The 57,264-nt window shown below is 38.5% G+C and overlaps 5 protein-coding genes across 10 annotated transcripts; 4 read left to right on the top strand and 1 right to left on the bottom strand.

Moving 5' to 3' along the window:
* Positions 1–7,364: 7,364 nt before the first annotated feature.
* Positions 7,365–15,183, top strand: wbp1la (WW domain binding protein 1-like a). Its single transcript, XM_067528169.1, has 4 exons — positions 7,365–7,565; positions 10,872–10,974; positions 12,019–12,180; positions 13,762–15,183. Exons 1-4 carry the CDS (start codon positions 7,503–7,505, stop codon positions 14,265–14,267), a joined length of 834 nt encoding a protein of 277 aa, XP_067384270.1. The 5' UTR covers positions 7,365–7,502; the 3' UTR covers positions 14,268–15,183.
* Positions 15,184–17,051: 1,868 nt separating this feature from the next.
* On the top strand, positions 17,052–36,034 carry nt5c2a (5'-nucleotidase, cytosolic IIa). 4 transcript variants are annotated; one of them, XM_067528054.1, is made up of 19 exons: positions 17,052–17,133; positions 18,445–18,560; positions 22,766–22,804; positions 24,361–24,434; positions 26,818–26,935; positions 27,084–27,179; positions 27,940–28,031; positions 28,229–28,286; positions 28,488–28,581; positions 28,672–28,725; positions 28,862–28,945; positions 29,145–29,186; positions 29,363–29,470; positions 29,642–29,708; positions 30,126–30,296; positions 30,971–31,022; positions 31,577–31,637; positions 32,699–32,875; positions 32,954–36,034. In XM_067528054.1, exons 2-19 carry the CDS (start codon positions 18,460–18,462, stop codon positions 33,191–33,193), a joined length of 1,728 nt encoding a protein of 575 aa, XP_067384155.1. In that variant the 5' UTR covers positions 17,052–17,133; positions 18,445–18,459; the 3' UTR covers positions 33,194–36,034. The 4 variants fall into 4 exon arrangements, with proteins under 4 accessions (XP_067384155.1, XP_067384165.1, XP_067384174.1 ...); XM_067528064.1 differs by lacking the exon at positions 22,766–22,804; XM_067528073.1 differs by lacking the exons at positions 17,052–17,133; positions 22,766–22,804 and adding an exon at positions 20,869–20,947.
* A 1,587-nt stretch (positions 36,035–37,621) lies between these two features.
* On the bottom strand, positions 37,622–40,295 carry borcs7 (BLOC-1 related complex subunit 7). Its single transcript, XM_067528155.1, has 5 exons — positions 40,025–40,295; positions 39,144–39,206; positions 38,449–38,492; positions 38,323–38,343; positions 37,622–38,207 (listed from the first exon to the last, which is right to left on the bottom strand). Exons 1-5 carry the CDS (start codon positions 40,154–40,156, stop codon positions 38,156–38,158), a joined length of 312 nt encoding a protein of 103 aa, XP_067384256.1. The 5' UTR covers positions 40,157–40,295; the 3' UTR covers positions 37,622–38,155.
* On the top strand, positions 40,056–48,464 carry cyp17a1 (cytochrome P450, family 17, subfamily A, polypeptide 1). Of its 3 annotated transcripts, none has more exons than XM_067528100.1 (9): positions 40,086–40,177; positions 41,617–42,067; positions 42,158–42,296; positions 43,914–44,149; positions 44,522–44,608; positions 45,158–45,376; positions 45,985–46,154; positions 46,372–46,475; positions 46,628–48,464. In XM_067528100.1, exons 2-9 carry the CDS (start codon positions 41,765–41,767, stop codon positions 46,915–46,917), a joined length of 1,548 nt encoding a protein of 515 aa, XP_067384201.1. In that variant the 5' UTR covers positions 40,086–40,177; positions 41,617–41,764; the 3' UTR covers positions 46,918–48,464. The 3 variants fall into 3 exon arrangements, with proteins under 3 accessions (XP_067384211.1, XP_067384201.1, XP_067384193.1); XM_067528092.1 differs by lacking the exon at positions 40,086–40,177 and adding an exon at positions 40,371–41,183; XM_067528110.1 differs by lacking the exon at positions 41,617–42,067 and having other exon boundaries at positions 40,056–40,177; positions 46,628–48,461.
* Positions 48,465–48,700: 236 nt separating this feature from the next.
* LOC137140056 (zinc finger protein SNAI2-like) lies at positions 48,701–57,031 on the top strand. Its single transcript, XM_067528124.1, has 4 exons — positions 48,701–49,634; positions 51,036–51,116; positions 51,608–52,237; positions 54,838–57,031. Exons 1-4 carry the CDS (start codon positions 49,556–49,558, stop codon positions 55,014–55,016), a joined length of 969 nt encoding a protein of 322 aa, XP_067384225.1. The 5' UTR covers positions 48,701–49,555; the 3' UTR covers positions 55,017–57,031.
* Positions 57,032–57,264: the final 233 nt, after the last annotated feature.

The raw sequence follows: 57,264 nt of genomic DNA, 5'->3' as shown, positions 1-57,264 counted from the left end.
GTTAGTGCATGTTTTTGTGTGTGTGGCATTAAGATGTAATCAGACCGGATAAAGAAAAAAGGTATATTAACGACATTTGGAAGTGGTCAGGTTTGCACTGTGATCAAATCTCAGCAGGTGTAAATTCAGCCTCCCCAGCAAGTTCAAAGGCCTCTTTTTTTTTTTAAAAAGGATAACTTTGGTCATTTTCTACATTTTTGTTATTTTCCACAATCCTCATACACTAAAACTAACAGTGAATTATTCATGAGTGTGTCCTTCTATTCTGTAACCTAGATTGGCTTCTTCGTCTGTGCCATAAACCTCTGTTGTTGTCCAAAATCACATAAGCCAACAGACTCTTCCACTGGGTGACATGACATTTCTAATACTAGTGCTTCTATTATTACAACAAAAGACTGTGTCTTTAGAAAGATTGCGTGTGCGTCTGTGTTGCTCTCCTAGCCTCAAATGTCCTGGAGTGTCTGCTGTAAGTGCGGGCTGTGTCTGTCCCTGCTGGTCATTAATGGCATATATTAGATCATATCCCATCCATTAACTAACATACCAGGGCCACATAAGAGCAATGACCAGGGTGCGTGCACACATTGCACACCCATGCAGGAGATATGACCCCAAGGGACTCCTGACAGTTGAATTAATCATAGAGGTCTGGGATGGGGAGGAAGTCTCCAGAGCAACACACATCACACTACAATGAAGGATTTTTGTTCAACACTATTGGTACTTAATTCTAAAGTCTGGACTAATAATTTGATAATTTGAGCATGAGAGGATTCTCAGTGAGAAACAAGAGTCCTAATTTCATACCAGCCTGAAGAAAAGGAGATAACTATGTATAGTACAGGGCGAATCTAAAAATATTTCATTCAGGTGGTCATACTAGGGCACATGCTCACAATAGGGTGGCGCATTTGGAAAATGGTTCAAAAGGTGTTAAACCTACATTTAAAAACCTTTTTGGTAATAATAAACTGTATATTAATAGGATAGTGCATTTATAAAGTGTTCAGCATCAGAAATGCCAAATCATAACAGAGGCTACCAATTTTTTAACTCCAAATAGTTATAAAGAAATAATCATAAACAGTTGGGAATTGGTAAAAATCAATCCTTTGCAGGGATAATCTGCCTGGTTGCAATTGCCACAAAATTCTATTGTAAAAATATATATGGAACCAATAATACAATCTTATTTCTTTATAATGATCCAGATTTTTTTCAGCTTCAGATTTGGTCCGTTCTCTTTGTGGGAAAGGTTCTACAGTAAGCATAGGGTGGCCAGTGTCACCCCAGGTGACTCTTCTCTCACCACAGTGCGACTATACAGTAGCTACTTGTATACTATACTACTATTATATTAACTACAGATCGCTCTCACTATGGGTCCGTTGCTATCAACATTCAACATGCTAAATTGGCTGAAAAGCCACAGACGGGGTTTCAGTTAGTGCCAACTGTGCGGGACACACCACAAAAACTAGGCCAACCGTTGCCCATTGATGGCCTGACACTGGCCAATAGCCAACTCCCTCTTACCTTACTAGTTATCGGAAAATAATCAACGTGGGCTGTGTAGAAAAAAGAGACATGGTCTTTGACTTTTGAGTTGATGAACAATCTAGAGTCAAATTTGTCTCACTACCTACTTTAGATTTACATTAATATTTGCAACTACACAAAGCAATTTAAAACAGACTTTGACATGGTATCAATACTCAAAACCTAAAACAGACATAAAAGACATTGCATCCCTTTAGGTTGTAGACCTTTGTGGGCTAAAAGTCAAGGCTCAACAGATCAGAGGGGTCCACGAAGGAGTGAAAGGGCCACTGCCAGTTCAAACATGCCTGTATTGACAGCCGAGGAGTAGATGTAGGACACATTTTCAGACAGTAGACAGTACAGCTAGTTGTAAATAAGATTTCAGAAGAATGATTGTTAGTTTTGTGGACATGGATGAAAGAAAAGCAAAGTTACTACCCATGCTGCCATGCAAGTAGATTTTGATGGGATCTACAGTGTTATATGCTATGAACATCATTACTGTTTGTCTTTGCTGCTTTAGTTGATGCTCTTCTGCACTAGCATATGTCCAGAGAACCATCAGGAACCCTCAGTCTCTGAATAACCGGAATGACCCCCTAGGATTTCTTAGACTGTTTAGGGTATTGTCGCAGCCTGATGTTCGTGGTCATGTTTCTTTTTTTTTTATCCCTTTTTTGCCAATGACATTGCTGGGGCAGGTGAAATTAGCGAAAAGAAGTTTATTTTTTGTATAAATCAAACTTAAAAGCTATTTGTTTTAGTGAGAATAAACCTCGCCAAGCACGCCAATATCACATTGTGATTTATTCTACACTTATGTTACCACTAACCAGCTTTAAGCTCCGTCATCTTGACTTTTGTGGCACTTGCAACACCCTGTCTCAGTGATGTGTCTTGTTTTCCAGGTGTGTTTTGTGGCTTTAGCAGACATCCCACCTCTCCTGCATATTAATAATGTCTCCCTGAAGCATGTAAATTCTAAACCATATCCCAGACGTTTGATATATTCTCTGTTCTTGACCTATTATCTGACTTTGTGCTGTCTCACTTTATGAAAGTTACAACATACAATGTAGTTATGTTACTGAATTATCAAGACAATTCTTGACCCCTTTTGAAAATCAAGACCAAATCAGTAGTCTTAGTTGTCCTATAAACTGTTACATAAACAGTACTTGATTCCAAGTGTATCACTTTAAAATCCCATGCTTCAGTGGGGGGTGGATGCCAGTGACCGGCTGATGGTAGATGTTTGGGTATCAGTATCAGTCAGTGGTAGTGAGTAATGTGTTTTCCTGTCTCTACATGTCTTCCATCCTTCTGTAGTGTCACTTGGGGTTTGGGAGCTTAGAGAACTGTAGGAGAAAAACAGCTCCTGTCTTGCACTGATACCCGTGTCTTTTAGGGGACATCGTCCATTCAGAAGGTGCTAGATCATGAAGCACAAAGCTGCTGTCGAGCATCAGCACTGTGAAAAATGCCACACTGTTCATTAGAATACTTCAAACAAGACTGAAAAGATGTATGCTGCTGCCACTGCACTACCTCTCTTTACTCTAGTTTTGGTCTGTGTTGATTATTTTATGCTCACTGGACCATTATCAAGCAAACCATCTGATCTTGGACCTCTTTCACTTTTACTGACTGCCAGGCATAGGCTAAAATTATAAAGAAAAAAAATGTGCATAAATTGTCAGTTTCAGTTTGTTTTTACACTGTAATTTTAACAGGTAAAAATAAATAACAGTGACTACTAATAATTGAATTTATGACATGGTCTACATGACCTCTACATGACATGAAGAAACACTAAAGTTAATAAATTCCATTTATGTATGACATTTGCAGCATGATTATGGTTAGGTAAATGGATATACAGTAAACAAAATCCTCAATAAAAGTCTTGATGAAAAGTTCCAAGTCACTGAATAGTCACTCGCAATACTTAGAAACTGATTAAATCTGTCTAGAGCATGTCATTCTCAGAATAATTGTGAGGAACTAGTAAGGGAGGCCACCAAGATATGTCCGAGTCAGAGCAGGCTTGACTTTAGTATTAGGATTGGAAACAAAGGGCAATTGGATGGCGGAAAGCTGAATTTCCCTAAAATGACAATTTATTGTTTTTATTTTATACATAAGCATCAGTAAACTTGCGGTTCACCCTGCTTTCTGTCTTTTGGCTAAACTAAGGAAACCATGTCATGGCATGAAGTAGAATCTTCTCATTTCACTCTCAATGGGTAACAAATAGAAGAATCTCCAAATTCGTCTGTCCAGCATTACGATGTTCTGGACATTGAAAGGGACACTTTCAGGGACAGCTCACCTGGTCACCTGTTGGGTAATTCTCATTTCTGAAGGCAAGTTTCAGCTCAGAGTGCTGCTCCAGCTAGATTAAGCAGAGTACCAACTGCTGGCACCTGTCACACAAGGAAATCCACCATCCTGTGACTCATTGCCTTTCATACAATAGCTAACCTGTAATTTACCCTCAGCACTTAACGCGACCATCACAGTAACATGAGGAGAGGCAAAGAATCCACTGCTGTTTTCTTTGGCCACGTTCACTGGAGCTGAATGGAGCAGACAGCTTCTCTTTTCACTAGATGTGAGGCTTGTTTCCTGCAGCTCTGAGGCCAGGGGCTGGTCCCAGGCTGCAGCCGTGGCAGAGACAGACGACTTGATGTCAGAAGGACCTCACTGTTTGAGTTTTGCATGGTTCCTGAACAGGTGATTGTGTGCAGTGTTGGTGCAGTCTGTCTTTTCTCCGTCTTGAACAGGTTCAGTTTGCTTACAGGGGGATCTACTATTGTGAGAGTCCTGCTGAGGACATTTTTGTACCAATGGGGCCACCTGGTGTTCATAAGGTGAAGCCCACATGTTGATCATACAAGTTTGAAGCATTTACAGACTCTGAATCCTGTTTTTATTTGTGTGTGTATCTCATTTTGATACAAACCATTTTGAATACAATTTTTTTTCCTTTAATAAGACATTATTTTTTCATGTTTATTACTGAATCCAGTAATCTAGTATAACATTTTGCTGTGGGTTTGAGAAAACCCTTACAAGAAAGCATACACTGTTTTAATCATTGTATTAAAATATTAAATATGCTTGTAAAATACGATTAGATATTTTAAGTAACTGGAGACTATGTGTTTTTTAATAGACATTACAGATGGACCCATGGGTTAACAGTACTTATAAACCTAATAAGTAATTGCAAGTACTATTACAAGTAAAAGTACCACCAGTACTGAGTAAATGCTGTAAAATGATCTTTTGGTTGATAACATTAATGTATAAATTAAATCCAGATTTGTTCCACATGTGCATCATCTGTTGTGTGTAAGGTCTTCTGCAGAAATCTAAAATCTTAGTTTAGTTCATGTACACATTCAAGAAAAAAACTACTTCAAAAACTGATTTCTGTTTTTAAAAAAACATTTCTTTCATATCTACTATTGAAAATGGAACTCTTACTGTTATTCTTAGCAATGAAAAACACAAATGTTGGAGGCTACACACCAGCAAATGAAACTTTTGAAAAGCAGAAAAAAATTGGCTTGAGCTAGTTTGACATTTCTAGGAAATTTGCGAAAACAGACCCCATCACATGCTCTATTGCCTACTGTTTGTGCTTTGTTTCTTAAATCAGCATTCAACTGTTTTATCATTTAAAAAAATAAAATATCATAGTAAAAATTTGAATGTGTTTATATCCCACTCCTAGTGTGGTTGTGTTGAGAATGTGGGGCCCAGCACCTGCACTCATATTTTCTCATATTTTCTCTAAAGAAATTAGAAAGACAATTAACTCTATCTGTGCCACCCTCCTCCCCATCCCCCGGACACAAAATTCCCACCCTCCCAGCTTTTACCCCTCACCTGTCAGTCATTCCTGAGTCCCTGGTGCTCAGGGGACCACAGGCCTGTCAGACCTCCAGCAGGCACTCAAAGAAATATCTTCAGTCCCGACACAACCCACCAGTTCCGCCCCTACCTCACCCTCATCCCTCTTGGGCCCGCCAAACAAAAATAAAGTCACACTGAAGAGAGAGTGACCAGAGCTCCTGCTTTGCAGATCAGTCAGTGGATATCTGATTGTCACTCACAGGGTTGGGCCCTTAATCCTATTGTTTCTCCGACAGGATTACTCTCTGTGATCCCCCTCTCCCTGTGGCTGCATGTGAGAGAAAGGCCAGATTAGGGGGATTAGCGTGTATCCTCCTGACTTGTCAAACTGGGATATAAGGGACCAGTGACTTTTTTGGGGGACTCTGAATGAGGAGAGGCAGAGAGGTGCCTGAAGAAGAGGTCATGAAAGGCAGTGAACAAGCTAAAATTCCTGAGAGGACAATGTGATTTGTTTGCTTTTGTTCCCTCAAACTGGGCTGAAAGGTTCAAAGGGCCAGCCCCAAGAAGAGAACGCCAAGTCAGGAGAGATGGAGGGAAGGAGGAAGAGGGGTGGAGGGGCTTTTTACAGACTGATTTCATATCACTACAAAGAAGGTCATGACAGCCATGTACCACTTGTTCCAGACCCGGCAAAGGCTTTCTGTTCTTTCATGGCAAACTACTGGCAATGAAAGGTCCCTTACAGTCCAACATATCCCACAACCCTTTTGCCTGTTACTTTATGTGAGGTATGTGGCTAGCCAGCTAGCTGGCTGCTATGCTAACAAAACAAAGGAGCACGTTTTCCTAAAATTTGTAAAGTTACGGGATCTAAATAAAGAATAATCCTTAGGCCAGACGGTCTCATTTTAGTTAGGCCTTCACGGCCTAAGCGGTTGCCGGGCCAGCTAAAATTACATATTCTAATAAACCTCTTGTAAGTTATCCTAGAGGATTTATTTGTTCACATTTTCTCCGACTGTTCTTCCATAAGCCAATAAATTGGAGGTGAATAGAATACATTTTTGCTCACATTGGTAAAAACCTACATTAAAAAAATCCCTATTTCTGGAATCTGTATCCTGACTCAGGATAATCCACACAAAATGCTATAGAAAGTAGAAAATAGTACAGACATTCAAATGGAAATTTGTCTTATTCAATATAAATATGACAAAACTTCTTTGTTTAACCATCCGCCATACTGTCTATGCTGCACAGGGCAGGGCTGGATTAGCCCCCGAGGAAGCTTGGGGCAAAGATGATCTGGAGCCACTAAACATGTAATTATTTGGCAGATGCTTTTATCCAACTTGGATTTAAAACTTGCCCAAGGACACTTCCACTAGGGGACGAGAAGTTGGTACCAAATTCAGAATCCTACAATTATTAGTGGACAACCTGCTTGCTTCTTGAACCACAGCTGCCATTCCTCTCATGCTCTGTGCATTGTGCTTGCATCAGTCAGTTGGGATTACTTAGTGGTTGCTTGAGTAGAATTCTGCACCCTGTAAATGATAAGATTATGGGTTTTTAAACTAGACTGTAACTTAAGACCCCCCACAAGATGGGGCCTTCATATTATGTAATATGTGAATTTATTTAGTTATTACTCCCATTTTGTCTACTGCTGTTAACATCATATTTATCATAAAGTGACCCTTATAGTTTTGGCTATACATATAAAACTGGACAGTTGTTAGTAATTATATTAGTAATTACATAGTTTCCGATTCCGTCTCGCCAAAGTATTTCTTTGAAATCACTTGTCCCTTGTGCTGAGGGAAAATTGACTCCGCCTGCCTCGTGACAGAGGACGCATGCGCAAGAGAAAGCACTAGTTTAGAGTGACAATAGCAAGAGCCAATCGCTGTCCTAAAACAGTTAACGTTCATGAATCCACCAATGGCAGAAAGCCAAAGTGATCTACGCTAACAACTGTTGAAATTTAGCTAGACTTGTTTTGCTTTGGTTAGCCAAGGAACCGATGTTTTTTTAATAATGTCAAAGTTAATTACTAGTTTAATGAAAAATCTCTAACATTTTTTGCAATGGTCTCAATAAATCTCGACGCTGAACGGGAAAATTCAGCGATGGCAACCAAAGTGGCAGAGGTAACAGCTGACCGAGGTTTTTTTGACAGTTAGCTTCCGCTAGTTAGTTTCACAACTAGAATTAGCGACCACATAAACTTAGCTAGCACGTTAGCTAAAGTTTTTTCTAATGTTTCGATTGCTCGGTACAAGTTTGTTGGTTGGGTAGTTATAAAAACTGTCTTCTTGTAGGCCAGGTTTCGTATTCACGTTGATGTAACAATACACTAAACAGTTACTGATACTTTACAACTTCTGAGTGAGATAATCAATCACAACCACATTTCTTGTACATTAAAGTAACAAAATAATGGTCTATGGGATCATCCCCGGTTATACCTCACTGTTTACCTCAGTACTAATGAAGTATAACGTTAGGTTTTTGAATACCTCATCTTTGTGTACTGTGCAAGAGCCACAGTACTCTGCCTAGTGAGTACACTGTGTTCGAGCTACAATACACTGGAGAATAGTGAGCTGAGGAAGTAACCATCTCAAAAGTTCGTACTGTGTAGCCTGCAGGGGCCTTTACCACTTAACTTGGGTTTGCTGATATCACGAATCTTCCTTTTAACTTGATTAGATCATCATTATAATCTGTTCTGCACAGCTAAAATGCTCTGGGTCAGTTTAACTAAAGAGGATCAGCAAACCGAACACTGATAAGACCACTGGTAAAACTGATTCATCATTCCCACAGGATCCTCATAGGGAACTGATTTTACATTGGAGTGTCAAAAAAGCTTATGAAGATTAATGGATATTTCTGTGCATCAGTAATTGAAAGAATTTTAAATTAGTTTTAACTTAATAATTGGATTTATATCCTCGCATTCTTAAAGGGTGAGAAGTTTATATAGTATACAGTACAGTATAATTGTACGTAGTTTATATTTGCTGAACGTGTTCCGAAAGTTGATTTGGCATCGGTTTTTAATCCAGTTTCCACTCCAGTTTCCTCCCACACTCCAAAAACATGAATGTTAGGTTAATTGGTGACTCTAAATTGCTACTAGGTATCAATTTGATTGTGAATGATTGTTGCTTAATTCTCTCTGTGTTGGAGATAGACTGGTGACCTATCCTATGCTTTTTACCGGAAGTTTGAAATAGTTTGAAATTGCGCTATAATCCATCCATCCATTATCTGTCACCGCTTATTCAATTTGGGTTGAGGGGGGCTATCCCAGCTGTGATCAGGTAAGAGGTGGGGTATAACCTGGATAGGTTGCCAGTCTATCTCAGGGCCACAGAGAGACATACACAGACAAACAATTATTTGCACTCGCATTCACACGTAGGGGAAATTATAGATTCACCATTTAACCTAACATGCATGTCTTTGTACCGTGTGAGGAAACCAGAGTACCCGGAGGAAATCCACACAAGCATGGGGAGAACAATCACAGAAAAGAACGCAGTTGGCCAAGGCGCAAACCCACAACCTTTTAGTTGTGTGACTGCGGCACTAACCACGCCACCACTTTGCTGCTATGCTATAATTCAAATATTTTATAAAGGCATAGTAGGTCAGTGGTAGAGCATTGGATTTGGGTGCAAATCCCATCACACCTGATGTGGCTCCGCTCATCCACCAAGGGCCAATTTGGTGCCGGTCCCATCCCCGTATAAAAATGGGAAGGTGGCCGGAAAAACATCCGGCAAAAATATGCATGCCAAATCGACATGCGGAACACGTTCCTCTGTAGTGGCCTCTAAAGAGACAAGCCGAAAGCAGCTGATTTATAATATTTTATGACATTTGTCAGGGAATCTTTATTTGTAGTATTATGCAAAATATTCTCCTGTGGCAAAGAGCAGCAGATTTTTATTTCTTTAAATGTTCCTTTTGTTACTTGTGTCAGTTTTCAGTTTATTTCAGAGGAAATTGTGGGTTTGTTCTTTTTCCATGGAAGGTAGATACAGTCTCTACTTGGCCTTTTCAGGCATGAGTTGGACCCAACTAATGCTACCAGGGGTTCTAAATGGAAGGGGTAAATTTAATTAATGCAAACAGACATTTTTATCATGGAGAGTAATTATGGATGGACATAAGATATTTGATATGATATGGCACAGTCCTAGTAAACATCTTATTATCATTCCTTCTTCTTTTGCCACCTGATCATGAATTTCATTGCAGATGAATTTTCAGTGGCCAAATGTTGTATCCTGATATCAGTAACCAAACTTATTTGCTCACACACAGTGATGAGTGATAACATTATAGCAGTAACAAATACAGTATACTGGTTTGTATGGTTGCCCTGAAAACCCGGTAATAATCAACACATATTAGAGTAAAGTTACTCCAGAAAGTACAGACATATGCTGGCATGTTTTTCGTCATGCCTTTGCTTAGAGCTGGCTGGTGGCACATCAACTGCTTGTATTTATTAGCCGAGGAACAGTCCCAGATTAAAAAAGAAAAGTGGTTTGATTGGCTTCAGACAAATTAAGCTTTATTAGCTAAATGAATTGAACTTAAACAATGGGGAATCTGCATAGAACGGGCAGACTCTGAGATAAACACAGTGTTAGAAATATAAAATAAAAGTAATATATAAAACAACACAAAAAACATATGGTTTAAAATCTGGTAATCCCTGTGTATGCCACAGCTGACCCTGTTAACTCTAGGTTTTCCTCTGGCAGGTTTATGTAAAAAACGTTGGGTATGTTAATGAGAAGCAATGTCATTAGAACCCTAATCGAAGTACAGCTGTCAGAAGTGAAAGGTTTAAATACAGCTTGGTTAAACACAAATTTAAATTCAGTTTTACACAATTTTGAACATCTAACTTCAATATGCATTTTCTCTTTTAGTCCAGTTAGTTTGGTTTGATGATATGAAATTCCAGAAAGATAGTAAGAAATGTTTTGGAATGTCAGCTAATTTATTAGAGTTAATAGCACAGTTATTGTTGAGGTAGGAGGGCAGGAGTACAGTGTATCCAATTGTTTACAAATGTAACACATCAGAGCTTGTTTTTGTTATCATCCTACCACAATGTTGTTTCTAACAGAACTTTGCTTGAGATGGTTCACATAAGCACTCTGTAAATTAAGCACTTTGTATAAGTGTAAGATAATATTTACAATAAGAAATTATAAGGGTGTTATGCCTAAAAAAGGTGTGTAATATTTAGTAGCAGCTGGGATATTATTGTCATGAGTCAGAAAAAAACAGCTCACTGGTTTACGATGTGCTGGCATTGCCAGAAAGTGTCACCAAATTGTAAAAATAAATGCCCGGCTCTTGTTATTGCTGTGTCACAATGCTAGATGTTGTTTCCATACCAGATTTGTGTGTTTGTGTATTTACAGGAAAGGTTGGTCTGCCAGGGAGTAAACAACCAGAGCTACATATGTGAGACGGGTCACTGCTGTGGAGAGACACAGTGCTGCAGCTACTACTACGAACTGTGGTGTAGGTGACCTGCTTCTTCTTTGTTTATTCTGTGTTTAAATAGTCCCTCTACATGTCTGTAAAGCAGGAATGTGCAAAATAAAATATAAATGAGCCTATATTTCCATACTGATACAATGTGCATCTGCTGTCTTTTTATTCTTTCAACAAATGTAAAATTTTAAGTAAGGAACTCTGATGTGGACAAAGGGAAGGATGAAAATATGGAGCAGATGTTTGTTAGAGGTCAGGAGTCCTACCAGTTAGACGAGTGGAGCTGGGCTCTAAGTCTAATCTGCCATTCACATTCTTCACTTGTTTACTGCTTGGCTGCCTGTTTGACTTTGCTGTTGCAGGTGCACCAGTGTGGCTTTCAGCAAGAACTCCTCTTTGATCTTTCTTTAATTTTAAAGAGGCAGGTTTTGGTCTTAGCTTTTTTTAATACAATGAGTGCATTTACATGGACTTAAGTAAACAGTCGGCTTTCTCATGAACAGTGACTTTTTTTCGTTCACTACAAAGATGTAAAATCTTTGAGCCAAGCCTCCAAAATAAGTCGAAGATGGAGGAAAAATCATGTTACTCTTCTGTTAGCATATATACGCGAATTTCCAGTAACCAACTTAAGTGCATGTAAACACTGTTCCACAATTACCAGAGAAAGATGATTTCTCTGAAAATTTTCATGTAAACATAGTAAAGGAATATCACGGCCAAGCTTTTCCCCCAAGGGGAACGTGTTAAGGGGCATTACTAATAACTGAGACGGTGTCAGATCTCACTGCTTTTTCAGTACTGACCTAAATATATTTGTAGCACCTATTGTAGACACCACTCACTGAAAGCTGGCACAAAATAGTTTTTATTTTATCCACTTCAGATAACAGTTTCATTTTTTTTTTAAGAAAATAAATGTTCAAAATTTGGTTTGTTCATACACCAAGCTGTAGGGCAGTTATAGATGAACCCATTAATATAGATGTGGTCTTTTTAGATTTTTTGTGTCTTGTCTATCAGTATGTGTATTAAATGTGTTTTGGTACATGGACTGTGGGATCCCTGCAGGGTTCTGGTTGGTGTGGACACTGATTATCATCCTGACTCTGTCTTGTGCGTGTCACCACTGGCGATCCAAGCAGCGCTTCCAGCAGCAGCGGCGGCAAAACGAGATCAACCTCATTGCCTACAGAGAGGCTCACAACAACTCTCAGCTTCCTCTCTATCTCAGTAAGTAGCAGAGTGACTGGAGCTGTGGGTGTCAAGCTGCTGCTTCTAAACAGTTTTGATTACAGAGAGACATCACTGGCCACACATTACACATGTTTGTACCTAATTGTCAACCTAAATCACCTACATAGAATTTATGCAAGCACACGACAAAAAATAGATTTTCCATGTCAATCTTATGTATGTATACATGTATGGGTGCTGATCTGGATCTATGCTGAACGTAAATTATTTTTTTTCAACCTGCTGTTGTTGCAGCTGCTCTCTTAGAGTTCAACACTGCTGCTTAGGAGGGTCAAAATTGGAATTTGTGAATTATGTTCTGCACTTATATAGCGCTTTTCTACCTATTGGTACTCAAAGCGCTTTACACTGCTTCTTATTCACCCATTCACACTCACACACACACACTGATGGGGGGAGCTGCTATGCAGCTGGCCAACGCTCACATTGAGCAACTAAGTTGGGGTTCAGTGTCTTGCTCAAGGACACTTCGCTGGACACTGGAGGAGCCAGGGATTGAACCGACATCTGTGAGATTGGTGGACAACCGTTCTACCTTCCTGCGCCACAGTCGCATGTGACAAACCATTTAGACACACAAGACTATGACTCTGAGTTTAGATATTGAGGTCGGCAAAATGTGATAAGCTCCTACATGATTTATCAGGAGCAAAGGCAGAGTACTAAACATTCAACTAGCAGCTTCTTATTTTCAGAGCTTACTGCTGTATTTTCTTATTATACTGACAAAGATTTAGGTTCTTTCAGCTGTTACTGATGAACATGAACCATAATGTTAGTTAAACTATCTCTCTGTTACTGTAGAGAGGCACCCAGGGATTGTGAAGGAAGATGCTCCAATCTGGAACACCGTCATACATCCTCATGTGAACTGATTGGTTTAATGGAGCTACAGTATCAAAGTAGTGAATGTCTATACTCTAGAGCATCTGGAAATTTCAGAAGTAGCATTCTCATTGCTATTTTTGTGTTTACATCAGATCAACAACATACTGTAAACCAATATTCTTGTTTCTGAAGTATATATCCTTTATTTAGGGTTAAAATAAAAGCCCTTTTGTTTTTGTAATTTTGGTGGTTAATTAATTTTTACTGTAGATAAGAAGGTAGGTTGGAAGGTTGGACTCAGATTGACAGGTGCAAAATTGTAAACCACTACAGAATATTACATTTCACTGGGAGATACCATCTTATTGGCTGCTCTAATTGTTCCTCTCCTCTACACTAATTGCAAAAACATCCCTTCTTAAATTTTCTTTACTCTGGCAGCATTCCTTCAGCCAATATGGCAGCGCAGCTGTTGTGAATAAACTATTTCAGTGTATTTTATTATTATAGAGTGTGTGTGCTCGTGCGCTCGCGCGTGTGTGTGTGTGTGTGTGCACATGATACACAGGCATGTAAAGATATTGGTGCAGAGAAAAGAGTTAGAATAAAGAATTGAGCAAATTTAATTATCTCAGGTTTACCACTAAGAAATGTACAAAACCTGAAGATGTGTGAATGTTTTTTAAAACTCCTATCATACCTAATTGATACCTGTGTATTTTTTTCTAGGATTCTTACCCACCTATCTGCTGCCAGACTATGAAGAGGTGGTCAATCGCCCAGCCACACCTCCTCCTCCCTACACCCCTCTCCAGTCAGCACCTCCACTTACAGAGCCACCTGAGGAATTTCCTTGTCCCCACTCAGCTGTCTCCATTCCTATAGGTATTGACACAGCTCCCCTTGCTACTCCAGAGGTCGGGCAGGCCCACCTCCACAGCGCTTACAACCCCCACAAGGACTCATCAACGCCATGCAGGTACAGGCGCTTCACAGGGGATTCAGGAATTGAAGTTTGTGATGACCAGCTGCTGTGGGATCAGCACAGCTTTTTAGAAAGAGAAGAAGAGAGAGAGGAAGAGTCAGTAGCACAAATGGAGGACCCATGTGATCACTATGAACTCAGGACTTTTGAAGAAGGCCACATGCAGTCATTGATGATTAATGGTACGGTCATTAATGAAAATGCAGATGGACACACAGCTTTGGAACCAGAACAACAGTCTGTTAGATAATCCGCAAGAATGATTTTAATATCTGCAGAAAATTCTGCGTCAGCCATTGATGCAATATTGTACCTTTGGTGCTCAGGGGATTGGTCTTTAACAGACCTGGAGACAAATGAAAGGTATGAAATATTTAAACAGTTTTCATAAAAATTGAAACTACTGTTGAAGCAGATCCTATGTCAAGTTTGTCTTCTCTATATGCTGAAGCTGCAGTTTGGACATTTGTTTCTCATGTAGATTAGCTTTAACAGATGCAGCACTGATATTCATGCTCATTAGCTTAGTTTTATATAGGCTTTGCTGAACGGTTGCTGTGCCCTGTGTTAACTGAAGGAGCTCTGTCACTGACTGCAGGATTACACTAGTATATTGTATCTGCTAGGGTTCACTAATCTGATCGTATATGCCCTGAGATAATATCAGTGGCAAAGCCATATACTGAACTCTCTAAACTCTGGTACAGTAACTAGAGCTTGAAGAGTGCTGATATTTTTGGTTAATATTAATACTTGAAAATTCTTTTATTGCAGTAACTATTTATCAAAAGATATATGATCTTATTTACATAAATACCAACATGACCAGTTTTAATAAGATTTGTGCAAGATTTACAAACCAAAATATGTGGAAGTGGATGTAAAGGAGTTCTTGTTTTTAGGTGATATATGATGATGAATTAAAATCGGCCTGCTTTTTTATTGGTAGCCAAAATTTCTCATCTGTTCATCTGTTCCAACAGCTCAGCTTGTTGCAACTTGTTTAGAAAATCATTAATTGCTTCATCCAAACAAGCATAGATTGAACAGCCAGGCCACAGTACTTACAAAGAACCTCACAGGAACTCTGTATACAAATATTTTGCACTAATACTGTACATGAAGTTTTCTCACTCATTGAATCATTAAACCCACCTTTCTGAAAACCTGTGCATTTGTGATTATGCTGTCTTCAGCTGTTTTGTGTGGTTTGTACATCACTTATAATAAATTACATTTTCTATTAACAAATTAACAAATCATCTTACATTTACAGTCAATTCACACCTGGTATAGAGAATGTGAAGTCACTGCATGTTACCTTTTAGGGGACATGGACACTAACTTGTGATCTATTTGAACTTTATACCTGTGTCTGCTAGAGTGATCAGAATAGGATACTTATAAATATTTTGTTTAGATGAAAAGTTTGAATCATTCTAATTTTGATGGAAGTGGGAAGAGAAGAAGTGTTGATGCTGACAGTGTGATTTAAAGTTAATCAGTTACAGGCATACATTTACTTAATACTGCTACACTGGGGGTGGAGTTAAAGGGCTCGAATTTCAGGTTACTTTGTGAGTCACAAACTCCCAGCATCATTGACTTGCCTTTAGTTAAACCAAAAGCTTTTCTACCACTTACCATATACAGTAGTCTGTGCAGGGAGAGAGGCAAACTGACATGTGCCTTGGTAGTTACTCCCAGTTTCAGGGATTATTGCAAAATATGCTTCTAGAAAACTGCTGAATTACTAATTGAAAAAAATGTTGAAAGTACATCAAAGACAGTCTTGTGTTGGCAGATTTGTAAAAAACCTGCTGGGTTATTTTTAATACGATTACTATAATTTGGAAACATCAATAGCTGGTTAAGTATTGTCTGCAAACAGACCTTTTGAACTCATCAAGTGTTAACTAATATTAGTCAATCAACAGTGTCTCAAATGTTTAAAGATTGTTAATGGTAAAGCACCAGCAGCGTACCAAGGATTGATCTTTTTCGGTTCACCTTATCCATTTTGAAATTACCATTACCAGTCTGAGTCTGCAATCACACTTTTTAAAGCCATCGTGATGCGATGTATAGCACCATGTACAGTAACCTCTGTGTAAAAGATAGAAAGAAGGACTCTCAAAGCTCTGGAGCCCTTTTGACCAAGACTTGATCGTTGATTAACCCTTCAGTGTCTTCAGTCATAGCATCTTCATATTTGCCAAGTTTGGGTATTTAAAATCTGCAAACATCACCATCAGTATGTTTATTGTGAAGGCACACACCGAGAATGTGTTGGAAAGTTTTCGTTGTAATCCATATGAAGGAACTGACTACGCAGCTGAGATCTTCAGCACCATGTATCATCTCTTGAATCCAATTATCTTTGTCTGTTGCCTTTTGCATAAAATAGTCATTATATCAGGTGATTTTTGTTTTGTTTAAATTTATTTGTATTCACTTTCAATTTGCTTATTTTCGATTATTTAATAGTAAAACTAAACTAATCCCATAGAGTGGAGGGTGGTGTGGAACTTAAGACTTAAGACTAAGAAAAAAAAACAGACATTGAGAAAGACTGCCGATAAAGTAAAACTGCAAAAATAAAGGTAAGGAGTAGAAGTTGCTGGAGTATAGAGAAAGAAATACAAAAAGAACATTGAGGATGTGGCAAAAACAATAGGAAAAGGAGTCAAGAGGAAGATAATATTGTTATTGCTCTCTGCAACATTATATTCAAGGAGTCCTTTCTGTCTGAAAGGGTGATGTTAATGTAAGCAGACAGAAAACATCTCACTGAGTTGTATGAGTGTGGCAATTTTGAGGCCTTTAAGCAAGTTTTCCTACAATATAGAATATACAAAACTGAAATGAAACTGTTTAATACGATATTTGTCAGACGTAGAAATTTTATGTTTTTTTGTTAAAGCCTTTGGTCAAATCTAAAAAAGTATTTTATTTTTATGAACAGTTTCTGCATTGAAAGTGTTCATTTCTCACCTGCGGAGGGCAGTATTACGTCAAGTAGAGTGTACGCTGCCAAAAACCACCAAAGAAGAAAGGCTTTCGCTACAGCGATTTGCGCATGCTCCGTACATTAACATCAAGCGAAAACGGTTACGGTGAGTGTTTAGTCTTTGTCGACACAGTGTCGTTATTCTATTTTATATGACTATTGAACGACCAGTTTTATTTCATTTTTTTTGGAACTGGCGACATCCTCTACTGCTACATGTTTATGTCCTCCAACATTGATTTGTATCCATAGAGTAGAGTTAACAGCTATGTGAAATTGGAGTTGTTAGCAGAATTAACCGTTGGGGGTCGACAGGTGTGTCTTTACAGCAAGATGATGAAAACAACGGAGTCGCTCACTGACTGAGATGCTAATTTGAGCTCGAACATCTGAAATTACACTAGAACACTTGTACGCTCGTACAGGAAAACGAGCTAACGTTATCTTAAAGTAACGTTAGCCCCCACAATTCTGCTGTATTAACGTTAAGTCAAGCCAACGCTGTGTGTTTTGGCGTTGTAGTGTTATTGCAACTTACGACAGCCGGTTAATATTAAAGCCTTTTGTTAAACCTCCAGGCTTCATCTTAAACTCATTCTTAATATGCTAATCATTTAACGTTAAAGTTACATATGTTAAAAGCTTGAGCGCCTCCGTTAAGTGACATAAGGTAAATGCAACTTCGTAACAAAGCCATCATAACAAGCCTCTTATTATATGTTAATGAAGTGTTAGTTTTAAATATAATTTTGCTAAATTAGGAGAAACAAGAATTAATTGTGTTGAATACAGAGGTTTTGGTACCTGTGTACACAGCTGAATTCTAACAAATAGTTGGATCAGATCTAAGTTCCTATGTTTTCGTCCTCTGGTGATGTAAGAGTGCTGGAACAATTAGGCACCTTAGTTCTAATATGTGGGTTTTTGTTAATGCTACTTTTGTTTGTTATGTTGTTTAAGATGTTACTTAGTTAATCATATTTACATAATTACCTGAAACTGTAACTTAAATGTGTTGTATTTGCTTTTGGGGCAACATTATCTTGAGAGAAGTTTTACTGGTTAACTTGAAAGCGACATGAAATATGGATTTTTGTCGTGTAAATGCTTCGTCATTACAAAACGTGTGGTTGACAATTTTTTGCCCCACATGCGTTAAACTGACATTTCCCACTCCTTTTATAGCCAGTTAACTGTGTATATGTTAGATCTCAGGTGGATTTATGGTGATTGGTTTCTACAATATTTATGTCGACCAGTGTGTCTGGCTGATGTGTTTAAAAAAGTCTTTGGACAACAGTGGCCTGGACATTGTTGTCTGTGGCATGGAAGAACAAGCGCACCAGCGCTACTAGTGGAAAGAATTCGTCTAGAGATCTGCTCTGGGTCTACTGAGCTACTCTATTCCCCCAAACAGTTTGAACAGTTCAAGATGACGACCTCATGGAGCGACCATCTGCAGAACTATGAGGACCTGCCTGCCAACATGGATGGTGTTGCCATGAAAAAATATCGACGTGAAGCCCATCACAGGTGTGTGGTCATCACAGTCCATAACACAGAGCACTCCTTCTGTTTCTTACACAAGGTTAATTGGTTACAGTTGACCGTTTACTAGTTTGTGGACATTTAAGTACTGTCCAGTCAGTATGAGATATCTGGAGTCATGAAAATACTATACACTAATAAGATTAAAAACAAGGCCACATACATTTAGGTCAGGACTGTATCTTGAACATTTCTAAGACAAACTCACAGTAGAAATGTTCACTTACTGAGTACTTTGCTCATAGGTAGCAGACTAATCTTTTTTGTTTGCTGCTGACATGAAATCAGATATGGCTCCTCCCTTTATAATGGCTGTCATCCATTAAAGTGTTGGCAAATCAGCAGTGTGCGTGGTTTGTGAAATGTCCAGGTTTAGTTAAAGAGCCATGGGTATTTTTGAATTAGCCAAATCTGATGTTTCAGGCTTGCAAAGGGTCACTCTTTAAAACTGTTGTGAACAAAGTGAGGGAGAGTTTATCACTAAATAACTGCTTAATGACTAATTTACACTTATTCCTTCACTGCAGAAAAAGAAGACCCTGTGATGATAATTAATGTGTTGTTCTAACTACAGGAGCTTTGATTGTCATTCCACTCTGCACTTAAATGAGAATAGAGTGAAATTAGTTACTGAGGTCCCAGTAAAAATGGCCAGTAAGGCACTACCGATAGTCATTAGCAAAAAAAAACAAGAATAAGAATTAAATTAAAATTATCTTTTAAGAGTTTTCATGAACATAAATACATATACCAGTCAGACCATCTGTTAAAATGTGTCCTTTGTCTACAGTTAGTTATTTAAACATTATATTCTATGTTTTTCTGCAGCATTTTGATAACGTTTTAATTATGTGATCATATAGTTTACAGTTTACATAGCAAATAACTTTTTCCACATTTAAAAAAAAGTCTAAGTAGACGTTGTTGTTTATTTTCATATTGTATCATGGTACTAGCTATGTTGCATCTGATGAAATACTGCACCGCTTTCACTTTTGCTATATAGGGAAATCCAGGCTTCATAGATAACCCAAATTGAGCAACATGAACCGAGTAAAATACATTGGATTCGGTTCATGGTAAAGGCCCCAGCTTAGTCCTAGTTGGGATTTGGAGCACATCCTTTTGCACTTCAGATCACTGCAGCAGAGACGGTGAACAACTTGAGGCCCACAAAACCTAATATTTCTGCTTTTGTTATGCTTCTGTAACAGGAAACGAAAGTGTAAGTCAGTTGCTGACTGAAATCTAGAAGGCAGAGCAGCCCGAATTGTCTGTACAATTTTCTCTCTATTGACAATTCTGTTTAGTATAGTAACAGAATTAAGTTTAAAGTTATTAAAAATGTTTCTTATATTGCTATTTGCATTTAAGGTTAAGCATTAAACTAGTGTATGTATCTTAATAGCACCAAATGTCCAAAAACACTGACATAACATGTTTTTTTATTATCTTGGATTATTATTAAAATCAAATTCATCTTTCCAGGCCCTATCCTCTCTGTTCTCCATCAGCTAATTCAGAATATGAAATAGTATGACCATCTACTCTGATTGGCTGGAGCTGTGGCCCAACATTCACTGTCAGTCACATTACGCTGTGTCTTCCCCTAAGTAGTGGCTGCAGCTGCACTGTGTGCAAAATGTGTCATTCTATATGCAGTCAATGTAGGACTGAGCCGGAGTGGGCTTATGCTAATGCCTTAAAGTGTATTTGATCTGATTTTTTGAGTGTAGCAACAATGCAGACTAACTCAAACAGGTCTAGGTAGGAATTTCAAATTTTAAAATAACTTAAAAAGACAATGTAGACAGCATTTTTATAGTTTTACAGGACAGAAGTTCCTTCTGTACCAGCAGAGTAGGTGTCTCTGCTTTAAAGTGATATCTTACTCTAGCTAACTTGGGGTTATCTGGCTTTACTGGGCCTAATTTCAGGTGTCCTGGATAACCAGTACCATGAAGCATGTTATCTACTGGCTCTGTAAAGCCTAAGTTTTCCTGCAGCTACAAGCACATTTATGCAAAACAGTTGAAGTTGCCAGAACAATCAAATAAAGTACTGCTGTCTTACTTGTATGAATATTCATTTGTTATTTAAGTGAAGATTTACCAATGTAACATTACTGGGTCTTATTTGGAGTTGCAGTGATGGAATAAGTGCCAAAGAATTGTGTGTAGTAAAGTAATCTTTTTCAAGTTTCAGTAGTTGCCACAGCAAATCCATCTAACCCTGTCCTCTGCATCCACCTCTTTCACTACATCCCTAAATCTCCTCTTTTGTCTTACTCTAGACCTCGTGCCTGGCAGCTCCAACCTCAGCATCCTTCTACTGATATATTCACAATCTCTCCTCTGGACCATTGACCCTAAGTACTTAAAATCCTTCACCGTCTTTACCTCTGGTCTCTGTAACCTCACTGTTCCACTTCACGCACATGTATTCTGTCCGTCTAACCTTCATTCCTCTGCTGATCCTTGATGCAGACCTATCTTCACCTTGAACTCCTCTGTCCCACCTCGCCACGGTCTAACAGCTTTCATACATGCCCTGCACCACTCTAACATACCATACTGCCACTCCAGACTTCGTCATACAATACCACCGCTCCTCCCTCGCCGCCCTGTCATACATCTTATCTAAATCTACAAAGACACAATGCTACTCCCTATGACCTTCTCTGTACTTCTTCACTAACATCCTTAAAGCAAAGGCTGCATCTCCTGTACTCTTTCTAGGCATGAAACCCTATTGGTGCTCACAAATGCTCACCTCCAGCTTCCATTACTCTTTCCCACAACTTCATTGTTTTCTTCATCAGCTTTATTCCTCTATAATTGCCACAGCTCTGCATATCTCGCTTGTTCTTAAAAATCGGCACCAGTACACTTCTCCTCCATTACTCAGGCATCCTCTTACTCTTCAAGATCTTGTTAAACAAATTAGTCAGAAACTCAACTTCCGCCTCTGCCAACACTATACCTCCACAGGTATGTCATCAGGATCAACTGCTGTATTCACTACAGCCATTAACATCCTTATTGCAAAGTCTGCCACCATCTGTCCTTCTGCGTTCCTCTTCTGACGACCAAATCACCTTGGTTCCCTTCACCAGCATGTCCATTGTCCATCTGCACCAATCCCCTCTGGCGATGCTCTGCATGACTTTATTTAACTCACTCCAGAATTTATCCTTCTCTTCTAACTCGCATCCTACCTGTGGGTCATAACCACTAACAACATTGAACATCACGCCTTGAATTTCCAGCTTCAGACTCATCAATCTGTCTGATACTCTTTTCGTCTCCAAAACATTCCTCACAAACTCCTGTTTTAGGATTATTCCTACACCTTCTTATCTGACCCATGGTAAGACAACTTGAACCCTTCCCCTGAGCTTCGAGCTTTGCTATCTGTCCATATGGTCTCCTGGACACACAGTATATCCACCTTCCTTCCCCTCATGCATCATGTGGACCAACTCTCTAGCCTTTCCTGTCATAGTCCCAACAAAGTCTCTGCTGTCAGTCTAATACTTCTGGCTTTCCTCTTCTCTCTACCCACAAACAAACACACCTTCCTCCTCTCCTTCTTTGACTTTAAATCTTTATTTAAGTTACAGCACTAAATCATCATCATTTAGCTAAAGATAAACTGTTCCTCAGTTTGTTAGACACGATTTTAAAACCTGCGTGATTCACAAATGTGTTGATTGGTCAATAACATCTATACCTCTTTGTCACTTTATGATGGGATGTGATTGGTCAGTGGTCAGACAAGTTTTGATTTGATCCTGGGAAGTAAACATGTTCTGGAGCAGGTGAGCCATCCAGCATGTTACATGACACTGTAGCCAGATCAAAAGTGAGCCAGCTTTGTGGTGCTATAAACCCGAGCCAAGACCAACGTTAGCTGGATAACCCACTGATCTTGCTTTGTGGCCCAGGTCTCTGGTCCCATGAAGCTATAGAAAAAGCAGCCTTGAAATGTCAGATGTGTTGATTTGTGTTTGTGTTAGACTTTAAGTAATGTAGCAAGTAATGGAGGACGGTGTTACTTTTTTGGGGGTTATAACTGCCTACTGAGTTTCAGTACAGCTTATTACACCAGAGCTGTGTAAAACACCTTGAGTGCTAAGTGCAGTAGCCATGAGTTTAGTGGTAATACTACATGTATTCTCTATTACAAAGCTTTCCAAGGGATCTGGCTCAAAACCATCCTGCAATGAGGTATGCAACTCTTTTGATGTTGAAACCAACTGCAGCTACTGACTAAATGACTCTTTGGTTTTGATGTCCATGATGTGACTTGATTCTCCATCCAACTCTCATGGAACTCCATCCATATTGACACTAAGAGTGAGTTGGGGTTTTTCCATGTGGAGGAAACAGCCGGTGGTAACTTTGATTTTGTTTTTGTTTTTTGTTTTGTTTTTTTCGTATGAGCTCCTCCTTGCATTTCCCTCGTACCTGCATCTTTTCTTTAATCTCCATCTGTTACTGTCACTCTGTCATCTCTCAAGCAATCTGAAAGGAAACTCGAGGCCAGTGTACAGTCTGAGCAGAATCACAGATGTTAACACTATATAATCTGTATTTATGCATAGACACAGTCAGCCATGTCACAGAGGAGGTGCAGTTAGGAAAACATTTGTGATTTTTATTATTTGCTCTCAGACTGAAAGTTTTGCTGTTGAGCAGCGATTCTCTGAACATTTAGGAAATATGAAAATTAAAACATGGAATGTGTACATCGCTGGAGTCCTTTTGTTGCTTCAGGCTTTGTGCAGGGTCTCTATAGGCTTAAACTGTATAAGTGATTTTTCAAGCTATCATGTGCACAACCAAAACAAAAACTTTTTTATTTGATTAATTAATCAACAGAAAATAACTGTTTTTGACAAATTGATCCATTTATTTAGCTCTAATGTGACGATTTCTATTTTTTTCAGTTAGTGTAATTATAATCTGAATTAATTTTGTTCTCTTAATGATTAAACTAAAGATTTATTGATATAAAACTAAGATTTCAGATAACTGACACAAATGTGTCTAACCTATTGAAAATTATATAACATTGATATAAATAATAAACACCTCTCTGAATGGCATACAGTAAAAAGTTGAATCAACATAAACTTAAAATAGATTAATAATATACCTTTAATTTTTCTGTTTTTATTTAGTCTTTTAGATTATGTGTCTCTAGTATTTCTTCAGATTTCACCTACTATGTATTACAGGTGATCTATATGCATTACAATAAATGCATTTTGTATTGTTCATGTTATATAAACAATAAATTAAATAAATAATTGATAAATGGAGGATTTATTGTGGGACTGTTGGATTTGGCTACATTAGTTTAGCTTTGTTTTAGTTTTAGCTATTAAGTAGTTAATTGAGTTTATTAGATAAAGATGTGATTTTGTGGTACAGTACATTCTGATTCCTTTATATTTGTTTGAGTTAATTTTCTGTTTTCTGGCCGGAGAGGTTTGTGCTTCAGAAGAACTTATAATAAAATGAGCATGTCTGTTGGTGGTGTTCAGTTTTTGTAAGTGACTTAAACACAAGCTGCCGTACAGCAATATGAAGTGTTGCTCAGTGACACTGATAAAATACTGCTTTTGTCATGTAGCTCTAGCTCATACTAATACTTAAAAATGTTACACAGGAAATTTCTACCAGAATGATTTATAAACTTTCAGTATGAATATGAGGTGTGTTGTAGGAAGTCTAAGCATTGGAGCACAACTTGACCATACACTGATCTCCCCCTCCAGAGTGTTTGTCAATCGAAGCTTGGCCATGGAGAAGATCAAGTGTTTTGGTTTTGACATGGATTATACTCTGGCAGGTAAGTGCAGTTTTAGGCCTTTAGCATTAGCCTAGACAAAACACTGAGGTCAAACTGCTGTGGCTGCAAGCTGTTTAGCCCAGACATTCTTCCAAACATAACAAATGCACAACAATAGCTAATAAAAATAAAATTAACTAAAAACTAACGACTTCTGAACAACCAAGGCTTTTCCCTTATTTCAAAATGGCATCATAGTTAAGAGTTATCTTGCGCAAGAGACCTCAGCTTAGTCCACTGCAACCAGTGTAACCCAAGCTGCTGCCATCCACCTGTGTGTCCAGATTCCTGTCCTAAAAGCAGTCAAGAATGTAAACCCACACACCACGAGGGAAGGAGACGGGTGTTGACAAGAGTTTACTTCGTCTTCAAACGTGTAATATATACAGTCCCTTTCACAAGTATGAAACAGTAAGGCCAATTTATTAGATTTGTCTTCACACTGAAGTTATTTGGATTAAAGATCATAAGATGAATATGAGACAGAACGTTAGAATTTCAGTTTTTATTTGATGGTCTTTACACTTTAATCTTGTAAACAACATAGAAGATAGGACCTTTTGCTTCCGATTACCCAAATTTTAAATCTAACCGGTTTTAAAGTACATTTTAATAAATAAAACCTAATAATTTACAATCAAGCCTGTAACTCACTGTCATCACCAAATAATTTGATAATATAATTTACCAAACTTTTAGGGCAGTCTTCTTCAGGTTACTTTTGTTGTGGGAATTTTCTCTTTAATCTCTTCTTTAGCAGGTGAAAAACATGTTCAACTATGTTAAGATTTAAGATTCAACAACTTTATTGATCACAGGGAAATTGTTTCCTTGTTAAAGCTGCTCTCCGCATGAAAGGAAAAGAACATCCACCAAACCGAGACAGTAAAATACAAACTACTGATCAATAAATAAGAACAAACCAATTTATTATTCATTTAAAAATAAATGAAATAAAAACAATTGTCCATTTGGGGATGAGTTAAACTGTATAAAGCTGCCCATAAAGGGCACTGGGAGAAAACATCTCCTGTGGCGTGGAGCACTTTACTGTAAACAATCTAAAAAGTGCTCCTCTGTGCAACCAGCATGCAGTGGAGTCCAGAATTGAGAAGAGTTTGGACAACATTCGCCTCTCAGCCAAAACATAGAGGGTCCAGCTCCTCCCCCATAAGAGAACCAACCCTCCTCCTTTGAACCAGGGGCTTGTACACAGTTAGGAGATTGATCAGGTTGTGGAGAGATGGGGGGCTTGAATCTTCTCACCCTCACTCGCCTTTTTTCTTTTCCACCCCTCCGCTTTTTACCAACTCTGTCATCTCTCGCTCATCCTCATTTTGTCTTGTATGTTTAAAGTCAGAACGAAATTTTAATTCACAGTCCAGGTCTGCTGCAGCTCGATCAGCTGTTCCCGACTGTAAACAAATGAGCCGGCTCCAGCTACAGCTGATTATTGAAGCAGAAAGCTGTTCCGCGATGATAAAGACAAAGATAAAATCTCAGTCAAACCGCATGATCAGAACGGATAAGCTTTACTCATCAAACTTTACTATACTAAAATACTACACTAAAAATATGAAAAAGGAAGAATAAATAAAAAGAAAAGGAGAGCAACTGCAACAGGCTGCGGCTCGTCCTATATTTGTATATTCTTTAAGGTCTTTTCCTTCTTCATCATTATGTTCCTTATCCTCTTTACCATCTTCTTCTGTTCCTCATCTTCTTTACCATCTTCTTCTATCTTCCACTTTTATTGAAAAAACAAACATAAACCTTATAAATTCATTCTGCCTATATAAAGTATTGAGCCTGTTCCAAAAGCAGCTATGTGGGCCCGATTCATGGAACTACCTCCACCAAAATCCATCTTCTGATCTTTAACCCAAATGTCTCTAGTTTTTTAGGGGACTGTATGTTAACCACATATGAAATACAACAGGTCATTAACAGCAAAAAAAATAGACCAGGATTACAGTACAGTAAAACTCACTGCAGCTACTCATAGAATAAGATCACCATCAGTGCAAAACTAATCCACAACTAAGTCATTCTGAGCATACACCAGTGTGAAAAACATTAAGTAATGTTTGCCTCTGTTCAAGTTTGTGGTCAAAACACTAACACTCTTCATTCTGTATTTAAATGTATCACTTTGTCTGGTTTTAAAGCATGTGCTACAACAACTAGTTTCTAAACAGACCTGGAAGTTAGAAATGATACAGTACATATTGCTTAAGGACAGTATGTAGTAAATAAAAAGCATGCTTCATAATCCAGTTAATATCATGTCAAATCAACTCTGTGTAGCATTCTTATTGTGTTTTTAGTGCCCTGCTTTCATCAGAATGATTGACTGAACCTGTCCCCTTGTCTGTCTGTACAGTCTATAAATCTCCAGAGTATGAATCTCTGGGCTTTGATCTGACAGTGGAGCGCCTGGTGTCCATTGGATATCCACAAGAGCTGCTCAACTTTGTCTATGACCCCACCTTTCCCACCAGGCTTGTTCACAGAGATCTTCCTTTTTGAAATATTTTTTATACTAACCTGATATTGGAATGCCAGTACAAGTAATTTTAGCTATCAGGTTTTCTTTCAATATCTGTCTCTGATTTCCTGTCCTCACTCATTGGTTTTGGTTCATCTCAGAGGTCTGGTGTTTGACACAATGTATGGCAACCTGCTCAAAGTAGATGCTTATGGAAACATCCTGGTGTGTGTGCACGGATTCAACTTCTTAAGAGGGTAAGGTCCATTACTCCTACTGAGCTGTCTATGTAGTCCATCACTTTAAGGAACTAGACACTTATTGAAATAATTAGACCCTTCCTCTATCCCACTTAAACACGTTCTTTAAATTAATCATAAATACGTCTAAGCATCTACAGCCATATTAGCAGCACTAAGTCTAGCTGAAGCTGATGGGAGTGTTGCAAGTTGCAGGACTTGTCATCAATATTATAAGAAATACAATACAAATACAATGATTAGGGCAGATGTAGCTCAGTTGCAAGTTGCAGGACTTGTCATCAATATTATAAGAAATACAATACAAATACAATGATTAGGGCAGATGTAGCTCAGCTGCTAAGGCAGTCGTCCACGGGCCACAGGGTCAGTGGTTCCATCCCCCGTCCCAGCTAAATGTCGAAGTGTCTCTGGGCAAGACACTGAACTCCTATAAGCCCATTCCCATCCCCAGCTGTGCAGTCCCGGTCCAAGCCCGGTAAAATTTGGGGAGGTTTGCGTCAGGAAATTGTTCCAGGAAATTATGCAGACAAAGATTCGCTGTGGCGACCCTGAACTCATGGGATAAGCCGAAAGAACAACAAAAAAAACAAAAACAATAATTATGTGTTGCAGAGGTAATAGAAGTCCATCCTATAGACACTTATTATAAAACACTTATTCCGCCAATTAATATTGAGATATTTAACATAGAAAGTACAATTTCAACTCACCACTTGTCCTCCTCCTGTGTGTATCTTTACTTACCCTTGTACAGACCTGACATCAGAGAGATGTACCCCAACAAATTTATCCAGCGTGGAGACACAGATCGCTTTTACATACTCAACACACTTTTCAACCTGCCTGGTAAGTAAACACAGCAACATAACTAATTGTCTCAATCAAAACAAATGTGAATCATCACATCTGCCCATGGCTCTCAACATGCGTTATATTTTCTTGGAAAAGATGTCACAAAATTAGGCACTTTGGGCCACAAAATCCGGGAGAGGCTGCTTGTTTTATTGTCACTACAGTCACTACAGTCTCATTGTGTTTTTCAGAAACATACCTGTTTGCTTGCCTTGTTGATTTCTTCAGTAACTGCTCCCGATACTCAAGGTATAGCATCCTCATTGTTGAATAGAGAACACTGTCTGTCTGTCTATAGAAAGTGAAGTTGGCTAGAATTTGATGAAACCTTCTGAATTACAGTAGCCTGTAAAGTGATTAATAATGTGCGTCTCCTAAATCTATAAAAATATAATATATTTCAGACTATAATATATATAACATCTAATAAGATTTTGATGGTTTCTGTAGTTGTGAGACTGGCTTCAAAGATGGTGACCTATTCATGTCCTACAAGAGCATGTTCCAGGATGTCCGAGATGCTGTAGACTGGGTTCATTTTAAGGTAAAATGATTTTCATTTCATGCTAAACCTTTGTCGAGGCAACTGCAGTCAGTGGTCAGTTCATAACTAGTCCACTGTTGTTTTCTACAGGGGTCTTTAAAGGAAAAAACAGTTGAAAACCTGGAGAAGTATGTGGTAAAGGATGTAAGTACACAATATACTAACCTGTACTTTTCCTTTATAATTGGGGTGGGGAAGAGTATATTACAAGACATTTAGCTTAGTATTATTTCATCAGTTTGTCTGTGTTACTTATGATTGTTGTGCTGTTTCGCCCAAGCCAAAGCTGCCTCTCCTGCTCAGTCGCATGAATGAAGTAGCCAAAGTATTTCTGGCCACCAACAGTGATTACAAATACACAGAGGTGAGATGTCATACATGGTAATTTACTATCTTCTTTCTATTAAAAAAAAAAAAAAATCACCATTTACTATTATTATATTATATAATTATTAAAACTTATTAATTCAGCATGTATGGTAGTTGACTGATGTATTACGCTTATGATGGAGGATAGGCTGTTTCTTCTCTGTGATTAAAATACCTCTCCTGACTTCTTACAGAAAATTATGACCTACCTGTTTGACTTTCCTCACGGACCAAAGGTAACACTATTGATTTAGTAACTAAGAATCTGGACAGATCAGGTGTGGTTAGTTGTGTGTTCAAGAGTGAAAAATGGGAAACAACAAATGTTATCAGACATCATACTGCATAGTACAACCAATAGAAACCAATGAATTATTAAATGTGTGTATGGTTGTGTTTGGGCTTTTTGCAGCCAGGAACACCTCACCGGCCCTGGCAGTCCTACTTTGACTTGATCCTGGTGGATGCCCGGAAGCCTGTGTTCTTTGGAGAGGGAACTGTGCTGCGGCAGGTCGACACTGTGAGTATGTACAATGAAAGGCTTCGTGGTCAAAATACCATACCACCTGTATACTATACCATTAGTACCACCAGTGCCATCATTATACAGTAAATGTGTGCAGTTATTTCAAGTATACGTAGTACTTAAGAAAGTGTTACAACATTCTTGCTGTGTGTTGGTTACTTTCAGACTACAGGTCGGTTGAAGATTGGCACATACACTGGACCTCTTCAGCATGGCATTGTTTACTCTGGAGGTAAATAAGAACCTTCTTAAGAGAGCTTGTTTGATTTTATTTATTATTTCATTTATTATTAAGAAATGGATTATTAATACAAACAGCCACCTACTTTTTTTTAATTGTAATGATTGTGATGCAACTGTGATCTACATTACAAGTTATTCAACTGATTTAATATGTATTTTAAGGTCCTAATGCCAGAAAATAACTAAAGATGTCTTTACATTAGGATTGTCAAACTAGACTAACTCTAATTTGCAGTTCTGGTCATGTGAGAAATACAAAAAGTCAGACACTTTGTTCTCATTACATTGCCAAATCTGTAGGGGTGTATCGCATTGTGCACTTTTATTTTGATGATGTGCTGTGGATGTTTGTTTTTTAATATTTTTGAAGTGGATAAAAGTAGCCATAATGTACATATTTTTACAGGTTCCTCAGACATTGTGTGTGATCTTTTGGGGGCTAAAGGAAAAGACATCATCTACATTGGAGACCACATTTTTGGTGACATTCTCAAATCTAAGAAGCGTCAAGGCTGGAGGACTTTCCTAGTGATACCTGAGCTGGCCCAGGAGTTGCATGTGTGGACTGACAAAAGCTGTGAGACTGGACACATGCATGCACATATATGTATTTAGACCCCTTTTTAATGCTATAAATTAAATTATGTATTCAAAAACATAAATCTAAAATCTCCCATTAACCAAAGTATTTCTTTGAGGGGCACTGCAAAAGATACTTTTTATTGAGATGAGTTTAGACCCTTTGGTAAACTGAATAGATTGGCCGTACTTTAGTAAAACACACACCTGTGCATGTAGGCTTCCACAATTCGCACAGAGTGTCACAAAGAAATCATGAGTCAAAGTCATAAAGAAAAACTCCCTGTAGACCTCCACAATAACATTTTCTAGTGAGGCACAGGTCTGACAAAAGGTATAAGACCATTTCTAAAGCTGTACAGTGGCCTCAGTGGTCTCTATAAAGAAGTCTGGAACCACCATGCTTCTTCCTAGAAGGGATCAGAATATTTGTTGAACCACTAGGATTCTTTCTAAAAGGAATCAGAATATTTGCCAAAACTCCACAGTTTTAATTAAACTGTTAATTAGAAAAAAAACAAATTGTTATCTTCCACATTTTTATTTTTGCTTTTAGCACTGTAAAGAACAGCCGCAGTATAGCAGTATAGAATACTATAAGATGTCAAACTCACTAGCAAAAGATACAAACCATTTTTATTTTATTTTACTTGTTTTATTATTTTTTTAAAGCAATATTTGAGGAACTTCAGTCTCTGGACTGCTTCCTGGCCGAACTTTACAAGTGAGTTCCCTTTTGTTATGGCAGCTTTGTGTTGTGTCTTACAATTTGTTGTTTCATAATGCATTTGGAAATCGATGTGTGTTAGTGGTAGAAGCTACAAAAAGTCGTTCCTAACATAAAGTGTTAGAAAACACTAAATGATGTCAAGTTAGCCTGTGCATGCTATGTAGAGATTCAGGTTGCCATGTATGTGTATCATTTACAGCCTGACATACAAAGGTTTAAGTCATAAACTGCATAAACAACTTTAGTACATCAGAAGAGTTTATTGAACCATATTGATGTGTACTTGTCACTTTCATCAAATGGGGTTTCATTATCTAATTCTACATAATTTCTTTATTTATTTGCCCCCATTATTTACTCTTATATTCCAATTATTCCACATGTTGGTCTGAGACTAACCTACACTTTCTGCACTGCTTTCATTTGAATGAAGTGGCTGCATGTCATTTAGCCATGCAGAGCTTGTAAAGCATATAGTTGATATGGAAAATATTTTAAATCCAACTTAATCACAGACCCCACTCACTGTAAACTTATTTTGTCCTTAGGCATCTGGACAGTAGCAGCAATGAGAGGCCAGACATCAGCTCCCTGCAACGACGGATTAAGGTACAACTTTCTCTGACACACACATTTGTTCATTCTATTAAAGTGAAATTCCTAATATTTCCATTAGTGCTACCGTACTATTTGATATTTTCTTTGCTCACATGTGCCATCGAATGATATGCAAAAAATGTCTATAGAAGAGCTTTTATTGTGCCTGGTGGTGTTTTCTAACAATTGTCATTTAACATTCAAAACCCAGTGCTATTACTTAAACTCAGGACTAGGAACACTATCAAATGTCCATGTTGCTGTCAAATGGTAAACACAGCACTGTATCATCATCATCCATTTTCAAGGTAAACAGGACATGGTTGTTTGGCTGTGTCCAAAATCATCCCCTACTCACTTTGTAGTGCAGTATTAAGTGTGTTCGCCATTTTGTAGTAGTGTCTGAGTGTTGAGTATGTAAATCTATCCACAATATAGTGCAGTGAAAGTATCCCATGATGCAACACTAAAAGTAGTGTTCAGCTTGTTCAGCTTTATTATTTCCTTTGTGGCTAGTTGTACACCATCAGACACAACATTAAAACTACTGACAGTTGAAGCGTATATCACTGAACCGATTTACGCTTAGTTTTAAAATGCATCTGAAGTGATCAGATCTCATGTGGACAGTGTTAAAGTAAACCATCAAGACAGAATGTGATCCGATTTACCAAACCGTTGGCCAAGGGGGTCTAGAACACTTATGGGACACATCTAACCACAAAGTGTAAACATCCTCATTTTAGGAAAACATATTCTTATTGCAAGACATGGTGGTTAGTTTTTTGAGAGCATGTCAGACATTACAAGCTACTTGCAGCCAGCTAGGTGCAGCCATTGGCATATCGATGAACTGAGTGTACTGACTGACTGACACGTTAGTGGAAGTGATATAGCAGTAACAGAATCTGCTGGACACCTCAGAGACAAATGTTTAGAGTTGAACGTCTTTGCTGTCTGCTTTGATCCAATCGCTTGAAAAGCATTTAAAAACCAAGTCTAAACAAGGTCAGAGATTATCCTGTCACAGCATATGAATTGTTCTCACTGTGTTCTTTCCATGTCTTCTCCAGAAAGTGACACATGACATGGACATGTGCTACGGCATGATGGGAAGCCTGTTTCGCAGTGGCTCGCGTCAAACGCTGTTTGCCTCCCAAGTGATGCGCTACGCAGACCTGTATGCTGCCTCTTTTATCAATCTGCTCTATTACCCCTTCAGCTATCTGTTCCGAGCTGCACATGTTCTAGTAAGACACGTCCTCTGTCACCTGCACTGTATCTGTTAGTGATTTCCAGCAGTACATTCAAATGTTGTTATCTCCCAGATGCCGCACGAGTCGACAGTGGAGCACACTCACATCACCATCATCGACACAGAGTCTCCACTGGCCACGCGAAACCGCCATGACCTCGACTTCAAGGAAATGGAGTCCAAACGGCACCAGCTGACCCGCTCTATCAGCGAGATCCAGCCCCCCCAATTCTTCCCTCAGGCTCCACAGGAGATCACCCACTGCCATGATGAGGATGATGATGAGGAGGAGGAGGAGGAAGAGGAAGAGTAAATGCAGGGAGATAAAGCAAACAATTTGCTCTCTCTCTCTTTCTCCCTCTCTCAAATCAAAGGTTATGCTGTTTAATATCTAAAATGATTTTTTTTTTCTCTGTGGTTAATATCAGCAGGTGTAGCACCCGATGTGTTGATCCACTGTACATTCAGAAATGCAGCTACACCATTCTTGTACATGATGGGGACAACTGTAGATACAAGTGGTTATGCTACTTTCCTATACCTGTTTACAGGTAAATAAGAATTATAAAGTGAGTTTAGAGTTCTAGATACATATCAGTATCAGATGATCCAGGCAATGAGAGAGTAAAAGACATTAACTTCCTTACTGAGGTGGCACTGAGGGTTTACTGCTTTTGTTTGAGCTCCCTTCATTTTCTCAGGAGCTGGCTGGCTTTCTTCAACTATACAAAACAGTTCACAGGCCTCCTGCTTCCTCCTGCACCACCTCTCTAACTGTCAAACCTACAGAACACTGAGGCAAAGAGTGAAACCCAAAGTAAAACTCTTAACACAGATGAGACAGAAACGGCCGCATAAGTCGCACGTGATTTTTGGGACCATATTTTGAAAGAATATTGGCCAGATGTAAAGATGTCATGATTTGTTGAGGTGTTTCAGCACCTCAATACATCAATTTAGTTAGAATTCAACAGAAGAGAAAGACAGTGGTCTTAAACAGCAGTGCAGTACTAAAACGTTTGGACCGTCTTGTGTTATCATCCACTTGCCTCAGTTCTTTCTTATATTCTTATGTTATTATGTTTTTTTTGTTTGTTTGTTTGTTTGTTTGTTTTAGTTTTTAGAATTCTGTAAAACATAGGAACTAAACTGAGCTGCTAAAATGAGACTCAGCCATAAAGCTGCAGAAGAGTTTTTTCTGCTGGGGTGAGGGGAAGTTAACCGGAAACATATCATATGCTCACAGTCAGCTTTATTTACTTAACCCATGAGTTACTTAAGTTCACTTCTCGTTGTTAAGCAGGACCCCATTTCTTATAAGAAAATGTATTTCAGCAGAAGTAACTTAGTTATTGCACAGTTGGTGCTGTAACGTATCACTCCCCTACACTTCAGTCCAGACGTCAAAAATGCACTCAAGTGAATTTTGTGTTAAGTGTGAGTTAGTCAATATGTACAACCACTATGTAATTGATCATTTGGTTTCTAATTAAGTTTTTATCGTGTCAATTTCAAAGTTTGAATCAGTTTTTCAAACTGTTCACCTGTCCTAATTGTAATTAGGAATTATTGATTAGTGCAAAATGTTGAGTCAGTATTTCAAAATATCCAAAATTCCAAGTTTAGTTTTGCCTCATGTCCACTATCATTTGTATGATCAATGAGGCGTTTTTTTTTGGGGGGGGGGGGGTTTGTCTCAAAGCTTCAATATGCAGATTTTTGGAATTAAACTAGCTTTAGCAGATGGTTCATATCATGGAGCGTTTTTCTACTAAAAGAATAAAGTTTAGTGCCGTAGCATTAGGTTTTTACTTGTCTTATTTATGTATATCCATATTACCTGGCAGTAATGGTCTTCCATACACAGGTGCGGGTGTATACACCAGTCAGGGACAACATTAACACCACTTGGTGGTTTTAACATCAATAATATAATACAATTTCAAACAATATAATGAGCTAATTATAGTTGACATATCATTAAGGATTAGTTACCTGTCAGCATATACAGTGGTTAAAATCAGGTCCACATTTACCAACAGTGATCTTTGACTCTAATTCTTTTAGTAATTACTGTACATGTTTTGTTGTAATTACCATAATCAGTATTCTTAGTGAAGCACTTTTGTACTTTACGTAAAATGTAGATAATCTGCTTAGTACTTATACATAATTAAAATATTTCAAGATAGGATTTGTTGTGGAGAATTTTACAGACCAAAACATTTCCATTTTTCCCTGCATTGAGTTTCTGTACTTTTACCACCTCTGTACACACTGTATCACATTTTACTCTGTATGGGGCTGTGCAGCTGCATACTGTCTGACCCTTGTCCTTCATTTCATAATATGACCACCAGTGTTAATATTGTTGCTGATTGGTGCAGGTCTGTGCTGTAAACATGGTGTCACTTTGATGTGACAGGGAACTTTACTGCTGCTGTGCCACTGGTGGGCCTGCACTATAGGCACTGTCATCAGATACTGTCATGCTGAGAATGCAAAAGTATGTTTCACTATACTGTATAATTTATACTGTAATTGTTTTATGTTCCTGCCTGATTTTAAAGCACCTGTGATTTAGCAGTATCTACTGGAATAATCTGAGTCACAGAAGGTTAATCATGGCCTCTTTCAGATTGTGTGATTCTGCTGTTTTTGTTACAGCCTCACATATGCAGTTGCTGAATTAATTAGTTTGGACATTAGAGCTGAATTTTTTTTCTTTACTAGATGCTGATCTGTTAAAGTTGTCCTACTGTTCACCTCTGAATATTATTTGACCTTTTTCAGCCCTGCTGTACATCAGTTGTTGAGCTATTTGAATAGGACAGCAATAGTGGTGGACTGAGCAACTCTGCAGCTGCTTGAAACACAAAGGTCTGTCTGGACAGTGAGAAGTACGCACAAATTAAACAGTTCACTTGTTTTTATTTTAGAACTGCCGAGCATGTTTTAATGACAATCATTACTGTCAACTTCTGTGAAAGCTAGCATAGATTATGATAATCACATATGCTGTGTCAAATAATAACCTTTTTCAGCTACAATTAAAGCATGGGCTGTATTTTTCTTTTCATTGCCTTTGTAATGAAGAATGTTGAACAATGGTCATCTCTGATGTTTGTAATAAACTTTATGATCCGATCCTGTAGCTGAGTTTTGATAGTTTTTTTTTAAGATATTCTGTCCATACAATTTTATCTGAGTAATTACTAAATTTCTATACCGACTGGATTTTGTCCTCCACTATCTGTTGCCTTATGTCACACACTTGTAAAACCTCTCTAACATGTGTTCAGTTGTGCTCACTGCTCAGTCTTTCCCAAGACTTCGCCATAGATGTCACGATGGTATTTTTTCCGGTATATTCAGTTTTTTTGACAATCACCAAATGATAGTATCTAGTCTTTGGCAGTTTTTGACTTCAGCCTAAAGAGTTCATATTTTGGTCATCAGGCCACAGAATTATTTTCCACAAGCCCTCAGAGTCTTCAGACTTTGACAAACGTCAGTATAGATGTGGTTTCTTGTTAAACTACTTTAAGGTCTAAAGAGAGTTCGTTGGATTTCACGGTTTTAATTAGCAAAAATGTATCGATCCTCTGACTTCTACTTCTGATCGTAGAATAGAGTTCTACATACATATAAATATACATATAAGATGTTTTCTTAGATTTTGGATTTTGGCCAGGATATTGATTCACCAGTAATTGGACCTTCAAGATATAGATGGATTTCTATTATAGACCTGACTGTAAGTTAGTTTTATTTGTGAATTTAGGCTAAAAGGCAACTCAGTGGGTGATCTTCAAATGTATAGACTTAGAAAACAGCTGTTTCAAAATCTACTCTCTGTATTAACAAGAAGAATATCTTAAAAACTAACCACCAGCCTGACCTCTGAACACAAATGTTTACTCTTCATTGTGAGAGGAATAGAATACTGAGGTTGTTCCTTGTTAAGCCAATGGCCCTGGACCTGTATCCGCACAGACCTCAGGAATCTGATAAGATGACATGCTGTCATAGAAGAGGAAGATTAAACTCTAGGTTTAAAAAAGGGGCTAAACATGACCTGAAGACATGTCAGGAATACAGGAGAGAGGTTTAGCTGTGTGGAGGTTTAAAAGTCATCTTTATTAGTTAGTTTATCCATTGTTTTAAGAGGTAGTTTTTACTATAGAGTGTTATAAACATGTATTTATTCAGTACCCCTCTACTTTAAAAGACAACAAACTCACAAGTTGCCTCTCATTCATCCCCTCACAACACTGGCTGACCATAAGAAGCAACATGTGGACCTCCACCTTCATGATTAGTTGACAACCTGCTTTAGCTGAACCATCACACATTCTAGCACTGACACAATGAGTGAGTAATACGTCAGCTTTGGTGAAGCACTAAGGAGATAATGGGAGGCATGAAATCACTTGTGTCCAGCTCTGGAGGCACCTCATCCGCAGCCAACTCTGGATACAGTGGTGTGGGACATGTGTGCAGCATTATGCAACCAGACTCAGCAGGACAGGCTCAGGGACACCGTCAGGGTCAAGCAGCTGTTCAGCCTTCACGCTACAGATAAGTTTGTCCCATTGCTCTTCAACATGAGTCTGCTCAGATCATGCAGCCAATGAAAAGATCTGCTTCTAATTCAATTCTAATACAATAATAAATGGATGCTTTTAAATGTGGGTTCAGTTGTTGTGTGTACTTCATTTCACTTTAGGGTTGTGGCCTACACATCTGTTTCTTGCCATTAGAGCTGACTTCAAATTTAATTTCTCACAAAATTGAAGTTGTAAAAGTTAAAACAATCTTTCCTCATGAATCTTAAAAAATTAACTAGATTTGCAGGTTAGTTCACAGTGGCACAGTCCCAAAGGAGAAGCACACTGAACTGGAGAGATCCAGAAGGCTGACATGAGCAAACAGGCTTAACATATTCTAGAGTGTTGTAATTTCTTTTTCAAATTTTTTTTTTCACAAAATCTAAAAAGAAAAAATGTAAAAATGACTATGTAACCACAAATATCTTGTGTACTTATGTGTTCTCTGACTTGAATTACAACAGTGGCAGTGAGGAGCCAGGATGACGGTTCTGAATAAATTATTCTGGTACAACTGATCTCACAGAGAAAAACAAATCAACAGTTTTTGTTTTTTTATACAGAACCAAGACTTCATTCCAAAATGTCAACTGAAGTCTACCAGCCTCATTCTGCTGACAATTCTGAGCATTAGAGGATCCTCCAGAGATTGAGATGTGCCAGGATCACTTGAGTAGGTGCCTCAGTTGATCCTGTAGATTTTTAGAGTGCTCCACACTGGAGGATGGAAAAACACAAGAGACACGTCATGGGATTGTGTTATGGCGTACTGTTGGGACAGTCACGTCAGCTTTTTCCACTAAAGCATAAACAGTGTGGTGTTTAGACTCACTTCTTCTGGATGGCCTCCTGCCTTATGGAGTGAAACACACAGACACACAAAGACAGATCACAATGATCAGTTTGAAGTGAACATGTTTGATATATTTGTACTCCAAAACAGCTGAACATTACTCACTGGTACTGTAAATGAGTGGTGATAATGGACATTTTTCTCAGACTCTGGAAGACAGATAATAGTCATGCTGAAATTCTTATGCAAACAAGCAAATAATATTCTCTTAATGCTCTTATGACCTCACTGAGTTTTACCAAGCACTCAGTGAGCAGAAAATTATGTGGAAACATTGTGAAAACGTTCAGGTGTTGTTGAGATTTCAGATTTTTTAGATTGTGTTACTGTTGTGCTTCTCAATACTAAACAGTGTTTCCAGCATCCTGTCCTCTCATAGTATGTTACACAACAATGCAGTGAACCTATACTGTATGTTGTAGGGGTATGAAAACAATATTGATACACTTGCATCACAATGTTTTGATTCTCAAAAGCACTGTATTAAATTGCTAATATTTTGCAAAATTGCATTATTTATTAAATTGATTACCACTTTACAGACAATGGCTGTCTAAACTCCTGATGGTTAGATAGATGGTCTGATTTTCAGCTGCTCTGATTCAATAAAATGCCTTTTTAATTAGTTTTTATGGAAATGCTGTTGTGTTCTTTATACTATGACAATTACTTATAATTTATTTAAAAATCTCAATATATCACTGTGCTTACAGTATGGCAACATATGAAATCCTAACCCCTGTAATGTTATACATGTCTTATAACCAGATTAAACACAGCCGTAATATGATGATACCTACATCCTCAGAGTGCAGGATGGCGTCCTCCTGAATCACCATATTTCTTGCTGCTTGACCAAGAAGCTGAAAGAAACATAAGTAACAATACAGTGTTTAAAGTTCCTTATTCACAAAGCTTCATATAAGTAAAAATAAAAATAAAAAATTGAATTTCCTCTCAACATAGAGGAGAAATTTGTGCATTTTTCACTTGTTAAATGACTTGTTTATGTATGATGTTTATATCCTTTTGTTACTGCTGCATCTCTGTGAAGAAAATATCACTTTATTTACAACACTGGGTTCTTTGCAAGCTACCCGTTACTTTAACTGAAGAAGCTGAACTACTACTACTAGAGAAATCTACTGTAGTTAAGCTACCTAAAAACTGGTGTAGTTTATCTTATTACATGTGATCGAAAATAAAACCAAAATATATTACAGAGAAGTCAAATGCCAGCAAAACTTATTTACTTACTTATTTAATTTAAGTTTAATGTCAACTCTAAATATCCCAAATTTTATGGGGAAGTGCATGAATGTAGTTGAATTATCAGCAAACCAGAGCAAAATATAAACTACTATAAAATAAATATCAATAAATAATTAATAAATAAAAAGGTTGTATCAAGGAATTAAAGATGTCTTTTATGCTAAATGTAGCTAAACCCTGTTAGCCTGCACCAACGTTATCAAGTTGACGACAATACAACTAAAATTTCAGTTTTCAAAATAAAATCACTACACTGCCACTGATTGACTGTACTAAAAATGCTTTTTATTTTGAAATAAAAGCCTGTTGTTGCAGTTTTTCCGGTTCCTCTTCCAACATTGGTTAGTGCCTATATGAAGCTATTAGCAGCAGCTGTAATGTTCAGGTAAAATCACTTTTAAAGTTTTACCTCCTGGCTGCGGGATCCTTTTAGCACTTGGCGGGTCAGTGCGATCGTATCCACGCTACAGGAGCCCACTTTATCGGATAATAAACCTTTGACGGACTGGCCAAACCGCGGCTGGGACTCAGCGGACGCCATCTTCTGTTTTGACTAGTGACGGTGGGCGGCTGCAACCAAAACTCACAGCAACGCTTTTGTAGACTGAGAAAAGGGTTTTCACGCTCATTCTAAACACAGTAACAGTCAATTCCACAAATTCAATACTCAAGTAAAAGCGCAAATACCTATAACGTGCCCCAGTAGAAATAGAAGTATAATCTTTAATTTGATGTAGGACGTACAAATACCATAGAATGTGTATAGTACCACCAGTAATGAACCTGATTCTGTTGATAAAATAAATGGTTTCCACTTGTGCCCTAAGTATAAGTATGAAGTGTTTAGCAGCAAAATAAAAAGATGCACATAGTATCCATATGCAGAAGGTAAATGGATTATAAAGATACAATAACGTGCAGCTCTAAAAAACAGAGCTGATCTTTGCCACTTGGACAGGTGGTTAATCTATAGTAATACATCAGTTATTATATTAAATTATGTTATAATAATGTGTATATGTAACATGTAATAATAAAGCTGTCAGATAAATGACTAAAAAGTACAACATTTGCCTCAGTAATGGAGTAAATTAATGCAACATAAAGTAGTGTCTTGAATAATTGTACCGCGTTACTTTCTTCAACTACCGCATTATCCTTTTAACGTGGCTTATTTAATGAATTAGGATGCTACCAGCTGGAGGGGTGCCGAATAGGAGGATAAAAAAATTATTAGATCTACTTGAAATAGTCCATCGCTGTGGTTCAATGCTTCTCATACACTGTAAAAAGAATAAGTAGAATACTGCAAATACTTCAAGTACTCCTGGTACTTCGTGAAGACTGCAGATTGTAGGACTATACTCTACTGTGGCTTTACACTGACTCATTTGCTCTCACTATTTTGTGTGAATCATGTACACAACCATGTTTCATCATACCATTAAAAAGTGGATAATTTTTATAATCATCTGGATAATAAGTGTCGCCTTAACTCAGATCAAGCAAACCTTGAAATCTAGACGAAGATGTGTAAATCCACTGATGTCTCGCACCCTAGAATCCAGGTATTTGGAATATTTACATTGCTTTACTCTTGGAACAAGAATGTTCTAAACTTAATGAACAATTTCACAATTTTTTACAATTAGAATAAAGGTTTATTACATTTAATATTTACAACAGAATTTTGTTCTTCTATATCCTCCAACTAAAGATGAGAAGTTAACAGAACTTTCTTGGTTTTATTGAATCACATAGTTGCAGTTTTTACAGCATATGCTGGTATTTAACATGCTTTACTTGAGTAAAAGTATAGACACAACAATATAACAAAAAGTCTTCTACAAGTTGAATTTGCATTATAAATTAATTCGCACTTAATGATTTTCCATCACTGCTCAGTACATTTTAACAGTGTCATGTGGATATTCTTGTTCATGGTTTTCTGCAAGGATTCAAAAAATCAAGCGTCATCTTATCTTGTTTAAATTGGCACAGGCTTACATATTCCAATTCAAGGCTGCGGCATTGAAGGAGCTGCATAAAAGCGTTGCCCTGCAGCAGCTCAGGGCCTTCCTGCACAGCTCCCTGTGATGCTCGGCCTGAGCTGAACCAGACCCTTTCCTCAGGGTCCTCCGCTTTGCACATGGCTTGGTTTCTGTGTGTGTGTGTCTTTTTGATTGTGGCTCTGACTTTGTGGCAGCTCAAGAGGTCCCGGCTTGGCCTACGGGAGCCCCCCCACCTCCCAACATTACCTGTGTTTGGCAGTTTGCTGAGTTTGCGAAATCCACACGCTCCTCATGTTCATTTCAAAGAACTGCAGGAGAAATATGGGCAGACATACTCTCTAATGATGGGCTCCCACAGAGTTGTCATTGTCAACCAGCATGCGCATGCCAAGGAGGTTCTGCTGAAGAAGGGAAAGATATTTGCAGGAAGACCCAGAACTGTGGGTAGAGCTCTTCTTTATTGTATTTTTCCTTTTAACAGCAGCCGTAATCATCTTCTTCCCCTTTCACTTCTGTCCTCTGTGATGCAGGTGACAACAGACATTCTGACCAGAGATGGGAAGGACATTGCATTTGGAGATTACAGCGCAACGTGGAGGTTCCACAGGAAAATAGTCCATGGCGCTCTGTGCATGTTCGGAGAGGGCTCTGCCTCCATCGAAAAGATCAGTGAGTACATTTCATTCCACATTCCTCTCACATCTTATGAACATTATTCAATTCAATTTAATTCAATTCAACTTTATTTATATAGATCCAATTGACAACAAAGTCATCTCAGGGCAATTTACAGAATAAAGTCAAGACTATAAATGCACACACACTTTAGTTTGCAGTCCTGACACTTTTCACTCGACACTGCTTTGACAAACAGGCTTACATTAGAAGTTCTATTTGTCACCTAAAATACACACATGTTTGTCCTGTGTGTCCTCCAGTGGTATCGTCTGTGCAGTTACTTTGCTTGTCCAGCTTTTGAGACGTCACTGTTTGAGAGTTTGAAGCAGGCATAATGAGATTCTTCCGGAAAGATCTGCAATATCACAGTTTGGTTCACAGACAATAACGTCAGTGAATACATAGGAAAAAAAACTCATTCAGGTTAAAATCCTAAACTCCAAGGTATTCATTATAATTTCTTGCAGAAAGCAGATATAATCACGTTTCAATGTACATTTACCTAGAATAGGTAAAATTCGAGATACTTATATTTACTAGATCTATTTATTTTACTTGCATACTTTGATTTACCTTCACTAATTTCTTCTGCTCCACCAAATTTCAGAGATCAATATTGCATTTTGTATTGTGCTACGTTTATTTGACAGCTCCTGGTCCTCCATGACATTATTAAGACTGGTAATGGCTGATTGATGTATGCAGACAGCATAATTTATACAGCATAATCCACTTACAAGTATGGAAACAGGACTTATAAAAAGAATATTATCCGAATATTGAAGAAGAGATGTCTTATCAACTAATTATGCAGTCAACACCTTTCCTATATACACACACTATTCTGTAACCACCTCCCACCCCAAGAAAGACTTCTATTATATGGCTATAAATGTAACCTGATCCTGGTCAAAGTAAATGGTCTGGACATAGCACTTTTCTACTTATTGGTATAAGGTGCAGGAAGGTGCTTTATACTGCTTCTCATTCACCGATTCACACTCACAATCAAACACGCAGCAATGGGGGAGCTGGATGCAGCTGGTTCTACACTCACCGGGAGCAACTAAGTTGGGATTCATTGTCTCCTGGAATTACATTTTTCATATTTTAACATGGAGGTTTGCTATAGAGCCTTCATGGGATGCTATATCTATATATATGAAATGTTGCTAATGTTTCTGTTCTGTTATCTCAGGTTTTGAATGTAGCCAGCTGATAGATCTGAAGCTTGGGGATATTCTATATTAATTCCCCTTTTTTAACAAATCCAGCCTATATTTTCCAGCTTTAGCTTACTGGAGACCTTTAAAATTAACTAAAAATAATTTTCATAAAAATTTTAAATTAATCTTTTCATTAAAACAAACAAGAGGAGTTAATGCATTTGACACTGACTCATTTAAGTAGCAGTTGAATAGATATTCTGTGTTGTAATGAGTATTTTCTGCAGCACGATAGTGGATGTTTGTCGCAACAAATTGCTGTGTATGTGTGTGTGTGTGTGTGTGTGTGTGTGTGTAGGAAGAAGTAGTTTTGTTAAGATTAACAGAGAGTAAGCATTTTAGAAAGTAATTGAAGATGGTCTGTCCCCTTTGTTCTGCTCAGTCTGGACAGAAGTCCAGTCTCTGTGCTCCATCCTGTCTGATGCAGCAGCTGCTGGACTGGCCCTGGATCTGTCTCCTGAGTTGACCCGGGCTGTCACCAATGTCATCTGTTCACTGTGCTTTAACACCTCCTATCACAGAGGAGACCCTGAGTTTGAATCCATGCTCTATTACAGCCAGGGCATTGTGGACACTGTGGCAAAGGACAGTATGGTGGACATATTCCCCTGGTTACAGGTAGTAAATGTGGACACTCACACAAGAAAACCATATACAGCTCAGTTTGGATGTAGGAAATAAGGTAGAACATACAGTATAGAGACATGGAAAAATTACAGGAGCCATACAGGAAAACAATTCAAGGTACTTTACAAGTGTGTTTAACCATCAATTTATTTATCAGTAGCCTCATAAATTACTGGATGTTTGTGAAGTGCTCTCTTGCTCATACAGATTCAAATAAACGTCTTAATGTAACTCTGTTGTATTTAAAGCTGACACATCCATCCAGGTTATACAGAGTTCTAGATGAGAATATTTCTCAATTCAAAACCATACTCTCCAATTTATGGAGATTCTACACATTCATATTATTTTGTTTTTTTATAGGTTTTTCCCAATGCAGACCTGCGTCGACTAAAGTGGTGTGTTTCAGTCAGAGACAGACTTCTACAGAAGAAATATGACGAACACAAGGTAAATTTTCTTCTTGCTAACGATACTGTCCTGTTACTAATGAAGAAGAGGAAGCTATTGTAAGGTTTAGGAGAGATACTGTACAGTTGGCAAAGGGCCACAAAGCATCATATCCAAGGAAGTTGGAAGGAATAAGTATGTGTGATGTGCACAATGTGAAATTGCTAATATTGGTTCTTTGCACAATTCACATTAAAATAATTGAGGCAATGTGCAAAAAGACTTAAAACAGTAAGGTAGTCTATCTATACAAATGTGTCAGTGGTCAAGTAGCATCGTATCCATCACTTTTAAGAAGAAAAAAGTCAAATAACTATTTGATATTAAAATTTAAATACTTATTTTAAAAATACAACATTTTAAAATTCAAATCTGTTTCAGCATACTAAGTGTCCTGTGTGTTTGTTAGAAGTTATTATGATTCACAGATACTAACATATGTCACTGTGACAGTCATTTAGACTTGATCTATCGTAATCCAACATGTTAAAACTATACGGTATACTACAAGTGTATGTGTGCTCTACACTGACACGTATCCCCTTCCAGGCAGATTACAGTGACCATGTGCAAAGAGACCTGCTAGACGCTCTGCTGAGAGCCAAACGCAGCGCTGAAAACAACAACACAGCAGAGATCAGTGCAGACTCTGTGGGCCTCAGTGAAGACCACCTGCTCATGACTGTGGGAGACATCTTTGGAGCCGGAGTGGAAACCACCACCACTGTGCTCAAATGGGCAGTCACTTACCTCATCCATTATCCACAGGTGAGGCTGGAACAACAGCACGGTGCACTGAGCTGAACCTTTTGAACTGAGTAATTGAAGAAGCCAAAATGCCTTAGGCTGCAGTTCTTCCCGGTTCCACTAGATGCTACTTTGACTCTATTATTCTTTAAGGGGGGGGTGAATCAACACTCACACCTATGGGCAATTTAGAGTCACCAGTTAACCATACATGCATGACTTTGGACTGTGGGACTTTGATGTGACCGTCCTTGGACTGTCAGAGGAAACCCACGCATGCAGGGGGAGAACATGCAAACTCCACACAGAAAAGCTACAGTTGGCACCAGTTGTGGGGTGGCAGCACTAACCACTCCACCACCCTGCGGCCACATCTGCATTTATTATAATTTTGTAAAGAATCTGTAAATAGCTATCTAGCACTGTGTTTCTGTCTCATCTGATTACTGGTCCACTGTCCAAAGTAGCTTTAAAATGAGTACATAAAATCTTTTTTGTTCACAAATTCATACAAATACATTTACTCAGAAATATCCATGAGCCATGTCTGATTAATAAGATTATAGCACATATTTATTCTAAAAAAGCAGAATATAGATATTTCAGACTGTATTTGCTTGTGTGATTAGGTGCAGACACGTATCCAGGAAGAACTGGATAGCAAGGTGGGGGGAGACCGGACCCCCCAGCTCAGTGACAGAGGCAGTCTGCCTTACCTAGAGGCCACCATCAGGGAGGTGTTACGGATCCGGCCTGTGGCCCCTCTGCTCATCCCCCATGTGGCCCTCAGTGACACCAGGTACATTCAGTCTGCCATATAATTCCTCCAAGCCCATTCACTGATGACCACCTCTGACAGAAGGTCAACCATGACAACAGCTATGTTGTTAAACTAGACTGTCAAACTGGACTGATTCTGGATGATTCTGCTCATAACTTCATGATTTCCAAGATGTTTTTGCAAATGTTACACATGTTCTCTCTGAGTTAGCCTCGGTCTCTCTGTCCCTGTATAGCCTCGGGGACTTCACAGTGAGGAAGGGAACTCGGGTTATCATCAACCTCTGGTCTCTGCACCACGACGAGAAGGAATGGAAAAACCCTGAGGTCTTTGACCCTGGTGAGAAGAACCTCTGTACACTGATTCTTTATGTCATCTTTATGGGAACTTTCTTTACTAAACCTAATAACTAGCCCAAGTAATGATGGTACCCAAGTGTAGACTATTGACATTGCTGCCGTATGTTCTAACACTGTGTTTTGCCCCTGCAGTTCGGTTTTTAAACAGCGAAGGCACAGGTCTGATCATCCCCTCGCCCAGCTACCTGCCGTTCGGTGCAGGAATCAGGGTGTGTCTGGGTGAGGCCTTGGCCAAGATGGAGCTCTTCCTCTTCCTGTCCTGGATCCTACAGCGCTTCACCCTCTCTGTCCCACCAGGCCACTCTCTGCCCAGTCTGGAGGGCAAGTTTGGAGTGGTCCTCCAGCCGGCCAAGTACAAGGTGCAAGCCACACCCAGATCCGGCAAGGAGAGAAACAAGTGCAGTGAAGTGAACATATGTTAGTATTATGTTACTACTTCTTTGACAGTCTCAACTCAAACATTCTGAAAACCTAAAAAGCTAAGGTCCACTTTGCTTTACATAAGCCTTTGAAGCAAAGTATAAACTTTTATTTTTGCAGGTAAGAGTCACTTAGCAAGTATCCACTTGCTCAGTAAATATCTGTGAAAAACCCAGCTCCATATACAGTCTGCTCCAAAAGTATTGGAACAGCAAAACCAGTTCTTTGTGTCTGCTGAACACTGAAGACGTTTGAGTTTAATACAGAAACATTAAAAAAATATAGATTATGCATTTTGTGTTTGATGACCCAAACTTTCTTCTGTCCAAAAGTATTGGAACGTGTGTGACAGCTGTTTCTCATTTAAATACTAAATAGTTAAATGACTCATGGTTTTAGCCTTGGGTTTTACCTGTGAAGGCTGTATTTGTTGTTAAAAAGCAGATATCAACATGAAAACCTGAGCGTTGTCTATAAGAGAAAAGCCAAAACCCTGATTAACAGAGAAAGAGGGGAAAACAATTAGAGGAACAAACACTGGTCATAACCATTAATATCACTGATATTGTTAGGACTGTTTGACTCTTTTTAACTTATACCTTTCTTGAATTTACTTCTTGATTTCATCTGTAATGCACTTTGAATTTAATTAATCTGTACGAAAGGTGCTTTATTAATAAAGTTTTAATTTATTGAACGATGTGAAATGTCCTGACAAAGAAAGAACCTACTGGTTCCAATTCTAATGGGATAGATTAAATTTGCATTACAAAATACATACGTTCCTATGTATTTTCTTCAAGCAAAATGGCTTCAGTGTAGAGCAAAAACAAAATGAATTGTCCTTGACATTACAATATATTTGGAAGGGGTTGCAAATATACACTAACATTAGCCAGCTTCCACAATAAAAAGCAAGGATATTTAAAAGATTTTATAAGATATGTATTCGCTTTGTGCCCTTGACATCCCTTTATCGGGATGTCAAGATTAAGTGATAAAAGTGCCAGCTGCACTGTGGCTGGATTTGTAAAGCCAAATATTTTTCACCATGTGATTTGTAGCAGTTTCAGAAATGCTCAAACCAAGTTAATCTTATAAGGAATTTAAGTTAAGTTACCAGAAACTTCCTGGACAATTGATTGGATCATCAGTGAGCTGTCGAGATTTTGTTCAATGTACTTTTAACAAATCTTTAACCAAAGCTCTTCATCACTATAAGTTACCGGTGGATATTAATTAGTAATGGCTGTTCTAAAAAGTGTGCACTCTGTGTATTTCCTACTAACACTAATAAAAAACTAGCACTGTACTAAATGGAATAAGAGCAGCTGTAGATAGTGTTTGCTTGAAATGGACGAACATCCTCTTAATTACTCCCAAATGTCAAACAATTGTTCTAATGAAATAATTTGTGCAGCAGTGGTATATGATAAATTCAGGATATGAAATTTATCAGTTATTTAAAATAGTATTCAAACACAGAACGGAACTATGATGAAATGCATTAATAAAATGTAAAACAGGAAGTAGATGTCTGATCATATCATTTTTTAATAAATGTTTTACAGATGTAGTAAATTGATGTATTTGATTTTTAATTGTTTTGACAAAGGCACATTTAAGTCAAGTACAATTGTCTTTATACAGTCCAAATTCAGAAAAAACCAAAAGTGGCTGTGCATTGGGTGGAGGAGGAATACATGTGTGCAGGTTTACATGTATGAACAATCTGAATGACAACATTATACTGTAGATCAGACCTGAACCACATGCTCTCACCATGAAAATCTAAAAAACTGGATTACTCGACAATAAGGAATCGAGCTTTGAATGCATTTTACCTCCCACCACTCCCACCGAGTTCTATACTGCTGGGCTTTCATTTGGTGTGTGGTTGTTGTCTGTACTAAAAACTTGGAGCCTCATTTTAGTTAAAAAGATATGTTTAACTGCCTGGATATGTAATTATTCAGAATTGAGGAAATGCAGCCAGTCAGAAAACAGAGAGATTTTGAATATAATCAAAGTAAAAGCCTGTGGTTAACAGATGCTTCCTCACTGCTCCATGATGCTGATCTCATTGCACAAACTGATAACTACTAACTCCAGATTATTCCTGGTAATTTGCAGATTTTTTTTTTTTTTTTACATGTCCCACAGCAACTTTCTGTTAGCAGCCTGGAGCCTGGCGTGCTCCTGTCTCTCTGACATTAAGTCATCTGTATCTTTGTCTTGTGTTTGGTGGGACTGTGGGAGACGCTTGTGTCTTTGAGGAACTTTCGCTGGGCTGTTTCGCTGCTCTGGGGACATTCAGACAGTGTTCTCATGAAACCCCAACTTCGTGCATTGGGGACGCACCATTCATACACCTGTTTTGTTGGGCTGCGCTGATTGACACACAGAGCCCGCCCGCTGCACTTGTCCGATTATTCTAATTGGTCAGACACTGGAGTGTATGAGAAATTCTCCCCCACCGTGCGACCCTTGGCTCTCACACCTGACAGTGTGTATGTGTGTGTGTAGCGGGAGAATGGGCGAGGCCGCACGCTAGCATACACACATCGGCGACAGCTTCCGTTAATCGGCGGGTGAACAGCAGCGTCACTCCAGACCGACTCCCGGGAAGAGGGCGACACTATGCCGCGGTCTTTCTTAGTGAAGAGGCCCCAGAGCAGCAAGAAGCCCAAGTACGGAGCACTGACCTCACAGGCTCAGGGTAAGTACTACAATACCCGCTTGAGTCATGGACAGCTCGAGTCTTTTTTAACTTTCATTGCAAAAATAACTATTGCTATAAACATAAGTTTTAGTAGTTATTAAGCTCACCATGTTATATAAATGCATTTAATTAAAATGGAGAAGTGAACACTTTTAGAAAGATTAGTTCATTGTGATGTTCAAGTCCATTTTAGTGCTTAAAAGTATGAATGCATTCAACTTTGCAAGGTTTTCCCATGTAATGTCCAAATAATACTATAAAAATAATAACCCCTTTTTGTTGTGTTGTAGTCTATGGCTCACAGCTTTTAAAGAGGTTAAAAATATCCACTTTTTAAAGCAATTCTAAAGTTCATCTTTTACTTTAAAGACTTTTTTTTTTTTTTTAAACAATCACAGTTTCATACATCTACGTTTGTCTTTACAACTTTAAAAAGAATTCCAGGCTGCATAAGGGAGAAATTATCAATAGATTTCTCTGACCACAAACACAAATGTAGTTTTGTGTTTAGCAGGTGCAAAATCTGTCCCAAAAGAGTTACAGCATTGTACCCAGGTCCTCAAGAGACCAGAAGGACCCCATTAAGCAGCATCAAGAGCTTATGCAGGCCTTCCAGGCTCCTACCAACAAATACTTCCTTCAACCTTTGTATTTGTCCAATACAACCCTTAAAGCGAGCTCAAGCCTCCCTTCTCCCCATCTGACTGTATTGATAAACTATTACCATCAGAATAGGGCCAAGGAAGAAGAGCTGGTAATGAGACCGAAACAATCTTCAGTTTTAAAGCAAACTGCACAGTGATGGAAGCTGGACAAACTTGGACAACTTGGTTGAATTTATGGTTTAGAAGGACAACATCTGGTGACTTTACACAGTTTTTAAAATGTTGTATCCAAGATGTATTATTGTCTAGTTCTTAAACTTCTGACTGTATGAAAGTGGTTTTTAGTTGGGTTTATAATCAAAACTTAAATGGAAACAAATTTGAAGTTAATCTTTCAAATTAAATATTCATGACTTAAGTCCTAGTCCTAGAGTGGTTTGAAATAGAACTAAAGGAAGGCAGAGTGACACATTAAAAAAACTACACTATGCTACCAATACTAATTTTGTTTTTATTATGCAGTGCCAATAAAAGGTTTTCATGTTTTATTTACAGCGTTAATTCATTTAATTTGGCTTTTTTGTCACTGATCCTTAAAAAAAAGACTCTTTCATATCAACGTGAATGTATATTTTGATTTATTATTAAGTAGATGCATCTTTGGCAGCACTGAGCCTGTGTGGATAGGTCTCAATCATCTTTGCATAGCTGGAAACACTCTGCAATAAACAAAGGAATAAGTTTAATGTCTTTTCAATTTAATTGTCTAATTGTATTTATTTTATTCCTCTAGTTCAGGGGTGGCCAACTCCAGTCCTTGAGAGCTGCAGCCCTGCTTATTTTCCAACCACCCACTGCTGGTTATATGGATCAGGTGTGTTCAGTCAATCAGGAGCTAAATAATAAGGGTTATGCAAGGATAGTTTGGAAAAAAGGTGTTGATCTTGAGTCTAGAGTGGGCCTACCTGGATCTAGTTTTAGGATTTGCATTAAAATCTCATCACAATTTAGAAACACATTTTTGCAGAAATACAGAATATTCTAAACAGTTTACAAATTTCAGAGAGGACAAATGATCACAGCAGTCCATGGCTAACTATGACATGTATGTGAACATTAGACTGGATAAAAATTTAAACTATCTTTGGTAGAGGAAAGAGGATCATAACTATACTAAGCCAAAAGTGTGTGTGTGTGTGTGTGTGTGTGTGTGTGTGTGTGTGTGTGTGTGTGTGTGTGTGTGTGTGTGTGTGTGTGTGTGTGTGTGTGTGTGTGTGTGTGTGTGTGTGTGTGTGTGTGTGTGTGTGTGTGTGTGTGTGTGTGTGTGTGTGTGTGTGTGTGTGTGTGTGTGTGTGTGTTCCACAGAAGCCCCCTGCACCACCAATGAAGAGTCTCGTTTGCACAATGAGTTCCTCCCTTACCATCATCATCCAGCTCCAAGCCTGCAGCTGCTATGCAGACCTCAGTCTCTCTCCTCCTCCTCCTGCTCTACAGTTTCTCTCACAGCAGACAAACGGCATCTTCCAGCCTCTTCAAACATCTCCCCTCTCTCCTTTTTAGGCCCCTATTCAGAGGCTTACAGTAAATGTTCTGCAGAAGCCTGCAAACCAGAACAAGCTTGTACCGAAGTGAACCTGGAAATACAGTGCATTTCAGAAGACACCAGGAGGAGAGTGAACCTCCATCCACCATCCATACCTCTCCTGGCCCTCTTTCCTGCCATCCCTCCGTCCAGCAGCAGCCGGGAAGACTTTGAGTGCTCAGACTGTCATAAAGAGTACTTGAGCTTCTCGGGCCGGGCCAAACACAAGCAGCTCCAATGTGAGTGGGGCAGTAAGAAGTACTTCAGTTGTAAGTACTGTGAGAAGGAGTATACCAGCTTGGGAGCACTCAAGATGCACATCAGGACTCACACACTACCCTGTGTGTGTAAACTCTGTGGCAAGGCCTTCTCAAGACCCTGGCTGCTTCAGGGACATATACGCACTCACACAGGTCTGTAAGACATGCACATTCACATAAAACTTTTTATGAAAAAAAGGTTAACAGAGTTTAAACGGGTTAGTGGGGATGTTTATATCTTTCCCCCTTTGTACTGTTTCCATTACTGGTGGATTTTTTTCACACATGTGGTCCACTCATTGTTCCACTCTGTGCATGTTAGGAGTTTACCCCTCCCATTCCTCCTCTACACAGAGATCATGGAAGGGAGGGGAATTCCAGAGGTGATGAGAGGGAGAAGAAGAGGTTAAGAACTGCAACAGTAGAGTAAAAGTAAAGATAAAACTAATACTAATGCAAATACTGACCCGCATTGTCCCTGAAATCAATGTTTACCACCAGTTCAGGTCAGTTTACTAGTAATGAAAAGAACTACTCAATCTGTGAAAACTGTTGTATTCTGTGTGTCTGGAGAAGATGTGTCAATGTAATTTAAAAGAGATGTGCATTTACAAAGAGGATGGCAGCTTCTAGGAGAAGCTGCTATTGGTTGCATTTATAATACAGACATACTGGATCTAGTGTTTTGATCTTGAATTATACTTGGTACAAAAAGTCATGATATCTATGCGGATTATTTAATGTATGACACTTTTGAATCCTGTAACTTTGAGAAATTACAGTGCTAAAGTATTACGCTTAAGTTTATCTGTTAATAATAAATACATGCCTAACAGGCATAGATGAGTCATGAGTGCCGCTGGGAGAGAGCCTATGTTTAAATTGACAGTTTTTCTTGCATAAAAGGCACAGAGCTCAGTTACAGTAAAAGATACAAAAGAATCACAAAGAGATTCAGAACAACCACAGATGCAAATCTTTTTTTTTTAATTTTTCGTCCTTTCGGCTTATCCTATGAGTTCAGGGTCGCCACAGCGGATCAATGTCGGCATGTTGATTTGGCACAGTTTTTGACACAACCCTCGTCGATTTCTACCAGGCTTGGACGAGCAGACTGCACAGCTGGGGATGGGAATAGGCTGTTTGGGGTTCAGTGTCAACCACAGATGCAAAGCAATTATGATAAAGGCAGAAAATAACAGGAGATAAAACAACACCAGAGACCTACAAGAAGCTGGAGGTCACAAGGAAAAAGTGACTCAAACCAGCCTCAAGACAAACAATGTCCACTAAAAGACTTTAACGACAAAATGGGCCCTGATGCTCAAAGTCCAGAGGTTAAACATAGGAGCGATAGGGAGGCTTTTACCTGTTTCTAGTAATTATTCTAGAATCCTGTTTACAGTGCGTCCAGAAAGTTTTCCCAGCACTTAACTTTTTCCAAATTTTGTTATGTCACAGCCTTATTCCAAAATGGATCAATTCATTCATTTCCTCAAATCTACAACCAATAATAATACAACGTGAAAGAAGTGCTTTTGAAATTTTTGAAAATGTATTGAAGAAAAATCTCAAGTTCATTAGTATTCATGGTCTTTGCCATGACAGTCAAAATTGAGCTCTGGTGCATCCTGTTTCCACTGATCTTCCTTGAGATGTTTCTCCGACTTGAGTTCCCCCTGTGGGAAATTCAGTTGATTGGACAGGATTTGGAAAGCATACACCTGTCTATATAAGGTCCCACAGTTAGCGGTGCATGTCACAGTTAAAACAAAGCCGTAAAGGCCAAGGAATTGTCTGTAGATGTCAGAGACAGGAGTGTATCGAGACACAGATATGGAGAATGGTACAGAAAATTTTCTGCAGCATTGGCACCTGGAGGACTCTCAGACCATGAGAAATACAATTTCTATTCTGATGAAACAAGACCAAGGGTTAGATTGAACTCTTCGGCCTGAATGCCAAGAATAGTGTTTGGAGGAAACCAGGCACCACTCACCAACTGACCAATACCATCCCTACAGTAAAGCATGGTGGTGGCAACATCATGCTGTGGGGATCAAACTGGGAGACTAGTCAGGATCGAGGGAAAGATGAATGCAGCAATGTACGGAGACACAATGTTCCAGAACAATCTGGACCTCAGACTGGTATGGCGGTTCATTTTTCAGCCAAGATCACAAAGGAGTGTGTATGGGACAACTCTGTAAATGTCCTTGAGTGCTGCAGCCAGAGTCCAGACTTGAGCATGATTGAACTCTCTCTGTGGAGAGAGCTGAGAGCTGTGCACCGACGCTTCCCATCCCACCTGATGGTGCTTGAGAGGTACTGCAAAGAAGAAAATAGGTGCCCAAAAATAGGTGTGCCAAGCTTTTGTAGCATCATACTCAAAAAGATTTGAGGCTGTAATTGGTGCTAAAGGTGCTTCAAGGAAGTATTAAGCAAAAATTTAATTTCTAATACATTTGCAACGATTTCAAACAAACTGCTTTCACCTTGTCATTTGAATTTTGAGGAAAATACTGAATTGAATCAATTTTGAAATGAGGCTGTAACATTAAATGTGGAAAAGTGAAGAAAAAGTGAATACTCTCTGGATGTGCTATATCTGACATCTGGCTTTATTAGTCACCCGACACGGTCAGTCTGAATGGGACATTATTTGGCATTATTTGATAATTCAATCAAAATTGAAACATATTGAACTCCTATTGTCTTTGTGGTTAACTTGCATTTCTCTGTTCCGTCTGTAGGAGAGAAACCATTCTCGTGCCTCCACTGCAGCCGAGCTTTTGCAGATCGTTCCAACCTGCGAGCTCACCTCCAAACCCACTCAGAGGTGAAAAAGTACCAGTGTGCAAGCTGCTTCAAGACTTTCTCCAGAATCTCACTGTTAACCAAGCACCAAGAGGCAGGCTGCCCTCTGTCCTGACAGCCTCTAACCTTCAACCTGCCCCACACTGCTTACTTCTGTAGAGTCCCCCTGCCGCCTGAAAACAAACAGCTCCAGAAACCTGCTAGGATTTGTGCATAACTTGGTGTGTGGATCAAAGCGCCATGTATACCTGAACAGTGAACAAAGTGAAGTCCTATGATGACACTGATTGATTTTTCACAGCATCAGAACAGTTATTTTACGGAAGAAACTTGACAAAATTGTGTACAAACAAATGTTTGTTGATGTACTTATTGTTTTAGCTGGTAACGTTGAACTGAATTAGTGTTACAGGCCCCAGTTTAACGAAGCACTCACTACATTGTCTCAGTCATTATGGAATGTTGTAGCTCCCCTGCTGTGATGGGACCTTTGTCCTGTGTTCCTGACCTTTTTTCCTCGACTTCCCTTATGACGTTCTCCCTCCACGCCATCATCAGACACCTGGTGCTGCCCAGACAGCAATGGCTGAGTTCAGGGTCTGTATAGTAAGGCTTTTTTTTTCTCACTTGGGAGTAAAACGGGGGAGTTAACATGCATGATCAGAGGGATTGCCGGGTTTAGAAGAGTTTTAAGTGCCACATGTGCTCCACCAGCAACAAATAGCTGAGGTAATGTTTGTATTTGCAAAGTCAAAAGAATAATCCAAAGATGTAAAAACTGACTTAATCAGGATATGTTAGATGTCTCTCACATCAGTAACCAGCTTGGTAGTCTATTTGGGTTAGTATGAAATCACAGAGATTGTTTGGTTTCTGCTTAAAACATATTAGTTTGAAATTATTTTAAAACTGGCTGACTCACTCATGTTTTTGAAGTACTGTACTGTAAAATACCTGATGGGAAAACCTGAATTTTGTAATAAAATGTTCCTACATATTCTTATTTGTTTCCCTGGTCACTGGAAATCACTGTGTGTGTCCATGCCTGGTGTGTATGCGTGTAAGGTCCATGAACCCTTATTACTGTAATAGACTTTGGTCAAAATCCAGACTGAAGTTTTGTTCATTGGATCTGACATCACACGTTTGAGCTGACAGTCGGGCAAGTTACCAAGCTTATTGTCATATCAGTGTAAACATGGCCTGTTCAAAACTAACTAATGCAAATAATTTATGGTCAATGACCCAGATTAATTGCTTAAGAATCCAAAATACCTTATTAATTTTACATGTCACAAATCAAAATACTTAAACATTCAGTAAAGACATTTCACACATTTTTAATGTGGTCTCAGATGTTTGGGTTGTGTTAAAATGCATATTTTAAAAAACATATTTTATTTCTGTATTTAAGATATTACCTTGTTACTTTTGCTTAAGTGAAAATTTATAGAATTTGACCAAACCTAAGAAACTACGACTAAGATTGAAAAGGTTTAAAGAAAGCTGACATTACAGCAAAAACATCTATACACCGATATAGACAAAAGCAAGGTTTAATACCTTAAGTACCTTTGTTGTCATATTTATAGGTTTTTATAGTTTGATGTAGTTTCTTCTGCACTTACTAAGTCGTTCTTGTTTGCTCGTTTAATTACATTCAAAATCACTAAATTACAGAAGCTGCTGAACCAAAAGCAAGCACTTATGTGACAAAGCCAGAGTGAGGAAGTAAAGTTACAAGCACAGTGCCTCCAAGACCTACAGTGGCACTTGAACATAAGTTAATTCTTTAAAATATAATAGGTAAAGGAAATCCAACAGCATTTCTAGAGCATTAAGGTCAGGACTTTGACTCTGCCATTCAAAAACATTTGATTTGTTCTGCTTTAAATGGTAAATGGTCTGCACATATATAGCGCTTTTCTACCTATTGGTGCTCAAAGCACTTTACACAGCGTCTCGTTTACCCATTTGCATTCCCCAATTAAACAAACCGATGGGGGAGCTGCTTTGCAGCTAGCTTACACTCACCAAGAGCAACAAAGTTGGGGTTCAGTGTCTTGCTAAAGGGCACTTCAACACACTTAAGGAGCCGGGGATTGAACCAACAACTCGGGGGATTGGTGGATGGCCGCTCTACCTCCAACAGCACAGTCACCCCCATACAATTAACCATTCTTTGGTAGAACCACTTCTGCATTTAGAGACATTTCTTGCTACATGATCCACTTTCTGTTGTTTTAGTTCACAGGTGGATACTTTTCCTTTACATTTCTCTTGTACAACTTAGAATTCATAGCTCCATAAATTTTAGCAAGTGCTAATACTCCAGAGGCAGCAAAACAAGCCCAGATCCTGAT

This window comes from Channa argus, chromosome 1, assembly GCF_033026475.1.
Source record: "Channa argus isolate prfri chromosome 1, Channa argus male v1.0, whole genome shotgun sequence".
Classification (NCBI taxonomy): Eukaryota; Metazoa; Chordata; class Actinopteri; order Anabantiformes; family Channidae; genus Channa; species Channa argus.
Note: the sequence above shows the minus strand (reverse complement) of the source record. Positions and strands in the feature narration are given on the sequence as shown.

Bases quoted from the DNA above. Each gene is read 5' to 3' on its own strand.
- wbp1la (XM_067528169.1), top strand. From the start codon at position 7,503: ATGGTCTCAATAAATCTCGACGCTGAACGGGAAAATTCAGCGATGGCA. The intron at 10,975-12,018 runs GTAGGTGACCTG...GGATCCCTGCAG, and splicing joins CTACTACTACGAACTGTGGT to GGTTCTGGTTGGTGTGGACA. The intron at 12,181-13,761 runs GTAAGTAGCAGA...ATTTTTTTCTAG, and splicing joins TCAGCTTCCTCTCTATCTCA to GATTCTTACCCACCTATCTG.
- LOC137140056 (XM_067528124.1), top strand. From the start codon at position 49,556: ATGCCGCGGTCTTTCTTAGTGAAGAGGCCCCAGAGCAGCAAGAAGCCC. The intron at 51,117-51,607 runs GTGTGTTCAGTC...TGTGTTCCACAG, and splicing joins CTGCTGGTTATATGGATCAG to AAGCCCCCTGCACCACCAAT. The intron at 52,238-54,837 runs GTCTGTAAGACA...TTCCGTCTGTAG, and splicing joins ACATATACGCACTCACACAG to GAGAGAAACCATTCTCGTGC.
- borcs7 (XM_067528155.1), bottom strand. From the start codon at position 40,156: ATGGCGTCCGCTGAGTCCCAGCCGCGGTTTGGCCAGTCCGTCAAAGGT. The intron at 39,207-40,024 runs GTAAAACTTTAA...TGTTTCTTTCAG, and splicing joins AAGGATCCCGCAGCCAGGAG to CTTCTTGGTCAAGCAGCAAG. The intron at 38,493-39,143 runs GTAGGTATCATC...TCTGTCTTCCAG, and splicing joins CCATCCTGCACTCTGAGGAT to AGTCTGAGAAAAATGTCCAT.
- nt5c2a (XM_067528054.1), top strand. From the start codon at position 18,460: ATGACGACCTCATGGAGCGACCATCTGCAGAACTATGAGGACCTGCCT. The intron at 28,287-28,487 runs GTATAGCATCCT...TGGTTTCTGTAG, and splicing joins AACTGCTCCCGATACTCAAG to TTGTGAGACTGGCTTCAAAG. The intron at 29,709-30,125 runs GTAAATAAGAAC...ATATTTTTACAG, and splicing joins TGGCATTGTTTACTCTGGAG to GTTCCTCAGACATTGTGTGT.
- cyp17a1 (XM_067528100.1), top strand. From the start codon at position 41,765: ATGGCTTGGTTTCTGTGTGTGTGTGTCTTTTTGATTGTGGCTCTGACT. The intron at 44,609-45,157 runs GTAAATTTTCTT...ATCCCCTTCCAG, and splicing joins AGAAATATGACGAACACAAG to GCAGATTACAGTGACCATGT. The intron at 46,476-46,627 runs GTGAGAAGAACC...TTGCCCCTGCAG, and splicing joins CCCTGAGGTCTTTGACCCTG to TTCGGTTTTTAAACAGCGAA.